General features: G+C 41.6%; 2 protein-coding genes and 1 long non-coding RNA gene across 4 annotated transcripts in view; 1 reads left to right on the top strand and 2 right to left on the bottom strand.

Moving 5' to 3' along the window:
* Window positions 1–5,265, bottom strand: part of LOC123024590 — a 7,754-nt gene extending 2,489 nt beyond the window's left edge. The window contains exon 1 of the long non-coding RNA XR_006414956.1: window positions 5,008–5,265. This is a non-coding gene — a long non-coding RNA (uncharacterized LOC123024590). The remainder of the gene's footprint in view (window positions 1–5,007) is intronic.
* Window positions 5,266–42,704: 37,439 nt separating this feature from the next.
* F3 (coagulation factor III, tissue factor) lies at window positions 42,705–55,145 on the top strand. 2 transcript variants are annotated; one of them, XM_044432597.1, is made up of 6 exons: window positions 42,705–42,905; window positions 46,785–46,899; window positions 48,252–48,436; window positions 49,720–49,901; window positions 50,624–50,783; window positions 52,153–55,145. In XM_044432597.1, exons 1-6 carry the CDS (start codon window positions 42,833–42,835, stop codon window positions 52,182–52,184), a joined length of 747 nt encoding a protein of 248 aa, XP_044288532.1. In that variant the 5' UTR covers window positions 42,705–42,832; the 3' UTR covers window positions 52,185–55,145. The 2 variants fall into 2 exon arrangements, with proteins under 2 accessions (XP_044288532.1, XP_044288531.1); XM_044432596.1 differs by having other exon boundaries at window positions 42,710–42,905; window positions 52,065–55,143.
* Window positions 55,146–68,308: 13,163 nt separating this feature from the next.
* ABCD3 (ATP binding cassette subfamily D member 3) overlaps window positions 68,309–72,089 on the bottom strand; it is a 36,195-nt gene continuing 32,414 nt past the window's right edge. Inside the window, exons 22-23 of the mRNA XM_044432339.1 lie at window positions 71,739–71,795; window positions 68,309–71,026 (exon numbers count right to left, since the gene is read on the bottom strand). Of these exons, the coding sequence (XP_044288274.1) occupies window positions 70,949–71,026; window positions 71,739–71,795 (135 nt within the window). The 3' untranslated portion in view covers window positions 68,309–70,948. The remainder of the gene's footprint in view (window positions 71,027–71,738; window positions 71,796–72,089) is intronic.

Genomic DNA, 72,089 nt, shown 5'->3' on the forward strand with positions numbered 1-72,089 from the left:
TAAACTCAGGAGAGTTTTATTTTTTGTTTTAACATAAGAGTTCCTAAGAAGATTGAGTGTATTATTTGAAACTTATAAGGACAACAAATCCTTTGATAATTATATTTTCTTACTGAGGCCCAAGGGAGTGAGAAATATAACATAGATATGAATGACTGGGCCAGTATCTGTTGTGGGAAACCTTTGATTATCTGTAAAAAGATTATTGAAAATTACAGATAACCTTCTGCAGGTCTGAATTAAAAGGTAGTTTATTCCGATTCTACAATGACATGGCACAACTAAATTTCAACTGAGCCACACAAAAAAGAGTTCTGTTTAGTTTGGCAGCTTGCAAACGCGACTCACAGCTCAAATCTGGTAAACTAAAAGGTAGGGCCAAAAAGGTAAGAGTCACTTGGGCTGCAAATCCTTCACATGCTTGCATGGTGGGCAGGGAAATGCTTGGAGTTGTAGGATTTTTTTCTGCCTAAACATGCATGCTCCCATGAACAGAAAAACTATCAAGTGATTGCTTTAAACTAGAAGGTGCAGGGGTAGGAGTATTAGAGACTTAGAGTTTTTGAACTGAATCCACCTAGTGCCTGAAAGAGAAGCATTCATGGGCAAGTAGGGTAGAAAGGTTTGGAGATCAGAGTAAATCAGCCAACAATGAGTGGCAGCACAAGGCTGAGCAGGCTTTAAAACACAGAAGTGCTACAAAAGCCTGTATATGGTTCAATTGAACGGCTGATTTCTTGTTCAAGATAATTGCCTATTTCACTATAACATTAAAAAAACCCATTTAAAGTACATGGTCATACTGTTCTTTTGAGTTTGAGCAAGTAATTTAGAAACTTTGAAAGTCAGTGTGATGGGAGTTGTGAATACAGATTTCCACTCCAAGGGAGTTGTGAATACAGATTTCCACTCCAAGGGAGTTGTGAATACAGATTTCCACTCTGCTGAAAAGCTGCTCCTGTGGCCCCGAGCCAACTGCTGTCTTTCTAATTTAAGGATTCTTAATGCTACCCTGGTCAACTTGGAAATTATATACGCAACATTTGTATACAAAGTGATTAGGGCCTGATTTATATGACCAACCCGCACACTTTAAACATAGAAACAACTAGAAGAGGGATTTTAAACAGTGGAACATGAATGTATTATTTTTAAAAAGGAATTTCCTGTCTAAGCAAGCCCTCTGTTCAAAACAATCCCTTTTCAGTTTTCTTCAATCTTGAATTAATTTTAGCTTGAAATCAATCTAAGATAGATCCCTTATTATCCAATGATCTGTTGCTATGCCTTTCAGTGGTGGTGGACAAAGTGTGAGGAAGCTTGTCTTCCATTATAATTGCTGTTGTTAGGAAATCCCCAATAGACTTCAAAAGAATGCACGGTCCACTTGGCTGCTTCATTGATCTGTAACTGATGGCAGCTGAATTCCGTATGCACACAGCAATGTAAGCAGACATAACATTTCATTTTAGGGTCAGAATGCTATCCATGTTTGGATGGAAATATGTCCTGCAACTCTAAGCAATTCCCAGGCAGCATTGCTGGCTGGGAAATCCCGCTAGTTGTGAGATCTATTTCTGTCTAAACATGCATAGTACTGTACCCTAACGATTGCATTCTTGGTGGTCAGAAGCCCCCAAACCTGGAGACATGCAAACATCCTCTGGTATCAACTTTGTTACCCTTTCAGCACCAGGTTGACTATGCTTTATACCAGGCTGACATTCAGAGATGGCCGTCTGTTTTGGGCTGGCTAAGCTGTATGAAAATGTCTTAGCTGTTTACGTTGTTAAAGGTTAAGTTTTGAAATGTCTAGCAAAATATATGCTTCAGTGGAATGAAAGGTGCCTCACAATCCATGAAACATAGAACAGATTTTATGCTGGGTAGGTGGTACAGAAGTGGCCACTCTGGGCCATTTACAACATTTATGTCACTCATCCCAATTTCAACCAGGCCTGATCCTGCTTAGCTTCCAAGATTAGGCAGGATCAGGCACTTCAGGTTGTACAAATGCTTCTGTTCCAGTTTTCCCTGCAATAAGCTCTATTTATCCGAGACTATTAAGCCTCAGAACAATGGAACTCCCTTCTTTTTTGTTCAGAATTAACACTGAATTCACTTATCTTGAGATCATAGGACCCTAGAGTCATACATTTGGAAGGGACCTAGCAGGCCATCGAGTCCAACCGCCTGCTGGATGCAGGACTAAAGTCACCCATATAGATTTCAACCCAGCCCGACTCTGCCTAGCTTTCAAGATCAGGTCGGATCAAGCACCACAGGCTAAATGGAAGCAGGACAATGAGCTGACAGTAGCTTGTTTCTTTGGCCATCCCCTGAATGCCATATGCAAAAAAATAATTTGCAAAGGAGTGCATAGCATTCTACCACAAAGCTCCCCATATACTCCAGCCCACTCTGTCATGCAGAAACTGCTTCAGTGAACTGTTGAAGTTAATGCAGAAGGGCCAAAGTCTTGGAAACCCTGGGCCCAGTGTTTTGTTCAGCACATACCGCAGTGAATAGGAACTGGCCCCAAATGCAGTTTTTAAAATCAAGGTGAAACCAGAGTGCTTGTTTCCTTTGCTGTTGTTGCTTACTATGTTCTTGCTGACACCACAAAACTTAGCCAGCTTAGCAGGAATGCTGCTGTCCCCAATGGGGCCCCCATCCCCATTGAAAGCTTCCAGGCTTTTGAAACAAGACTTGATTATGCTGAAACCGGTTTGCCTTCCCTTTGTTAAATATGAAGATGAGAATTTGAGCTGCAGGGAACAGCAGGAACCAGATGTTTACTTAGATGTTTTAGAGAGACCTTTTGAAGCTTGAATTCCAGTGTGACTCATTCATTATTGTGTTGACATAAAGCAAGAAGGTGGTAGCATGTTTATGCTGAAATAAGGCCCTCAGTGAGAGGGTCTGAATATGACTTGCTCCAGCTCAATGGGACTTACTCTCTTGGAAGTGGATTCAGAATTACAGGCTAATCTTAAGCATTGCTGCAATTCTGAATGAATTCAACTGAACTCAGTGAAACTTCTAGGCAATGGTCCTGTGCAGTAAGCTGTAAGCGTTATTGAATAGTATCATCTTAAAGGGTGACAAAATACAATACCCATAGCCCATTTTAATACACACACACACACGTATGTATTTTGCACACATGTATGTGGCCTCCATGATGGCCTTGGGGCTGTCTCAACATGTCATAGGCCCGACCCATGAACGTGGGCACACGCTGGACCTGGTTTCTCGATGGGGGCAGGAAGAGGGTGATTTGAGGGTGAGGAATTTGCGTCTGACTCCCTTGTCATGGTCAGATCACTACTTCTACTGCTGTCGCTCATAGCAATAAGGCTTGGGAAAAGCTTTCTGTTAAAGACAATGGATAGGTCTCTTTCAAGCCTAATCGTTGTGGAAAGACATAATTGAAGGGTGTATCTTTCTCGTCCTCAGCTGCACCCCTGATATTATAATTAGTTTTGGGTAAAGTTTTTCTACAGATGGCCTTTCCCAGGCCTGATTGCAGCAGAGTGAGGCCAAGGTAGGGTGTGTGCGTTGCATGTGAAAATCAATTGCATATTATGCAGGTATGAAGAAAGGATGCACAGTATGTGGCATGAATGGCATGGCAGGCTGAACACAGGCTTAAAACTCAAAGAAGTGTTTCATATTTCAACCCTTAATGGGAGACTAAAATAGCATTGCTCTCCAGTGAGTTCATGGATAGTCACTGATGCGGGAATGAGGAACCAGTTTCGTCTTGCCAGCCCCCTTTCACTAAGTGCTGAAGAATAATATCATCTCCCACAGTTCCTAAGTATTCCGTTGCTCTGGTCTATCTCAGAGCAATAATGTGCTGGAAGGCACAGGAGTGCTGACAACTGATAAAGCTGTGCTGTTTTTGAATGTTTTCACAAGCAGCATTTTTAATCAGTGGCATTCAGCTTTGTGTATTTGCTCAAGCACAGTGTGCTTAATGAGATTTAAGACAACAACATAAACTTTTAACCTTTCCAGCAACACAAATGCAGGAACAGCATTGTATTTTCTAAACCTGAGCCAAATGTGCTTTTAAACATTTTTATTTCCATTTAAGAAATAACTGTGTCCAGAGCAGACACCTTCACTTGTTTATAGAGCACCTATAAACAACGTTTATCACTTTATTTAAGGCTACAGAGGAGAAATTGGAAGGCACATAGCATAGGCTTATTACCTACAGACCTGTTACTATTTAGGTCTGGCATTGCAAGCTACCTGAATAGGAAACCTTCTGGGAAGCATATGTAAGCCATAACAGGTTGGAATTAGGGTTGTATAATCAAAATGTCCTAACAGCATAAAATGCTAAAGAAGTAACCCACGAAAACAAATTAGCATACTTAATTCAAATACATGTGTTTCAAATCTACAGCACGCTTCTGGGAATGTTTTTTCTCAGTGGCCAGTTCAAATGCAGTGACAACCGATGGATGTGGGGACAGTAAGCAAGGGAATGGCTTCTGTTTTGAAGCTGCAAGATTCTAGTCCCTAAAGTAGCCCAGGCATGCATTCTGTATTTTAATTTACACATGAATAGGCCAAGAGGAACTCCATTTCATGATATTGTCAAAATGGTACCTGGGCTAAAGATCTTCACATTTCAAGGGCCTACCTTTTACTCTTTTTTTAAATAAAAGAGAAATGCCTGGGGTGACAATTCAGCCAAGAATCTTCATAGGAATGGCAGACCTGGCCTCCGTGATCCCAAGCAAGAGCCCAGAAAAGGGGCCCAAAGTGGAGTTCAATTCAGATCAATGTGATCTCATTCAAAAAGTAAGATTCTAAGCTAAAACTTCCAGCAAACAGAATGAATATCCATCGAGGGAAAGTTGTGCTTTTTTTTAAAAAAAAGCTAGTAGATCAAATCATTGGCATGTAGAGAAAAATCAATGGCCCAGCTATTTCTAAGTAGATTTCTTTGGTTTGCAAAGCCTCCGGAAGAATCAAAACACAAGTTACCTGTGCTTGCTTATTGTTGTAGCGAGCCGGAATGAGACCACTGGACACCAGCCTGGAGAGTTGGAGGGTCCTTTAATTACCTGCGCAGGGACCAACGCATTAGTAAAGTGCGGTCCCTATGTACGGTATTACAAGCTTTTTATAGCATTTCTTTATCTCTGGAAAAGTACTGATGCATGCCTTCGGTACGTCTCTCGCCACAGTTTCTGCTGACCACCCCTAATCGTCGCTGGCATCCGGTTCTTGCAGGCCTCTTAGTCACGTTATCGTCCCTGCCTGACCTTGCGCTCGTGCTTCTTGTGCATTTCTATCACCACCTTGATCCTGTTTTTGGTTTCGCATGGTCATGCTTGCATGACTCTGAGAGGGTTGGGGTATACCCTGTACCTTTCAGATAAAGTAGTTAGCAAGTAGGTGTGCCATGCGCAAGGGTGGGTTAGGTTCAATAAGCGATAAGCGGGTATTCTGTGCTGCTAACTAGCCTAGTTCACTTATAGTTGAAAGTCATTCTTATGCTAAATGTAATCTCTTGAGGGAAAATTTCAGCCAGGACAAAGCCTTTTAGGATCTTGCATTTTTAGATCCTTATTCCCTCTTTTTCCAGCCCCGTTCTTGGGTTGTTTGGTGTGACATCCAAACAGACAATTCTGGATTGTTCGGGGTAAAACAACCCAGAGTATGACCCAACAATCACCCATGGTTCATTGTCATGCTAAATTTTGGATTGTTTATCCCTCAACATTCCAGAGTTTCAGGTTCAAGCATCATATCAAGCAATCCTGGAATGGTGCATTCCTCCATTGCTGATTAAAGCTGGTTCATGGGAGAAGCCATGATCATGCGGAAAGGAGAACGTTCACTCCATTGCTCACAGCTCTGCCCATTTATGGCCTAAACAATGCCTGACTTGGCTAATTGTTTTAATTCTAGCCATGCAGCTTGTTAGCATCCAGAAATCACTCCATGATTATTCCATGTTCTGCTTTCAACAGTGTCACCCACAAAACATGCCAACTATGTATTTAATCAACTTAGCTTGACCTATGGAAGTCACTGTGATTGTTTTAGTGGAAGGGTAGGATACAGGTGTAACTAAAATTGAATTAAAGCAAGGAGTTCCCCTTCTGTAACAAGTTTCGACAGGATCAGTATTGCAGTCTGCTCCGATGGATTCATCTGATTCTGAGGAGGCAGAAGAGCAAAGGGAGATGGAAGCGTTGCTGGTTTCAAGGTTACTTCTTGAAAAGGAAGAAGGTTTTCAGGGGTGGGAGTGAGAGCAGAGATGTAGGAATAGCTCCTTGACCTGATTAGTTGGTGGCAGGAGGAGTGAGCAGAGCAATTGCAAAACCTCCAGTGTTTCCTCCATCCAGCCCTTCAGCGGCAAGAGCCAGCCTGTGGGGAAGTCAGAAGCTTTACTGGAAGGAAGGCAAGGAGGGGACTTTTCAGTTTGGAGTCAGCATTTCATATGGGCAGTAGAAGGCCACAATTCCAGTGGAAGGCTACTTTGACTTATATTGTTCTGTCGCTAGTTAAGGTTCTATAAAAGAACCACACTTCAGAAGTTTCATTTGAGTTTGGGAAACAGAGGGAAAGAAGGAAGTGACGTGCTCATGATTGCAGCTATAACCAGTGTTTTTGTTTTTGTTTTTTGTCATAGAACGCACCAGAACAGAGTTCCGGCACCTTTTTTCGACAGATTTTCCAAGTTTTAAAAATAACTTTTGAATATTTGATGTCTGGTCCACGTGGATTCGAATCACCCAGTCGAGCGCAGCAGGTTGGCAGCAAAATCATTAAAACGGTGCATGTGGGCTGCTTGTGTGTCAAATCCGATGCATGTGTACTTCGTCCGCGCCGGTTGTGATGGCGCTGCTTGGCTTGTGGCACTGCTCGGCTTGTGATTAGTCATGTGGTTGCGCACTGAGTGCTTACTGCAGGCGGCGACCGTTGTTTCGTTACACAACTGATGTGTGAGGGTGTGTGTACAGTGACTGACTATGTGAGAAAAGTAAATAATTTCATGAGTTCCAGCACCCTTTTTCTTACAAAAAAAGCACTGGCTATAACTAAGAAAATACTGCTGCTTCAAGTGTCTGTTTAACATGAAGTGTAATATAATAGCTCTCCCCTTCTGTAGTACCTACTTTAATGAATAAAAGGAATTTGTAAATCAATAATTTGTCTTAAGTGCTAGTACCCAATTCTTCAGCTCCAGGGAATTTTCCACAAATCAGTAATAAGAGAAATCCTACACTCGTCATTGTACAAAAGGAAAAGGAATTTGGAGGATGGAGGAAAAAAATTCAGTCTGACATTCCTCACTTCTATAGAAACAGAGCGAGTCAGAAGGGGTCTCCTGGGCCGTCTAGTCTGACCCCATGCCCACCATGTGCATGTCTAGCCTATCTTTGAACACCCTATAGTTTGCCAGCTTTGGGCAAAACAGCTACGATTTCCTGTTAACTAGCAATGGATGCTCTTAAACTCCTGTCCTTATGTGTGAATTTAACAGGAAGCGATATAAAAACCCAAGTCTCTACACTGCTTACATTCATAAGGGCAAACCATGGTTTGTCATTATATCTGAACTGAGCCAATGTGTTAATTATTCTACTCTATCCTTACCTGTTTCCTTATAACTCTATCTAACCCATTTCTTGATAGGTTATCAGACATGAGGAGATGCTTCTCAATACATGCAAGGTAAGTGTGGTTGGGTTCCTGCCAGGGATCCACACCCCAGCAGAGTCCCCCTGACAATAGCCCCTGAATCCGCTCCTCCTTTCCACCATTCCAACCTGCTGGTTCCCTTGCCTCTCATTCTGGCCCAGGCAATGGTGTTGCTGGTGAGAAGGAGCAGTAGCTTCCACACACCGCTTGTTCACTGGCTTTCTGCCTGGCAAGCGAGGAAGCAGGAGCAACAAGGAAAAAAGGGGGAAATAGCAGCTGTAGAGAGTGGCAGTAAGAATGGAGGCTCTCTGAAGAGGAGGTCTGTTGAAGGTGTACTTCCATGGGCCCTCAGGAAACTGAAGCCAGCACTGGGTGCATGTCCACACATGTGTGATGTCTGTACTTAATAGGTTCACTGCAGGAAACACTGGCAACAATATTTTTGCCAGAATCTTAATGCAACCTTAATAGTTAACCCAAAATTTCAAGGAAATAGATTAGCACTTTAACCAACTACTAGACTGTCAAGCAAAAAAAATACATGAAGACTCGCAAAATGATAGGGACACAAAAGCAGAGCTGCAGTCTGTTATGATCTGTGCGATCCTCGTTCTGAACAGCATCTCACAGATCATGACAGACAGGTTCTTTTGGCAGCTGTACAAACACAGTCCACACAGCATTGAATGCATTACCCGAAAAAAGGAAATACGGCATTTTCCACACTATAAACCATGGCAGTTCTGGGAAAGATACGGTCTTGAGTACATGCAATTAACAGGTACAGACTATGCATTTATTGCACTAAAGTAGATTACCTTATATTCCAAGGACCTTTTCATAGACTCTTAGACCAAGTCGCTAAATAATCAGCAGGGTTGGTACAAAAGGAAGTAATCACTAAGGTCTATATACAAAGGTATTTGGTAGACATGTACCAACTTACCAGACCAGACTTTTAAGTCTAGGAAAAAGGACCAAGTAAGCAGGAATAATGCGTCCCCATAGGTCAGTTAGAACAAAACAACCTAGTATGGGGACGAGGAAAAAGCTATGTTGCAACCTGAAGCAGTTGATGTGGTAAGGAAATAACTGGAATAATTTGTTTAGTGTAACTGGAATACTTGTGGTTCCTACTTTAATCCTGAAAAGTATAAGTGGGTGAAGTTGTAATGGCTGAATCATCTATCTGGTCATAATGACTGCCATCTACACCAGTCACTGTCTCAGTGGGTGGCTGAACAAACCACTTAAGGTTCTTTCACATCCCATCCTAAGGAGAGTATGTGTGTGTCCACACGCACATGTGCTTCACCATATTGCAAGATGTTCCAATCAAATAGAAATTCCTTGCATTTGAGCTCACTAAATTACTCAACACAAAACACTCTAGGTAATGTTAATAAGTATTTAAAATGAGAACATTCCCCTTCTGCCTCTTACTTCTCTACCTCTGGTTCTAAGTTTGCTTAAGGAGAGGCCGTAACTCCTTGGTGAAGAAAAGCATGGTATGCAGAATATCTCAGATTTTCTTCTATATGCAAATAAGTAATATATCCGTTAGTTCCCTTGCTTTCATCAGACTGGGTCAGAATTTATTTTCCACTTTTTAAAAGCAATGGTATTTTTTAAATTACTGTTAAGTATTCATAAGCCACCAACCAAAAGATATGCTTGTTGTCAATATCTTTTCTGATTGATGTCAGAAAATTGAAGTGAGCAGAAAAAAATTTATCTTCAGGGAGCAGAAGAATGCCAGTGCGAAAGGAGTACATAGATTGCATGCCAGTCTTTCATCAAGCTAGATTACAAAACATTCCACGCATACCCCTTTAGCACTTGGGACCTTCAGATCACCAGTACTTCACAGTGTGGGTAAATTTGCACCATAAACATTCCAAACACATCTACATCTGTAAGTAAAAAGTCAATTCAAATATGCATGAACATTCACATTACTTTACGTCTCACAGCTGAATATGTGATGCCATCAAAAACATTTTTTAAAAGGACGCATTGCAATATGAAATCAGACAGACAGACAGACAGGTGTGATGGGTATTTCATGCATACGAGATGTCCACTTATGCTGTAGTGTATTTGCATGCATGCAACACCTCATTAATGGAGTAAAACACAAATAATTAGACGCAGACATGACAACATTCATAGGAAACAAACTCTGTTGTTGTTGTTGTTGTTGTTGTTGTTGTGTGCCATCTCTGACTTATGGCAACTATATGATGGAAAGCCTTACAAAACGCCCTGTCCTTCACAGTCCTGCTGAACCTTTGTACATTCCAGGCTGAAGCTTCTCTTATGGAGCCAATCCATCTCATACTTGGTCTTCCTTTTCTTCTTTTGCCTTCAACTTTTCCTAGCATGATTGTCTTTTCCTGTGACTTGACTTATTTATTCCTGCTCATAATAACTACATGAAGTTCAATGAGAATCTGCCATGAATCAGAAACAATGTCCTTGATACATCACTACCAAAACCATTCAGCACCAGCTGACACACCATTGTTAGGTATGAAGAACGCAGCAGGAGTTCAGGTGTGGCATTTCTTGTTCTGACTGGCTCCTGCAAGATTGGAAGTGCCGCTTTGTTTATGTATTGATTAGGTTTTTAGCCTGCCCTATTAGCCACAAGGGTTATCAATCTCCCCTCTCTCCTAAGTATGGTAAATCTACATCATGTTTGGAAAAAATCCAATCTCCATGGTTGCCCCATGGTCATAGAATCAACAAAGAATTGATAAATTGTAAACAAGCTTTTGAGGGCTCTTGATCTCTTCTTCAAACATGATGTTTCCAAGAGCTCTAGCAGGGATGACAGGGAGAGTCTGACAATGTTGAAATCATGTCTGGAGGTAGAGAAAGAGTTATAGATCCGCTTTCTCCAATCCACATGGTTTGGTCTACAGCTTCCAAAATTCCTGTTGACTGGCTATGTTGGGTGGGACTGATGCGTGCTGAAGTCCAAGATATGTATTTGGAGAACACCGACTTGGGAGAGGCTGCTCTACTAGGTGTCATGAAGATTTCAGGTTACACTTTGGACTATTGGGACCAGCATATAATGACCAATTCTCCCACTTTTGAAAATGTAAAATTTCTATTTCTTAAATTTATCTTCAATACCAGTCAAAACATACAGGTTTGTTCATAGGCAGAAAGCAAAAGTAAACAGAAATACGTTGTTGTTAGTTGCAAAGTCATGTCCGACCCATCACAACCCCATGGACAACATTCCTCCAGGCCTTCCGTATGGCAGTATTTATATTAGCATAGCTGCAATTAAGTTTTGTTCAAAACCTGTATAGCATTGAGTATAGTCTTGTCCTGCTATTCTTTCTCCATCTTAAAATTCTGACCAGCATTCAAGCTCAGACTGGCTAGTTAATGATGTGTTAGTGACAACCAAGATTAAAGAGTCATATGTATAAGAAGACAAAGTAAATTACCTAGTCAAAATCCTCCACATCTAATCTTCCTCACAGATTAAATAATTTGACTGATGTAGATTAATGTCAGAACCAGAGAGTAGGTATAAACCATTAATACCTTAGGAATGATTATAAGCAAAGAACAATAGAATGATGTTCAAACAAGGTTCAAACTATTTCATAAAACAATGATCAGTATTTCTTACAACACAGGAAAGTAAAGTACTAGAACTTTGGACTAGGAGGGGTCCTGGCAAAAGTCCAAGTAGGAGGTAGGGCTGTTGTTGTTGTTAGTCACAACGTCATGTCTGACCCATCGCGACCCCATGGACAACATTCCTGCAGGCTTTCCTGTCCTCCACCATCCCCCGGAGTCCACTCAAGCTCACACCAACTGCTTCAGTGACTCCATCCAGCCACCTCATTCTCTGCCGTCCCCTTCTTCTTTTGCCATCTATTGTTCCCAGCATTAGACTCTTTCCAGGGAGTCCTTCCTTCTCATTAGGTGGCCAAAGTATTTGAGTTTCATCTTCAGGATGTGGCCTTCTAAAGAGCAGTCAGGGTTGATCTCCTCTAGGACTGACCAGTTTGATCGCCTTGCTGTCCAAGGGACTTGCAGGAGTCTCGTCCAGCACCACAATTCAAAGGCCTCAATTCTTCGGTGCTCAGCCTTCCTTATGGTCCAACTTTCACAGCCATGGTAGGGCTGTTAATTAATGATAAATCTCAATGAATTGTACCTTTAAAAATGTCCAAGTGGTCATTTGCAAATAAAAGACATCAGAACCTTTCAAAATAAATGTTGGTGGTAAGAAATCCAGTGCACTGAACACAGGGCAATTATCCAATCAAAAGGTTATCAATTAATGAAATTCACTTTCTATATGCAATCACTGAAGAGTCATCAGTGATTGTTCAAAGTGGGCAAAAGGAAATGCTAAAACATACTTACATTGTAAGCTGATGCATCAGACTCATCATCACCTCTCTCTCAAACTACCTAGGGCCAAACTACACATTTCACCCCAACCCAGAAAGAAAGGGGAAAGAGTCAATTTGGAGATTAAATCAAACATTTTTAATTAAATTAAAAGGTGGGATTTTGCATATTTAAATCTACAGTTACCTAACTGCTTAACTCTGTCCTCTCAGCACAGGGCCTTAACATGCTAAAGAAAAGAAAAAGAGCCTAAGCTATTGGTTGGTATATAAATCAGGCAGGCAGACATGTAGTATCTGTCCTCCACAGCTTCCCCTATGGACAACCTTCCCTAGCCCAGGGCCAATGACTAGTCGTGCCTTCTAGCCCTGACCATTCACAGCCCCTAACTTTAAGTGGCCAGGAGTTTCTTTATAGATCTATGGCCTTGGATGAGAGTCAGCTGTGTCCCAAGTGGAGGTCCACACCCTTTCCTCTCTGGCCATACAGCCTGAAAAGAGCATTTGTGGTACTCCTCACTACATCTTAAAGGATGTCTCCTGGTGTTCACCCAGCAGATATTTTTGCCCTGCGCTGCACCTGCCACTGAGGGTGGGACTAACCATTTCTTAGTTCCCCAACTCCTCCCACTACCAAAAGAATCTCTCTCAAACCCACCTAGACATCTCCCTCCTCAAAACAAATTGTAAGCAGTTTTGCCAAGCAAACTGTATCTTCTCAGTTCTGCTGTTTCAAAGACTGCACAATTTTGGATGCTGAATCAGTCCACTCCCAAGAGACCATGAAGATGTCCACATACACTACTTGGCTTTCTTCCTCACTCATATCCATTTGCTTTGGATTGCTCACATTCGAAACTCTGTAGAATTTTGGAACCTAGGAATTTCATAAGCACAAAAGCAAGCAGAACACACCCTAACTTCCTCCTTGGCTGAATGCTTAAATCAATAGTCTTTCTAATCCTGAAATTAGTTTCTCCCAGGTGGATTACTGGAACCATCCACAACTTCAAAACATGCAAACAAACTGAGCCCAAACTTGATTCCTATGGTCAAGACACATACCCTTGGAAGGCAAGAATATACAGATCAGTACCCACCCGAGTACACAACATTCCTTTAAACCTGCTAGGAAAATTTCATCAGTACAACATGTAATTCAAACAACTAAAGGCTAATTATCCCCCAGTTCAGCCAGTGCTTATTGAAGGGGTATCGCTTACCATCTGAAAGCTTTAGCATTTCCCTATTTACTGAATGCAAGAATCCCCTCAACAATGGGGGACAACTGCCAGCTGGCAGTGCTGTGGAGGAGATGGCCGAGATTGTGGTTGCGCTCCTACAGGAAAGATGGCCGCAATCACGGACACGCTTGGGCAGGAAAGACGGCCGCGATCACGGTTGCCACCCAATGTGGAGTTCATGACCTGAATCAAAATTTTTCAGAAATTTTTGTTCGCGACCCGATTTGGTCATGAACTGAGGCATTCGTGAGCTGAGGTACCACTGTAGTTATTGACAGCAAACTGACAAATTATCCAATCTGCAAAAGTTAAACCCATGAAAGTCAAGGCTCAACTGTAAATACAAGCTTTCAGTGTTGTCTGGCATGTGAATTCTTACTTTAAAATGATGCACTGCTTTCAGTAAATAACATCTCACAAAGTAGTTTACAAAAGAGGAAATATTGCACACCACCATAATTTTAAAAATCCAGATGCAGCATTTAGCATTCCCTAACTATGATTAGGAGAATGGGCGCAAACGCTCACTCCACTGCAGCTGAGGATGTCAAATTCTGATTATGAATTGTGTCCTGCTTATCCTTACCGCTGATGAAAGCATAATACTACATGGATGAGAAAGAGTCATTCATGCAGAACAGGCAAGAAGGGATGGAGAGAAATGTTGCAAGTCTTTAGCATATGTCCAAAGTCATAGCCATGGTTAGGTTGTTATGAATGTTATTTATGTGCTGGGAAAAGGGTTAGTTAAGTACCATCTCAGGAAAGTCTGAACTGAAGAATGTCTTATATGTAGCTCACACTTCAATGGTACTTTGACATTCATGCAAGTAACTTAATGAGACTCAGATGAATTCAGGAAACAACATTGTATAATCGAGACTACTTTGTAAAGAAATGAATAATTACATCAGATTCCATAACAACTGTATCAGATCAACAAATAATCAAGTGCTGAAATTGATCCTGTACATAAGATATGGGACTGTCCATGAATCAGTGTATTTTGGTAAGATGTGTTCAGTTAATTCATAGCTTCACTCCAGCTGGCAAGCATTTCCTTACTATAGTCTGAATTAATAGGCATAGGCTATTAATTTTATTTTATTAACATAATATTATGGATATGGAAATTAAAATGAAAACAAAGGTGTGGTTATTTAGGAGTTTCCTAGAGAACAAATATTTCATTTTGCAACACTGGAAATCTAAATTTGTGCCAGATATGGATGAACTTTTTGGCAAATATATAATGATTCACATCCTAGAAAAGAAGGAAGCCTAAATGCTTTTAATAAAAATGAGACAATTGTCTGGAATATGTTTCTGCATAATATATTGTCTTTTCAAATAGTCTCTCCTATCTCCCTGTTCTAACCCTTAATGTTATCTTATTCTAATGTAGATAGCTCATCTATATTAGCTCTTCTAATTTAAAAGGTGAATATGTTGAAAGCAAGTCATATTGTTTTTATGAATGGCTAGCCCCTGTCAATTGTATTTATATTTAAAGATTCGGGTGCAGTAAGGTATGGAATTGGTTTCATGAACAATAGTGGATAGACAACACTGAAGAATGTGAGAATATTGAGGGAACAGAAGTGTCAGCAAAAATCTACTGCCACATGGACAGAGAACCACCCAAGATAAAGAAAGAATGGTTGAACAAAGAAACTTTTGTCATCAACAACAAAGGGTGTTTCAAGCATGAGCAGAAAGTAAAATGTTAGTAGATAAAGAAGCAAACATTTCCAAAAATGAGGGCAACGAATGTACTAGTTTGTGCATTTCTTCTTGACTTAAACCGACTGGTGTTTAATATGGCTGATTAAGAGGTAAAATCTGAGCAAACATTTTCTGAATTAGGTAAATAGAAAACATCTCAGATTTCAGCCATTTGGCCAATGCAAAGCTCATTGTGCTAAGCCATTATTTTCCAACTCAGCAACTAGTATATTCTTCAGGACAGACAGAGGGTTGGAATTTGTTTTTGTGACATGAAACAAATGCACCACATGATAACGATTGCTTGTTTTAAGCAAGAACCTTGAGCCTTGCCTTTTACACAGTGATTCCTTTCTTTTTTTACTATCCCCACATTCTGTTTCCATTCTTCCTGTTTAAGTATATTTCTCTTCTTCATATCTTGCTTTTTCCAGATGTTGTATCCTCTCCAGTCTCTCTCTGGATATTTTATTAAAAATGTTTTCTTATCTTACTTTTCCCCATTTTTTATGAGTGAATGCATGCTTCTTCCAGAAAATAAGCAAATGTGAATCAGAAACGTAAAGCAAAATAATTTATACCTGCAACAGTACAGTAGAAAAGCCTGAATGCCTGAAATGTCAACTCATAGCTGAGACCAGGAAACTCTAATAATCAGATCAAATATTGTATTAAACATTGCAGGCACCTCACCCTAACCTGAACCCTCCCCAGCCTAAAATTATTCTGGCGTCTGGATCCACTGCCAGGTCACAACGGCCTGTTTGAGATGTCATGGGGCTCCTCCCTTGCATAAAGAGGCTGTAATCCTCTCCCTGGCCCAGCCAGCTGTTCCCACCATACTGACTTATATTAACCAAGAAGCTAGCCTGGATGTGGCTCCATGAACCAGTCCAAGCATCTTGTCAACATCCTTCAGCTGCACCGACTGAACTTCATGCAAGAAAGTTTGATCAGGTTGTGTTTTGGGTACCTTGCCTGACAACTCTGGAGTCTAAGTCCCAGAGGAAGCAAGAGATTTTACCCTGGGAGTGCCTAGCAATTATATTGTGTCTAAGATGACCATGGGAGTAGATGATCTTGCAGACCTCTGCCAGGCAGCAGCATGAACTGCATAGGGGCACTAAGATATAGTTTCTTTGCTGCTCTCACTGCCCCCAGGTGCAGCTGACTAGTTGCACACCAGGGCTCAGTTGCACCCAATTGTTTTTTCTCCAAATGCACTCAAGCCATCTCCTGTTTTGTTTCATTGTTCTCCTAGGCGTATCATGGAGCTGAACTTGCTCTACAACAGAGAGCTTGTCTGTGTAGTAGCCTTGCCTCCAAAGAGGCAATTAGTGGACACTGTCAACCCATCAGTTAAACCAAGCATTAGCTCGATTTCTCTATCAGCAATTTGCTGAATGAGACAATGGGTTATTAAGAGAAGCTGTGGCTCCAACAGACACAAAAGAGCGGCTTTGCTGAATAAGATGCAGCCCACAGTCCACATATGTGACAGACAGATGCCAAAGCAAGCATTTTGTGGTGGTGCCGAATTCCCAAATGTCCCCACAGAGCCAAGAGGCTGGGAACCCCTATGATACAGACGTTCCCTGGTTGCAAGTGCCAGCTAGAAACAAATACAGCCCCACACACAAAAGAATATGGGTGCCTTTAGTGGAATTCCAAAAGTAAAACAATAACAAATGAGACAATGAGTTATTAAGACGAAAGAGATTAGACGAAAGAGGGACCTCCGTAGGAAATGGGTACTGGGGCAAATAGACAAAAGGGTATACCGGGAGGCGGAGGCCCGTTGCAGAAGGATTCTTCGCAAGGCTAAGGCCGATTACGAGCTGAGACTTGTCCAGAATATCAAGAGCAACAAAAAGGGCTTCTTTCAGCATGTAAAGAGGAAGAGGAAGGGGAGACAATTGGTGGAACCACTAAATAAGGAGGAAGGAGATCCAGTGACTGATATGAGGGAACAGGCACAGATGCTAAATGACTATTTTGCCTCTGTGTTCTCCCCAAAGCAGGACAGGGGATATCCGCATAGGAGATTAGATAAGGCTGGGGACTTAGGGGCACAGATTAGAGTCACCCCCCTTGAAGTTGAGGGGCTCCTTAGGGCATTGGACATTACAAAGGCGCCAGGCCCCAACGGGTTACACCGAAGAGTACTTAGAGAGTTGGCAGGGGTTCTCTCACACCTGTTGGCCTCCATTTTTGAGGCCTCATGGAGATTCAGAGGACTGGAGGGTGGCATCAGTGGCCCCAATTTTCAAAAAGAGTAGTAGAAGGGACATGGGGAATTACAGATCTGTTAGCCTTACATCCATTGTAGGAAAAATAATGGAAAGTCTCATAATATGTTGTAAGCCGCCCCGAGGCTTCGGCGAATGGGGCGGCATAAAAATGTTTTAATAAATAAATAAATAAAATAATAGAGAGAGATCTAGTGATGCTAGATAGGGAAGGGAGGCTGACAACCACACAACATGGCTTCCACAAAAACAGGTCCTGCCACACAAACCTTGTGGAATTCTGTGGCAAGGTTCCGAGATGGCTAGATGGAGGGGATGCAGTGGATGTGATATACCTGGATTTCAGCAAGACCTTTGACAAAGTGCCCCATGATATCCAGGTGGAGAAACTGAGGAGTTCTGGGATACACCAAAGCACTGTCCGGTGGATTAGGGTATGGTTGACTGACCAAAAGCAGAGGGTAACCATTAGTGGGGAATCATCGGGATGGCAGCCAGTGACAAGCGGGGTCCCCCAGGGCTCTGTCCTGGGGCCGATCCTGTTTAATCTTTTCATAAATGACATGGAAGAAGGGGTGAACAGTCTGCTGGTCAAATTTGCAGATGACACTAAAACTGAAGCAGTGGCCACTACTGAGGAGCAGGTACTCCAGATCCAAAAGGATCTGGACAGACTATGGAAGTGGGCAGGAGACAACAGGATGGTGTTCAATGTGTATAAGTGCAAGGTCTTGCACTTGGGGCATAGGAATGGGTGTCATAAGTACAGGTTAGGTGACAAGTGGCTGGAGAGCAGCACTTGTGAAAGGGACCTCGGGGTGCTGGTTGACTGCAGGCTAAACATGAGTCAGCAGTGTGATGCGGTGGTCAAGAGGGCGAACGCCACCCTTGGTTGCATAGCCAGAAGTGTGGCTTCTAGATTGAGAGAGGTATTACTACCACTCTATACGACTCTGGTACACCCGCAACTGGAGAATTGTGCTCAGTTTTGGGCCCCTCATTACAAAAAGGATATAGCCAGGTTAGAGTCAGTGCAGCGTAGGGCCACAAGGTTGGTGGCCGGTTTGCAGGGGATGGGGTATGAGGCGAGACTGTGGGAACTGGGTCTCTTCAGCCTGGAGGAGACTCAGGGGGGATATGTTGGCGACATACAGGTATGTGAGGGGGTGTCACACGGAGGTGGGTAGAGGCCTGTTCTCCCCTGCAGAGGAAGGCAGGATGTGCTCCAATGGAGCAAAGCTCAGGGAACCAAGGTTCCATTTAGATGCCAGGAAGCACTTCCTGACAGTCAGGACCCCGAGGGTGTGGAATGGGCTTCCATGAGAGGTCGTTGAGGCCCCATCGGTGTGGGTGTTCAAGGATAGGCTGGACGTGCACATGGTAGGCATGTCGTGAGCGGAGCCGGCTGGTGCCGGAGGTCAGACTAGATGGCCCGGGAGACCCCTTCTGACTCGTTCTGTTTCTATGTTTCTATGTAACAAATGAATCTACATTTAAAACCTCAAACAACCCAGGACCAGGTTTCTGCTACCTATGATCTGTGGGATTTTCTAAGGCAGCCTTACAGGCCATTCCATATCCTTCTGAATGTTGCCAGACAACAACATGTAAACAGGTTTTTTCTGTAGCAGCAACCACCCTCTGGAATGTGATCCTATGTCTTGTTTGAAACAGAAACTGTGGTGAGCTTTCAGAGATGTTTGAGAACATACTTGCTCACCCCAGCGTTCTCTGACTTGCACTGAGCTACGCCACCGCAATGATGTAACAATTGTTGTGCTTGTTGCAATGGTTTTGATTAGTGTTTTATATTGTTCTTACACAGCTTCTCACGGGTTTTTAGATTGTATCGCAGAGGTATTGTATAAGAAATTACTTAGATATTTTAGGATATTAAACAGTACAAAAGTGGTATAAGGTCAGGACAAAACAAGTAAATCTATGGCTGCTAAAAGCCTGACACTGTAAGAGCAGCTTTAGACGTAAGGTGGGATTCCTGATCTGATCCATGTTACAAGCCTTGATACCCACATACACCTTAGAGAGGCTAATGCTTGCCTATACCCTGGAGGTACACTCTTGTATATGCTCATGGTTTTCCTGTCTGGAAGGTTATTTCTGTACTGTGTTGCCTAACCCCATTCGATCCCTTTTGTTTTATTCTAATGTGCCTCTAGCATACTGTGTATGTGATTCCCCACCTGATTCCCCATCCTTCTCTAAACTGTGTATGTTGCTTCATCTTACATACACAACTGTGCATTCCCATGCATGGCTGTCTCAGAGTTACTGTGTATGTAACTCTGTACAGACTCTATCTTGGAAGTCCCCATAGGAGCTATGTACATGTTTTTCCTGTTTGTCTGAATAAACTGTAAACGTTTTTTTAATTGTGTAGCCCCAGCAGACCCTCAAAGGGTGTTTTTTTCACTCCTGGCAAAGCAGAGCAGTCATGTTTGCAATAGAGATCAGAGACACTGTTAAATCAATTCCAAAAAAACCAAGATGAATATCAGACCTCTAGGCCAAGTCACAATAAACAAGAACATTAATTTATGTATTCAGTTCACAGAACCTGAGGCAAGTATTGGCCCTATAAAAGATCAAACAAGCTAATAAAATACACCTGCATTACTTTAGTGATAATTCTCAATATGTTACACACAGGTCTCCTCCCATTTTATTACACTCAACATCCTTTTGAAAAAAGAAAGAAAGAAAACACATCATTTTCTTAATAAATTCTAGATATACACACTCAACAGGGCTGCTAAATAAACAGAATGCATGGACAGGAAATGTTTTATTGCTTCTTCAGTTTTCAAAGGAACACAATGTTCAATATTCGTTATTTAAAACACATACATAGTATCTAATTTTCTATTAACAATTATTTCTCTGTAGGATGTAAATCAGTCCATTATGTAGTTAAATTCTTCCTGATGGACACAGGACTAAGAAACAGGATAGAGAAATGAATGTAAACTTGTCAGTAAATTTTCGAGCATTTATCTCACCCAAGCAGAGCTTGATATTTCAAGTGGTTTCCAAGCATATAAAAGGGCTTCTTCCTGGGTGTTTCAGACACTAAGGGCAAAGTGCAAGGGCCCCACCTAAGATGCATGTGAGCTTCCAGGATTACAGCATTCAGTTGTGAGAGCAAGGTATGACGGCAGGACCATTGCAATACTTTGCCCTTTGCATTGTATCTAGATTGGGGAGGAAGAAAGGAGGAGGTTGGAGCATTGATGGAAATCAAAGATGGCCCCAGCTTCTTCCCTGCACCCCAGCCCCCCGGAAGGCCCTTTCTCCTTTCCCTGGGCAGGCCAACGTAGTTCTTTCCACATTGACTGCAAGGGGAGCAGAGGGGTGGCTCCATTGCCTGAGTCCAAGCACCAAGGTCAGACAGTTCGGGACTGGGACTCCAGGGAATTATATCCCCCCAGACAATGTCAGGAAGCTGCCGATTGTGCCTTTGAAGAATATTTCACCTAAAGCTGCGTTCTTCGTCGTGGCCTCTGTGCATCACACATATGGGTGCTGCGCCTGCGCAGTGCCTAGGCCAGAAGATTAGAAAGCTAATGGTTTTTTGGCAGGAAAAGCTCCGCTCCCTCCCCCCACAGTATAAATAGAGTGGAGCGTCCGCCATTTTACTCAGTCTCTGCGACCACCATTCACTGTGCCTCGTGCCTGTTAACGTCTCTCGCTAGATTTTAACGTCTTCTCCACCAACTAAGCAAAAGGAGAAGCGTAAGCACTCGGAACCGGACAAATCCTCCGTTCGGTCTAGCCACAGCACCGAGAGTCTTTACAAAATGCATGGCTCCAGTATGCACCCACCTACAGCTTCAGGGTATACAAGTCTACCCCTACCTAGATGACTGGCTCATTGTGTCTCAGACTAAGGCCAACCTCCTTGCAGCTGTCCATGCGACTTGTACTTTGCTTGATAACCTTGGACTATGCATTAATCTCAAGAAATCGTCACTTATCCCGACACAGGTCATCGATTTCATCGGGGCATGTATCGACTCCATTCTACAAAGAGCGTTTCTTCCTCCATCCCGCGGAGCCACGCTGTGTGCCCACATCCATCGGATCCAGCGACTTAGGACAGTGCAGGCCATCACCATACAAAGACTACTGGGGCACATGGCGGCCTCAGTGGCCATTGTGCCTTACGCAGGACTCAGACTTCGGCCGCTTCAATTGTTCTTCAACAGATCGTTTCACCCACAACGGGATCTCCAAACCAGGCTTCTTCGGATCCCATCCTCAGTCCTTCATTCCCTGATATGGTGGACTTTTGCACGCAACCTGTCTACAGGCATTCTGTTCCGTCAGCCTCATCCAACTGTGGCATTGTACACCGACGCGTCCCTCATCGGATGGGGTGTGGCATGTGCAGGACTTCGGGTCCAAGGAGCTTGGAACCGACAGAAAGCGGGGAGACACATCAATTTCCTCGAACTTCTGGTGATTTTCAACGCTCTCAAATCCTTCGAAACTGTTATACACAGCCAAGTTGTGCAGATTGCGTCCGCAACATGGCTGCTGTCTTCTACGTCAATAAGCAAGGCGGAACGAGGTCTCCGCTCTTGGCCCGATTGTCAATGCAGATCTGGGACTGGTGCATCCCATGGGACATAATGCTACTGGCGGTGCACCTTGCAGGGACCGACAACGTAGAAGCGGATACACTGAGCAGGCAGATGTCAACAACCCACGAGTGGGAGTTGGACCGGACGATTTGCACCGAACTATTCCAGTTGTGGGGATACCTGGACGTAGACTTGTTCGCTACCCGAACAAACAGGGTATGCAAACTGCTTTGCTCCAGAGCGGGTATCAGACAGAACTCGAGGGGAGATGCCCTCATGATCGATTGGAGCGACCTGTTTTTCTACACGTTTCCTCTGATTCCCCTTCTGATGAAGGTGGTATCGAAGATTGTCCAGGACAATGCTACAGGGATTTTGATAGCCCCATGGTGGCCGAGGCAACCCTGGTTCACTGCTCTCCTCCTTCAGTCGAAAGGTGTTTTCCGTCGACTTCCACTGGTCCCTCACCTATTGACGCAGTGCAACGGAGCAATCTGACACCCAGACCTAGCCTCGCTCAAACTGACAGCATGGAGCATTCGCTAGATTCGATCTCTCTATCGGTTCCATTACCGTCTCGATTCACTGAATCCTCTCCTCAACTGCATATGCAACCGACTCCTCCTTCGGGATCGACAGTACCCATCTCGGATTTGACATTTTTACATCCTGATATCAGAGCGATTCTCGAATCTGCACTAAGACCTTCTACATGCCGGTCTTACTCAGCAAAATGGAAAAGATTTTCCTCCTTTGCCGACCGTCATTCCTTTTCTCAGGAATTGGCATCCATTGAGAACATTTTACAATTACTGTTCGAACTTCACCGTTTGGGACTTAAGCCTTCATCTATAAAGGTTTACACGGCTGCTATCTCACATTTCCGTGGTACCATACAAGGCTCATTGGTTTTTTCTCAACCTCTGATTCGTCGTTTTCTTAAAGGACTACAGAATCTATTCCCGTCAATTCGCCCGGTCATGCTGACTTGGAGTCTTTCTGTTGTACTCCAACCGCTAACAAAGCCACCCTTTGAACCTCTGGTGATGCTGGATCTAAGTCTTGTATCATGGAAAACTGCCTTCCTTGTTGCGGTTACTTCAGCCAGAAGGGCCAGTGAGCTTTGCGCTCTACGCATAGACCCACCATTTTTGAACTTCCACAAAGAAAAAGTGGTTCTTCGAATGGACTCAACATTTCTTCCTAAGGTGGCTATATCTTTTCATTTGAATCAGGATATCACATGGCCTGCATTCTTTCCATCTCCATCAACTCCGATTGAGTGCTCTCTCCATACACTTGATGCTGCCTTGCTTTTTACAGATCTCGTACAGAATCCTTTCGGTATTCTAACAGACTTTTCGTGAAATATGCTGATAATGACAGAGGTTCTCCAGTCTCATCTCAGGGATTAACTAAATGGATTGTGCAGACCATTGTGTTGGCCTACCAGTTGGCTCGGATGGACTTACCTACACTTCCGAGGGGCCATTTTACGTGAGCAGCAGCGACTTTGTCGGCTTTTGTGGCAGGTGTTCCACTTCAAGATATTTGCAGAGCCGCAACCTGGGCTGCTCCATGTACTTTCGCCAAGCATTATCGCCTTGATGTGCGTGCCAGACAGGACTGTTCCTTTGGCAGAGCGGTGCTCTCTACCATTCTTCAGTGACGACACCTCCCTCCTCCGAGTCTGGTAAGCTTGCTAACCACCCATATGTGTGATGCACAGAGGCCACGACGAAGAAAAGCAGGTTGCTTACCTGTAACTGATGTTCTTCGAGAGGCCATCTGTGCATTCACACAACCCACCCGCCGGCCCCGCATGGTGTCGGTGAGTGGACTTCTTCTTTTATATCAGTTCCATACTTATCTTACGGTACTGATGTGGCTTGCTGTGGTACTGTCATTCTCTACTAGGGGGCGAACGTTGGTCTTCAAGACTGAGTAAAATGGCAGATGCTCCGCTCTATTTATACTGTGCGGGGAGGGAGCGGAGCTTTTCCCGCCAAAAAACCGCTAGCTTTCTAATCTTCCGGCCTTAGGCACTGCGCAGGCGCAGCACCCATATGTGTGAATGCACAGATGGCCACTCGAAAAACATCAGTTACAGGTAAGCAACCTGCTTTTCCTGTGCATGGCTGCCTTAGAGTAAGCCCCATAAGAACACAGTGAGGATTGTTTCTCAGAAAACATACTGGATATATCAGCATGTAAAATGACCCTTGAAACCAAAAATAGCAAAGCAAACATGGCAAAGAGCAATCTTATACACCAGCTGAAATTTTGTCATCATATTATATTCATCATTTAAAAGACTGGGATAGAAAATAAATATAATTGCATTCACAAGCTCTTTTTATTACTATTAATAAAAAAACTTACTAGTAAATACCAGTACCAAAGTGATAAACAGTACTGGATAATTTGCTTATTTTTCCAAACTGATAAAGTCTTCAATTACATTTTTAGCTTCATTTTGTAGGCTATCTTTATAGGGATCTCAGTCCAACTCCAGGAAGCCAAGTTCTTCATTTTTGTTGTCATCATCACTGTTCCAAGGAATTCATCTTCACTTCCGCCTGCATTAGATATACCACACTTTTACAATGACTATTAGCTAGAATACCGTAACACCATGATAGTCTAGAAGCTTCTGGCTGACAAATATTTGCTGAAGCCAATTAGATTACTCAGGGATGTGAAGTTATTACTCAAGAATTGGCAGCTGTCTTATATGCCCGACATATGACAAACTCTAGAAAAACAGCCCAAAATATTATTGCATAAGTCACCTTCTGTGCTGATATATATGCAGTACATAGAATTGCAAGATTATTAGAACTGATGACAGAAAGTATGCCACCTATGACAGAGAAAAGTATGGAGTTTGAGCAGGGGAGTGGTTGTTACATCAGGAAACAGTTATTTGTCTTTTTTCCTCAGATGGAGCAAAGGTGATGGACAATTCAGCAGCCTCTCATATCTATCTCATTCCTCAACTCAGTAGCTGCATTTTGTGAACTTGTACATGTCTTGGTGCAAAACACGTGGTGTTCCAAGAACAGATATATAAACCAACAAAATAGGAAAAATGATTTCATTATTATTATTAATAATAATTTAGTAAATAATTATCTAATTGATTACATACAAAATTATTCAATAATTTAGTATTTAGTGCTAAAATTTCCACATTGTGATGCAGAACTCAGCAGTGAATAATAGGGCCCAATTTAAGGTGCTGGTGTTGACCTATAAAGTCCTAAACAGCTTGGGACCAGGATACCTGAACGAACATCTTCTCCCCTATATGCCCTCTCACCCCTTAAGATCTGAGGCAGAGGCCCTGCTCCGGGAACCCTCTTTGAAGGAGGTTAGGAGAGTGAATACCCAGAGGAGGGCCTTCTCTGTGATGGCGCCCGAACTGTGGAATTCGATCCCCAGAGAGGTTCGCCTGGCGCCGATGTTATATGCTTCTTGGCACGAGGCAAAAACCTTTTTATTTGCCCAATATTTTAGTATTTCATTATTTTAATGAGGTTTTAACACTGTTATGCTCAGCTATGCTCTGTTATGTTTGTATATTATGTTGTTTTTGTTGTATTTATTTATCGTTTGATGTATTTATGGTTGTAAGCCGTCCTGGGACATTTTGTAAAGGTCAGGGGATAAATATTGTTAATAAATAAATAAATAAATAAATAATAGAAGCCATGCAAGGGAGCGACCAGGAATACTGGGGCTAAACATTAGCTGGGATTATCCAAGAGAGCTGATTTTTTTAATCACCTTAGTAAAAACAAAACAAAACAAAACCTTGGAGCTGCTGGCTTTGCATTGTATGCAAGAAAGGCTCTAAGTCAGTTTACACCTAGCACTATAGCTTGATGCTATAGAAATCAGCAAGGTGCTACTCTTTCCTTCTTTTTTCTCCCCTTGAAATAAAATATGCAGAGTTTTTTCCCCTAAGGCTGTTGAACAATGCACTGAAAATGAAGATGAGTGGACAAGAGATGCTTAGTTATGCTGTCTCTTCTGTGGGAGCACATATTACTAAAAAGAAGCACTGTAACAAGAAGAAAACACACCAAGCTTTTTTTTAATTCTTGGCAACCTGCCTGGCTAGACAGAATTTCACAATACGTGATCTTTTTACCCTTGTCAGTCACAGGTTCTGTATCCGCACGACCACAGAAGGATATGTCAACTTAAAATTCAATCTCAGAAGCATTAACTAGGAAGCCACAGACAAGCAGTCCAGTTAAAATGTATGTCTAGTTAAAGCAGAACAATGGCAAGATTCATGTGGCTCCCACAACGTGACAACCTATCATTGGTAAATAGTTATGGATAACCCAGCTGCACCAGGACCAATTCCCATAGGGTGGCTTCTTGCTTTGCAACAAGACACCCTGTCAACCCATAGCTTGTTCCTGGGGTTGTTTGATCCTTAGTAGGCTATCATACTGTTCAATTTGGAAAGCAATTCTATCATGGGTTGAAATCGGCCACTGATTTACTGGAAAAGAGTGGCAAAACAACCCCTCTGCCTTTCTTAGTGGTTTCACTCCCACTGTTACCAGTGACATATCCTCCATGAGTGTCCAAACGGCACAATGGATCCACTATCACCGGTTTGCCATTTCTTTTCAATTTCTTTGACACCAGACAATTGTGCAAATGTATTTGCAAATCAATATTACTATTCTTATTCTTATTATTTCCTGGTCTTTTGCAAATGCACACTTAAGTTTTTCAATATGCTTAACCAGTGCTTCTCAGTTGGAAACTGGATCCAGGCAACTGTACACCAGGTAACCCACATGCAGCCTGATCTAGTCAGGCACTTGCCTACTCAGCTTGGCCCTATCATAGGCAGCTGAAACATACGAGGAAATTGACCAGCCAAATCTACAGATATTAGACAGCCCTAACAATACACAGACTGCAACACCCAACAGCAACAGCAATACTCGCACTTGCACAATTTTCTGCCCATCCCACAACTTCAACTGCGCGTTTTGGAGGCAATGAAAAAAATAACAGCAATGAAGGACAAGAGAGAGCAATCAAAATGGGAAGTGGGACACAGGGCAGGCCCGACCACAAAGAACACTGGGAAGCTGTTGATCAGTCAAGAAGAGGTCAACGAATCCCAGCGAGCAACTGTCTGTCAAGCACATAGTGCCTTGTTTCACAAACAACCTATACTGCATAGTTTATTCTCAGAATGGCTTAGCAACTTGTATGAACCTGCTCAGTGTTTGGAAGGTACTTCTGTGCATCACCTGTCCACAGGACTGCATTGGGCACTATGGTGGAGACAAGCATCAACCTGTATAAAAAGATGCTGACTATAAAAGACTTTGCATCTATAGTGAGTAAAGTTAGTATTCTAGAAGTAAAAAAAAATCCAATCCCAAATTAATCAAGGCAAAGGGTTTCTTACATAAATATCTCTTACATAAATTCACAAGAAGTTTCTTCAGAAGAGTTAACTAAGCAAAGGAGAAATACTCCTTTGACTTTTAAACTGAAGGGAGTCTGCAAAAATAAACACAGGAAAACACCCAACCAGAATGTATTAAATTGCATGAAAAATGCTGGAGGAGGGAAGGAACCAGAGTGATTAAAATCAAAACTAGTGGTTTTCATATACTGCAACATAGTTCTGCACAAAGGTTTGAGACAGTTTGCCTGATCATGAGAAAGGCTGGTAGATCCTAAATTATCCTTCAAAACCACACTCGGACTTAGTTCAGCTTAATATTAAAAGGAAAATGAACTATTTTGGTAGATTTTGTGTTAATTTAAATGAAATATCTTATTTTTAGAACTTTAGACTGCAAGCCTATATTCACTTACATAAGAGTAAGCCCCAATGGGACTAAATGGGACTTACTTTGGAGCAGACATACACACATTTACATTAGCGAAGTTGCAAATGAATAGCCTTTTGGACTCAAACATATATTCATGTATGCATTCACTAATACTGAACTTCCTTCCTTTAGATAACGGCTGGCCAAAATCTTTACATGAAGAAACTGTATTTTTGTTTAAGCATGCAACTGTTTAAATGCTAGCCTCTAAAATGGCAAAGGATATCTGAACCACAGAATTTAACTAGTTTAGCAGTGATTCCTTTTATTCAAGGAAAACTTGGAGTAGTTCCCTGAGAGGTGCTGGAGTTTAATTTGGAGAGTGCAATCCTATACATGTTCAGACAGAAAACAGCCCTAGAACTCCCAGCCTTCTCCAGCCATTCTGGGAGTTGTAGGATTTTTCTCCCTGAAGATGCATAGGATTGCACCTTTATTATCCTTGCTATAGACCTTGAATTACATCACTGTAAATGCATCTTAACCAGATATAAAATACTTGGCTCAACAATAATGCCAATGAGAAGGATCTAGGATTTGTTGTAGATCACAAGCTGAACATGAGTCAACAATGTGATGCAGACAAGCTGGAAAAGGTTTAGAGGAGGACAGCAAGGATGATCCAGGGACTGGAAACAGAGCCCTATGAAAAGAGATTGAAAGAACTGCTTGGCCTTGAGAAGACTGAGGAAAAATATAACTCTACAAGTATTGAACGAGTGTTACAAAGAAGAAGAACAGGATCTCTTCTCAATCAGCCTCAGGTTGCAAGAAACCAGACAATGTAACCAATTGCCTAGGGAGGTTGTGGGCTGTCCCACACTAGAGGCTTTCAGGATGCAGCAGGACAGCCATCTTAGAGCAATGGTTTAACTTGGAATCCTGCACTGAGCAGGAGGTTGGACCCAATGGCCCTTTGGCCCTTTCCGGCTCTACTATTCTATGATAAATATTCTGCTTCTGTTATTCAAATAGGACGTTGCCATCAGAAACTGAATGAAATATTGTTTACGATCTCTATTTGCCTTTGTCTTTAAACCGAGATAGAATCATGCAACATTGTGGGAGGAGTTGCTTAATCAGACAGCAGATTCTTTTTCATTAGGGAACCTAATCATCCTGGACTTATCTGGTCAATACTTGCTGCTTTTCTCTTAACCTTTTGCAGTTTACCTGTACCTTTCTTAAACTGTGGTAGTCAGTGCTGGACACAGTACTCCAGATGAGGCCTAACCAGTGCTGAGTAAAGGGGAATTTGTACTTCACAAAATTTAGAAGTGATGTTCCCATTAACGTCGTCCAAAATAGCATTTGCTTTTCGTTTTGCAGCCACAGCAAATTGCTCACTCATACTCAGCTAATGATCTGCAGAAGTCATTGGCTCTATGACACCACAATACCTTCCTACCATCTTAGCACTATCCAGCTGGTTGCTTTTTCCTAGGTTCAGATCACTTTGAATTTTATTTCTGTCTTCCAGGGTATCAGCTATCCCATGCAATTCCATGTTGTCTGCAAATCGGAGAAGTTTTTCCTGCATCTCCTTGCCAAAATCATTAATGAAAATGTCAAAAAGCAGAAGGGGCCATGGATAAGCACTGATTAAATCCAGTTCCATGGCAAATTCTGTGGCACTTGATAAGCAGGTTGCTACACCATACTGAAAAGTTTTCTGGAGAACTTTGTTACAAAACAAGCTTGCCTAACAATTATACAAGCATCGGGAAGTGGACATATTATGATTACAAAAAGAACAAACAAGTCAGGCTGTGTTTAGAATATCTCCCTCTATAATTCCCTAACCTGAGTTTAATGAGTGTCAAGATTATACTCTGGTAAACTGAAATTTTGTCTGTTCATTTAATTCATCACCAAGACATTTTTCCCTATAAATTTTTATTGTGTATTTCAAAAAATATAACAAAGCAAAAACCTAAAACCAATAAAACACAGTTTACATTGTGTAAACAGTTGCTAATACATCATTCTTTTGGTTAGCTGGTATAAGGCAATAGTAATTCAGTGTGGGAAACTCCCACTTTGCCAATACAGTGTGGGGGATTGTTCTCCAATAGACAACAGCTCAGACTTCAACCAGTTAATTGAATAGCCTGACAAAAGGCAAAAGCTGCATCAACACAGCAATTGAGAATTGAAGTTTATTTTAAACATTTATATGTCATTCTTTATGACAATCATCTCAGGACTGCTTACAGTGAATAAAAACAATAAAACAATACAATAAAATAATACATAACCAATAACATAAATCAAATCAACTGTTATTAAAATTACTAAATTTTAAAATAACGTTTAAATAAAAAGGTTTTAACCTGGCTCTGAAAAGAATGTAGGCTCAGCACCAGGCAAACCTCTCTGGGGAGCGTATTCCACAATCTGGGTGCCACCACAGAGAAGGCCCTACTCTGAGTAGATGTCTTTTTTACCTCCTTCAGGGAGGGTTCCCAGAGCAGGGCCTCTCTCACAGATCTTAAGGGGCGTGAGGGCATATAAGGAAGGGAAAATAGGCAGTAAAAAGTTCTTAACCCTAAAGAATAATTTTAAATTCCAGATAATTCAATGAGGGGAATTCCATATTTTGAGTTATGGTACACACCAGGGGTTCCAAACTTGAGTCAAGCATCAAAAGAAAATGAGGATATTCCTGTCTACTACCTCACTCTAATAAGAAAAAAGAAAAAAAGAAAACCATTCATCACGATTCTAGCTGTTCCTGTTGAATACAGAGTTTGAACCCAGTTCAAGAATATCACTAGAAAAGTTCTTCAACATTGCAAAACTAATTTTCTAGTAGATTTTGTCAAAGGCCTTTTCACCATCCAGAGAAGCAATGGCAGTGGCATCTGTGCTATCCATATCTAAAAATTTTCCCTCCAAATGAACTGGGAAATGATCTGAAATTACCAACATTTCAATTTTATAGGCTTTAATTAGGTGTATCAAGGATGCAGAAACCAGACAGAAGCCTTAAGTGAAAATAATTAAGAAGAAAGGGTGAAATAAATATAATACTCCCATTCTTCCAAGTGCAGAATTCCCCTAGTTTGGGCCTGAATTGTCAACCTCTCCACTTGCCTTTTGAGGACCAGAATATTCCTAGCTGACAAAGGATATAGGATGACATTAAAATCCACATCCACAATCCAATAATCATAAGTAATATCAATTTGGGGCGTGTGAGGAATCTATTTTGTGTGGCAAATCTGTCAGATTCCTTGGTGTCGATTTTCCAGACTCCGGTCTGCTTTGAAGCAGCTCAGAGCCCAACTTTCTGACCAGCACATGCTGCATTGGCGGGGCGCCTGCCAGGAATTGAGCCCCATGTTTTGTGCGAGCAGAGACATCTGTCCTCACCCACGGCTACCACTGGCAGCAGCAACTGGGGAAAAAGATTGGCTGCCCCCGTTTCTGTTCACTCGCCCCCTTTTCCATGGGTGCTGCTGCTGGCAAAGGCAAGAAAGTTGGTTGCTGGGAACAGTGGCTTGTTGCCCGCTCTCAAATCTCCTCATTCGTATCCTGCAGTCACTCCTGACAGGGATAGCTGCCAGTGCATAACCGGCAGTCTGCAAGCGTTTGTGGACTTCCTCTGGCTCAGCAAACTTTGCAAGGCCAGGCCAAGGGATGAGAGGGTTGCAAATTCTGCAGGGATGAATTCCAAAAGGGCTCATCCCAACCCTGATATCAAACAACTCAACGGAACATCCCCAGTGAATCATTGTTTGGCCCGCACAACTTTAATCATTCCTATTATTTTATCGCTGAATTTCCCAGCCAAAATCGTTAAGTGATCGCCGTGACTTGTAATGATTTGCAGGACTGAAAGCTGGAGTCTATAATGAATCACTATGGTTACCCCTTTCAAATGAACTGTCTTACATAAGCCCCTCCCACATAGTCTCTCTTCAGCAAAGAAATTTCTGTGTGCGTCAGACGTATTTCTTGTAAGAAGGTCACATCAGTTTTAGGATCCTTTAATTTTGTAGCACTTTCTTCTGAATTTGAATTGCTATCTGATCTACCTCAAAGAAGGCTCAGGTTTGCAGTACAGCTGTTTTAAACAAATCAATGATCTAGCAGTATTGACTTACACTCTTCTAAAAGGAATTGATTCTGAATTTGATCTCATGCTGCTGGAAATCAGAAGCACAGATTACTAATGTTTCGAGGGTAGCACAAATAGCCCTAGGCTGTAATAAAGCCCCATGAATACATGTAACCCATCCAGATTAATGTAGCTCATAGTGAGAAAACTCTATTCATGTGTGTAAGGAAACAGAACTTTTGATCCAACTTGTACTTGGGACCTACAGCGGATGAGGCCATATCACAATTCAGGAGACTTTTTTTTTCCCAAATGTTTCCAATGTTTAAGAAGAGCTTCTATTAAAGAAGAAAATGCATAAAATGGAGAAACATTAAAGATTCAAGACAAGGGACATAGTCTTGCCTTTCTTGTATTTCCCCCACATCAGTTGACTGTAACACTTGAAACTGCGGTTGGAATTTGCTACTTGTTTATGCAGAGTCAGCTATTCAATTTACCTTGTTTACAAACGAAGTCAGGCCCCATTATAACCCCTTATTTAATTAAGTGCATTTTCTGAGGGTGGGGGTGGGACATAAACATTAGGCAGCTGGAAATAACTGCTATAGTAGAGCAAAGACAGAAAGACAGAAAAGAGGAAGCTCTTGACTGTTTATGGCCTGCAGTTTTTCTGAAGCAAAAGAAGTAAGGAATAAGAGGAAAAGCAGAGAAATCACTTAAAACTCTCCATTCACAACCTAAAACAGTCACAAAACAATCTGATTTCCAGCTATTATTTATTTATTTAAAACTTGTATATGCCGTCCCTTATGCATGGCATCTCAGGACAATCATAAAAATAAAATAACTAAAACAATCTCTAACTAGAATATATAACAAATAACTATTTGCTATTATGACATATTTGTAGCAATTATTTAAATAAAGGAAACATATTTATTTAAATATTTATTTAAACATCTGCTCATTCGGAAAAGACATGCCTAACCTTCCTAAAGACTAAACATGGTATGTATTTACTCTGACATGCATATGAATCTTTCTGGAGAAAAAGTTCTTCAGGAGTGTGTGTGCGGGTGCCTGTGGGTGTGGGTGTGTGTGCACACATGGATGCATACGCTTTGCTCAGCTTATAAGAAACAGTGTCATGGCCACAAGGCCTGTATCAGTCACACATCACGTTTTTTAAAAATAGCTATTTCCTGGTGCATCCCTAGTTTATGAAATTTGCATCAGCAATTTCCAAGTAAGCACCAATGTTTTCAAAAATGGTCAAACCTGGGTTATTTGAAGATTAATGTTCTCATGCCACAAAACCGCAATGGTGATTACTGTAGCTCTGGCAAACAAGGGCAAGTCAGGAATTACCAATTTTGCATAGCTGATTGACTATATGTCATATCCTATTTACCACCTGATCCTAACTCAAACATAAAACATCAGACTATACTTTCTAGGAAAGGCCAGAGGAGACAGAGTATTCAAACACTCTTGGGTATGTTTTAGGGATTAGGAGCAGGCTGTGGAACTAGTACTCCCTAGTACTCCATTGTTCTGGCCATTCGCCTATAAAACTGCTTTACTTTCAGTGGTACTCATGGTTTCACAATGACTTGTTTGCATTCTATGACATGACAATCCATGGGTTAAACAACCCACAAGGTGTTCTGCAGGAGTGGGAAAGACTGGATGGGATACCTGTGATTAATCGTGAATCCCACCTTGATTACCATTAACTGTGCGGAGACACAGCTTGTTTTGGGGTTATTCACAGAGTTTTTCTAGGCCCTAGACAAAACTGTTCACAGCCACCCACTGGCTCGTTTCAAGAATCCTTTAAGCAAGAACCAGGCAGGAAGGATGCAACTTTGCAAGACCTACGCCAGTTCTTCTGTTAGGTATATGTAGCATTGCTTGCACTAACATCGTGGGGTCCTGTCCATTAACCTGAACGGAAGGAAAAGTGTTACTGCCATAAACAAAATGAGCTTGACCCTTTTCTCCTCGCACCTCACCTGGGAAGGCAAATGGATCACATGACCTGCTTTGATCCCTCCTCTCTCTCCTACCCCCCTAAAAAAAAAAGCCTGAGGAGAGGAAGCACAGTCCTTCTGTCCTCTTCTAAGCTAAGCAACTGGCAAAGGGACTTTCCTTTTCAAACAAGAACATGCCAGCCTCTCTCCTTCATGCAAGTCACATATGGATGTTTGTGAGTAAATAAACCCTTTTTACTTTATGGTGTGGATCCAAGTGCAAGCAAGAGCTCTTAACTAAACTCACCATTTAATGCTTATCTCTGCTGAACCTTTATGTAACCAAGTATGGAACAGGATCCAAACAGTTTCTTCCAGCCACAGAGCTGATATGGCAGAAGTGCTAAAAGTTAGAGGAAGCAGTCAGTACAATAAAATAATGGGAATGATTTGCATGCAAGGGAAGGGATTGGATGGAGCAGGGGGAGGGAGACCGTGCAAAGGAGTGTGGGAGCCATGAAGCAGTGGGAATTATGTTTTTCTTATACCTCAGGAGGTGGGAAAGCTGGTGCCAAGCCTGATTTTTAAAGCACAGAGTACTGTGATCCACACACAGCAGGGCTGATGCAGCCAAAGAAAGTCCAGCTTGTGATAACAGATTATCTTGAATGTTTACTGTGTCATAAGATGATACAGAAGTGACTGTCTAAAGGAGTTTACATCAAAGCATGCACTGAGCCTGCCAATTAAAAGTAAGTATCAAATAGTTAGATACAAAGAGCAGGCCTTGCTTTCTTCATTCCTCTTCCTCCTTTTCCCTCCACATTCCAGGAATTCAACTTTACTTAATTCACTTTTTATTAAATAGGAGACTGCAGAAGCTTAATATAAGGCCGCATTGTAAACCACCCAGTCAAATTTGGCTATTGGGTGGTATAGAAAATAAATAATATAATTCTTACAATATACAAATATATACTATTATAGATACAATAATACTAATAAAATACATTCTACTACTACTACAATTGTTATTATTACATGCAATTGTTTAGTTCTTCCATCCCTTTCCCTCTCTATATGTTCTACTGGTGAGCACTGCTTTAGTTTAACATCTTTAAACACCCATGCACAAACATCTGAAAAAAGATGGGGTTGAACACCAATGGTTCCTGTAGCATTTCTCTTCCACAGAAATCAGAGCTGGTCATATAACACATATACTGAGAGTGGCTGTAGAGGAACATTGTCTGCCTACTTCAGCATTTTACCATTGCAAAGCCTAAAAATTCTATTTATTATAAACTCAGTTGATTGGTCCTATGAAACCTGACATAGTGTAGTAGCAGCTTGGGAGATTTTCATCAGGACCACAGCAGGAGAAAAAGAATAAACATGCAGGTGCATTCTCAGGGCAATGAACAATGTCTGTGCCAGCCATAGGATTCTGCAGCCAGGCCAAAAAGTTGCATTTTGGCCTTAGACTAGAGAGAGTCTCCCAGGTGTGCTGTCTCTCCCACGTCTTTCTGCAAACTCCAAAATGCAATGGGTTTGTTTCAGCAATGGGTTTCTTTTGACCAGTCTTCCATAAAACCCAGCTTTGTGGAGTGTATGGGTGACAATTGTCCCACAGATGGTTTCTCCTATCTCCATTGTAGCTCTCCAGCTCCTTCAGGATCGCCATTGGCTTTTTGGTTGCTTCTCCAATACATTCCTTAACCAATCAGTGAATTTCGTGGATGGTGTTCTTTGGGCAAGGTTGCAATCAGACCATATTATTTCCATGCCGAAATAATAGATTTAAAGGTGCTTTGCTGGATGTTCAGAGTGTGGGACATTTTTGATAACCCAAGCCTCATTGGGGCTTCTGTAAGCTTTATCCCAGAGCTGTTTTGATAGCTCCTTGGTCTCCATGATGCTAGTTATGGCTTGCTCACAAACTCTGCGGCCTTCAGAAATGGGCATATCTAATCTGGTATCATGTTGCAGTGGAATTCCACACTTGTGGACTCCATTGAACTACTTACCTTAATGACTTCTGGAGACAGTGAGTTATACCAGAGCTTACCTGGGCATGCCACTGCAGAGAGGGTGAATATTTATGCAGCCAACAAGTTCTGGTTTGTTTTACTTATTCAACTCTTCACAATGTTAAATACCATGCACCGATCAAGTGATAACATCGCCAGTAAATTTCATTCCAGTTCCATGTTGTAACATGACAAAATGTAGAAAGGTCAAAGAGGAGGGGAGACTGAATACTTCTGCAAGGCATGGCATATTTAATATTAAGTCATTTTAGAGTTTAAATCCAAATCTTAGGTCTAACAATCAAATTTTAAAAAAAGCTTATATGAAGCTGCAGAGTATACTCCTGCACAAGCTTAGCCAAAAATAAATATTTACTTTATCAAATAAACTAACTAAAATAAAGCAACTATTTAAAAAGGTAATTAGATCAGTTCTCCTCTATGTATAAAATCTGACATTCTAATTCCTTTTAAACAGATTTGCCACAAATGAATGCTCATAAATTCAGAGGTTACTCTTCACCTCTTTCTGTCTCTTGATGTCTTGGATCACTTCATGGTGAAATAACATAGTATAATACATGGCATGAAGTCACATTCTGTGTCCCTTTCTAGATCCTTTGTCTTTTGGCCCCGTTTCCTCCCACCATCCAAATGCAACTTGTCAGTGCTAATATATGCCAATCTGTTTACACCAAATGAACACATAGGAACGTCAGTGTGTAGGTAAGTGGCCAATATTTCTATAATGATCTGAACTTTCTCTTGCAGAAAAAGGCTTAAACCTGCAGAAGAAGAGAGCTAGACCTGAAATGGCAAGGGAATATATGGGTTCAAACTAAAGAATGGAGTAGTCCCTGTAGTTCCTTGGCTGTTTTCTTCCTGATATTTATTTCCTTATGCAAAGTAACTATGGTTGGCATTACAAGGATGGGCACCCACCTCTACTCACCTAGTAGACCTGCAGGCTCTACAGGTTGGTTCTGCTGTTTGTCCATAAAGCAGGAAAGATGGTCCATAAAGCAGGAATGGGTAGAGAACTACCTTTTATGCACAGCTGCTCTGAATAGCCTTTTTCTTTCAGCCATCCAGGTAGGGAAAAACCTGCAGTTTAAAACTGCACCCATTTTTCTTATTTAAAGGGTGGAGGATTCAGACACTAAGAGAATTGAAAAAGAAAACGAAAGAGGCCCAGAGATGACCAGACTGCCATCTTCCCAGAAAATTACGCTATTCTCTTACAGTACATCTACAATTCTTTTTCAGAAATAAATACACATGCGATAAATACATGCAAGCAAACTGTAAAGGCAAATCCTGTAATTAAACTAGCAATTTCAGTCTAGGAACTGAAAGCAATTATCCCAAGGGAACAACTTGAGGAAGCAATTAATTATGTACATGATAGCACTGGTGCACGAAGCCGGAAAAGGACTTCCTTACCATCCTAATGAATTCATTCATACACCTTTTAAACAGCACGTATATGAGTAGCAAGATAGAAAGCAAAAGCATAAACTGTTTAGAGGAAAGGAGTTGAGTTGCAGGACATGAAATGGCTATGCAACAGCAAGTGGGATGGCAAGCAATCAAGAAAGAAAGCAGGGGTGTCTCCAACGTGTCGTTCCGTTTCCTAGGCACAATACTTTCCACTTTGCTGGAGATGCGTGTCTTCCTATCCACACTGCAGCCATATTGCACAGCTATTTTCCCTTTTTGCCTTATTTTCTGCAGGAAAAAAGGGTGGATTCACTACTGGGAAATCACCTGCTAATTGCAAATGGATTAGGAACTCATCTGGACCCATGAAATTAAGGTGTTTGTACATAAACAACTCGAACTTTTCTAAGCAAAGCTTCTATTGTAATGTCATCATTTTCCTCACTCATTGTTAATAGGTTGTCACTGATCAGTTTCAATTTTGTTTTTAAAGGTGATTTTGCAGGGCTTTTTTTTTTGAAGTGGGGCAGGAACCTATTATTTGTGGAAGAGAAACAAAGAATTTGCTCCACTAGCACAGCTGCGTTATTCTGCTGTATCACAGCACCACCTGGAGAGTGGGAGGGACCATAGTCCATACAGAGCACTGATTTAATTCTGCAACAAAGCCACAATTAGAAATTACAGATTTCAGACTTTTATCTAAGAAAGTTCTTTATCCACAAGCACACTATGTAGAAGACAAAGCCGAGGGAAATAGATTGCTAATCTTTTTCTGTCTCAGGCATTTTCCCACTGAAAATCTCCCCGCAGCTACTTTTTTCACAAACGCACATATACAGAAAGATACAGGGGTTCCATATTTTCAGCTACAAGATATGGGTATGCATATTGAGCGGGAAACTGTCCCTCAAAGAAAAGAAAAATAGCCCCTCTTTATTGGTCTGCAGTTCAGCCTGAAGCAAATCACAGATGATACACATTTTTAAGCGGTGTGAAAAAGCATCAGCAGAACCTTGATATCTGGGAAGGGCCTGCATGCCAGGTATGCGAAGTACCACTGAGCGGCAGCCCCACCACTAAAGTGTTGAAATTCTTAACAATTGAAAATACAAGAGTTATGTAACCACTTACAAAATGTAACCACTTGTAAGTTAGTGAGCAAGAAGAATGGTGACCGTCCCTTAATACAAAACTGGAGTGAACAGTTAGACCAAAGAAAATAGAACTTGGCAGAGCTTTCAGAGAGAGAGAAAACAAGCACTCAGGAATGTCTCTGCTTCACTGTGAATTATTTGCATTGGTATATCCACCAGTCATAATCAAGACTGATCAGCACACCGTTAGTATATTATGGTGTGTGAGAACTTCCTTATGGGACGTTTCATATAGAAGGCATCCTCACCAAGTTCAGTGGCATTTGATGTCAAGAGACCACAATGCTAATAGGTGGCCTTCGAACAAATTTAATAAATTAATAAATATGCAGAAAGCAGCAGTCTCATCACCGAGTTATCAACTTTTTTTCCATCTGATTAAAACAGATTATTTCTATATCTCACAGTGGTAATTTGAAGTACTTTTGCAGAGACAGATGGAAATATTTGGCCCTTGTGCATCTTCCCAGCTAGAGCTGCTCTGAAACCGCTGTCCTATTAACAGACCAAACACTATGAGAAACTCTTTCAAGTGCTCGTATTATCACCCTCCTTTCCTTTCTCTGCTATGTTTCTTTGTCAAAGACACCATTCAAAATTACTCAGATAGTGTTTAATAGGATTGTGGCGGCCAACATAATTTCAACTGAATTGTAGCTGAAAATATTTGCATCACAAATAGCTAGTTTAACTGAGATATATAATTATTTTTGCATTGAAACTCATGGTTTTGTATAACTAAAAAGAAGATTAAATGTTCCTGTTGTTGCAAACACAATATTAAAAAGGTATCACTTGCCTTCTGTGCATTTCTTATTTATTTCTGGCCACATTCTCTACCACCACCACTCACACAAAAGAGATGTTTGTCTCTGCCCAAGTACAGTGGTGCCTCGTATTTCGAACTTAATTCATTTCATTTGGCCATTGGAACTCTGAATCGTTTGAAGTCTGAATCAGTTTTCCCCACTAGAAATACAGTGGTGCCTTGGCTTATGAAAATCTGTTCCAGGACTCTGGTCATGACCCAAATTGGTCATGAGCCAAGTCAAATTTCCCTGTAAGCTTCAATGTAAATAAGGTTAATCCATTCTGTAATTTTTTTTTTTTAATCACAGGGAGGAGAGGGCACGATCACGGGCACGCTCACGGCCATCCCCCCCCTTCCCTGCAATCACACCCATGCAGGGAAGGCTGGTGTGATTACAATTGTCACCTGATGCGGAGTTCTTGACCTGAGGAAATTTTTTTCTGAAATTTCTGTTTGCAACCCGATCTGATCGTCAACTGAGGCGTTCGTGAACTGAGGTAACATTGTAATGGAAAGTGAATTAATCTGTTTGCAGAACCTAAACAATACCCATTTTGATTTTTAAAAAACCCAGCAAATAAAGCCTCCTGAAATGAATTAAGTTTGAAGTATGAGGCACCACTCTATTAGAATTTATGTTAGTAATGTTATGTGCATTTACTATAACTTAGTGAGGAGTGACTATATATATAAAACCAAAAAATAAAGCAAATAAAAGCACTGAAAAAGCATAAAAATGCATACATTGAAAACTCATGCGCAACACTCAAGAGTTGTTTCACAGCAAGAGACAACTTGGGTGCACAACAGATGACATTTACGCTGTGACGGCATTTTTTCACATTGTGTGCCGTTCGAATGGAGCATCGTTTGAACTTTGGAGCAATTTTATCTTGACTTTAACGTCTGAACTCTGGATCATTTGAAGTTAGAGTCATTCAAAGTACAAGGCACCACTGTATACCAGATTTCTTCTCACCACACCCAAGAAATAGAAGCTATCCTTCCAAAGCCCTGAAATAACTTTCGGGCCAAGAAATGGGAGAGTGCAGCTCAACAGGGATTTGGATCCACAATTCCTGTGCCCAAATATGACCAGCTACACCACAGGCTGGCTCCCACTGATTTCAGTTTCAAATTGAAGATGGTTGCTAGTGTGTTGTAAGCCGCCCCGAGGCTTCGGCAAGGGGTGGCACAGAAATGTTATAATAATAATAATAATAATAATAATAATAATAATAATAATAATAATAATAGTTCCCAGCTCCGTACTAAACCCAGGACTGAATTAAGTCGTATGAATGCAAAGAGACTATTACCTCTCTTATGCTACGCTGTGTTGGATAAGGAACTGGAAATAATGCTTCCATATGAGACTTTTATCATGCAATGGTCCTGCCACCATGAGATTTAAACGGACAAGTGAGTTTCCAGACAAAATTGTCCTCCCCTTGCAACAATCCTGTTTTCCCACTTCTGCTTCCATCTGCCCCTCCCCCAAATATACATAAAGCCAGAACAATTGCACAATACCCTCGGACTGGGAGCTGTCTTTTCTGGAAGCACCCCACAAAAACGGATGTATGAATGAACTGCCAGAAATGTTGTAACATGCAAAATGAAGATGCAGTCCAGGAAAGGCTTGAGAAATCTAGGCATTTCTAAGTTCCTCTACATGTCTACAGTTAGAAGAAAGGACCTCCACTGAAGTATGAAACGGATATATAACATAAATACAATGCTCATTGTAATTAGCCCATTCAGAAAAGTCTGAGAATGTCCCTCCTGCATTTCTCATATGCTCTTTAGGCAGAAGGAACAGAAGAACAGTACTTTAGGAAAGATCTGTGTGTCCCTTTCCCCCAGACAATCTCCCTGTTCCTTTAACATGCACCAGGGGGTTTTAAATGTGTGTGTGTGTGTGTGTGTGTGTGTGTGTGTGTGTGTGTGTGTGTGTAGAGAGAGAGAGAGAGAGCGCGAGAGCGCTGCCCCGAGGCTTTGTTGCGATGGGGGCGACATAGAAATGTTTTAAATAAATAAATAACAGCTCTGTGACAAGGAGGCATTCAACAAATGCGATTTTCCCATGGTGGAGATACAGCATGATACTGCAAGGTTAAGTCCCCGAGTACATTATCAAAAATATTATTTATTTTTATTTCATTTAAAGCTTTTATATGTCCAATACTAGAGTCTCTGGACGGCTTGCAAAAAACAAAACAACATACCAACAAACAACACACTGCATCCCACCATTAATGATAAAATCAAAGATGAAACCAATTAAATGTTGAAATGTTGGGAAAATAAAAAGGTTTTCGCCTGATGCCAGAAAGAATAAAGTGACAGCATCAGGCGAACCTCCCTGAGGAGCATGTTCCAAAGGAGGGGTGCCACTGCTGGAAAGGCCCTTCTCCGGGTAGCTATTGTCCTAATTCCCTTCCAAGAGGGCTCCCAGAGAAGGACCTCTGCCTCAGATCTCAAGGGGCGGCCAGGCACATGGGCAAGAAGGCGCTCCTTCAGGTATCCAGGATCCAAGCCATTGAGGGCTTTAAATATTATTCATGTAAGTCCTAAGAAAGTGGAACACGTCATGCACTTCCCGGTTTTCATGTGACAGACTGCATGAGCTTTGCTGCATGCACATAATTCAATGAGATGGAGTTAGAGAATCCCCTACATGTCAGGGGGTTGGCCTAGTTGATCTCTGAGAGACCCTCCAGCTGTATACCTTGCATCCAGACTTCAGACTGGATATATTTTGCATAGCCCCTTTGAAATCAGTGGGACTTACGTTAGCTTTATCATACTTAGGATATCATACTTAGAATACTTAGAATACATCAACAAGACTAAGCCAAATCTAAGGGCTAAATCTGAGGTTCCAGCAAAATAAGCAGCGTTAAGCAAAGGTTCCGCTGATTTCAGGGCGTCTGCTCGAAGCCACGGCTAAGTCTGAATCCAGCCCCGTGATAGCAGACCGGGCAGGCAGATCGCGCGCGTCTCTTCCCCTTTTCCTCGACCGCAGGGCATGGAAGCGGAGCGTGGCGCCTTCCGCAAGACCGGGGTCCTGTCCTCTGCAGCCGGTCATGGAAACGGCCAGGGGGCGGGGTGTGCAGGGAAGCCACCCAGCCGTGTGCGGGGGCGCCACCTCCTTTTCGCCACCTCCCGGGCGAGGGTCGTCGCGAGCCGCTCCGCGCGCGCGCCCGCCGCGGCTTCCCCGCGGGCCTCCTCCCGTCGCGGGCACCTGGGCAGAAGATGGAGCCACGGCGCCGCTCACCTGGCCCCGCGTCCCGCGCCGGAGGAGCGGCTCTCAGCCTGAGCGGGGCGGGGGAGCTGAATCACGGCCAGCGACAGGGTGATTCACCCGCTCGCCATCCTCTCGTCTGCCGCGGACTTTCCGGGGGTGGTTGGCGGTGATATAAAGGAGGCGCAGATCCCTTCTGGGCTAGATTTCCTGTTTCATACACACACGATCTTGCGCCCGGGCGCACGCCAGGAAACGCTCTCTGCCTGTGCTCCCCATCCACCGGGCGCTACCTGCGCGTCTCCTTTCGGTCGGTCGCATCCTCCTTGCAAATTCGACGGGATGGCGGCACCCGCGCTGCACGGCCGAGTGGGACTACTGTGCGCGCTGCTGAGCGTGGTGCAGTTCAGCCTGGGTGAGTGCAAGAGTGCGAGCCGCGCGCCGCGCTGCCCCGCGCTTCTCCTCGGGCGAATCCCGCGCGCGCACTCCGCCCCCTTCCCCAAACTCGTGCGCGCGCGCAGGACTTTTGCACCGCGATCTTTCGCCCTTCCCATTGCGCGCCGCGAGAAACACGTTAGTTATTGAGGCGCACCGAGTTCTCTACTTTTGCCGGAACAGAGCGCGGCGGCCCTGCGAAGCGCACTTTCTAGAGGGAGCAAGTCCCGCAGAACTGAACATCCGAGGAGACCGCTGCTGTTCTGCATCGTTCGCCTTTGCTCTGCATGGCTTTTCTGCCTTGCCTTGGAAGGGGGCGTTCCGGGCTAGTTTTTGCAGGAAATCGTTTATCGATTAGAAGGGAGAGCAAAATATGATTTCTCCGAAGGCTCCGTGGGTTCTTGGGTTATTCCCAATTTGCCCTGTGCGGCTTGATGTGGATTTTGCAGTTTGGCCTGCCTCAGGAGTAAGAGATGTACCTCATTTCTTTTTCGTGAACTCCTTTCGACTCCTGAAGTTAAACTGGATTATGTGCATTTTGGCTGTTTTTTAATTGTGCTGCATTATTCATAACAAGTAGGAGCAGTTCATTTTCCAGGGAAACCTTCATGCAAATAAATGCTAATTTACACAATTTAGCGATAGTGTTGAATAGGATTTGGCCCTTGGCCTATTTAGGATGCAAACTTTGTGTTTGCTTGCCTGGCATCCAGGTATTGCGATCCAGGTATTGCAACAATTTCCTTTGTGCTGCTTTCCACGCAGTAATTTCTTCCAGGGACAGATATTAGAATGTATGTCCTTTGGAAGTTCTGTGGTGTAGCAGCTTCCTACACATGCAGTTTTACAAGATGTGTGAATTTCATTGGTGTTGATATGGATGTGGGTATTTTGGGTTGCTTTTCCATAAAATAATGCCTTGCCCAGAACAGATGGGAGGATATGGAGTCTTGGGAAATAATCGTGGTTTACGATTTCTGACCTGTTTCTATGCAGTGTGTGATTTTTAAAATATATTTTTATTTGATTTTATTATTATCATTTGTATTTGATATGCAAAAAAGAAAACAAAAATAGACTGTTACAAAGCAACAAGCAGAGATGTGTTCAACTGATCTTGAGTGCATTACTAATAATATGTATATATGCATATACATGCACATATATTCAAAGTTCCTGTTCCATATCTCTAATATGTTTGTTTGTAAGCCGCCCCGAGGCTTCGGCGAATGGGGCGGCATAAAAATGTTTTAATAAATAAATAAATAAATATATGAGAGCCAGTGTGGCGTAGTGGTTAAGAGCCTGGGACTGGGACTCAGAGGATCTGGGTTCGAGTCCCCGCTCGGCCATGGAGCCAACTGGGTGACTTTGGGCCAGTCCCAGTCTCTCAGCCCAACCTACCTCACAGGGTTGTTGTTGTGGGGATAAGATGGAGGAGGAGAGATAATGTAAGCTGCCTTGAGCCCTTTGCAGGAAAAAGGCAGGATATAAATCGAATAAATAAATAAATATGTTTAGGTAGGTTGACCAAATGTTGGAACGACTGTTGAGATGAAGTTGTCATTGGTCATATATTCTCCATTGAATGTCAGTGTTGTGATATCTTCAGTCCATTGTGTGCTTGATTTGTCTTTCCATCCGTGAAGTATGACTGTTAAGCATCAGCAGGGCATGTATAGTCAGTGGCCAGAGGAGTGTTTCCAGCATGTTGGGAATGCAATTAAGCAATATATCGACATGCTGAACACAATGATGCATTTAGGACAAAGTGGATGTATTCTGGCCAGCATAAGGCTAACACTAGCTAACATTTCCACATCATGCACATTAATGATATTTCTGTTGCTCCACATAACCAGCATGTATTAGAGGGGGGTTAGTTTTTCCCCTTAAAAAGGCATTGTGGAATCCCTTATGCCTAAAGGAACAGCTTTTGCTGTTCGGCGGTTTCAGATCAGGGGATATGGATTGGATCGAAGGTGTAGCAATTGGCTGCTCACTAGTAGGGTTGGATGTGGCATTCCTCACTCCACTCTCCTCTGCGTGGCTGGATGTCAGACTGATTATGTTAATTTTTTCTGTAAATATTGGTTGTCTTTGCAGAGCTAACCAAGCCCTTCAATAACGTTGGGGATTCTGAAGCAGTGAATACTGTTGGATTGTGTAGGGAACGGACCTAGGTTTTATTTGAAGGTGTTAACAGTGTGAGTTTTGGGGCAGTTGATTTATCCTCTAAATCCACAGAGGAGAGGAATACACTGGCTTTGACCTAAAGGGAGGATCCCTCTCTCAGCCTGCTGCCTCCAGAGGAATGGGTGCTCTGCAAGCTTCAGTTTTGGATTACACCAGATTGTTAGTTTGAAAGGGTCAAAGCGCATTTGATGGGCCAACATCTGTGAAGCAGACTTGCTGAGTTGCTTTTGCCTTTTGAAATAGCTTTTCCCTGAGAGTGGTTAATCTTAATATTGCCACATCTTCCAAAATATTCTTGAATATTTATGCTTAGAACTTTGCACTTTTTGTTGCAAATAATGTTATTGTTTGTTTATAGTTTGTAGTTTATTGTCAATTGACAATAGATATCCAGTTCAATGACCTTGCATCTAAATCTAGCTAATTTGTGGCTTCTACTTTGGTGTATTCAAGATATTAGAATGTCATTCTTACACTTACAGTTTTCTAAGACTGACTTCCAGAACACTTCAAATTTCGAAGTTTCACATTCACCCTATTATTATTATTATTATTATTATTATTATTATTAGTTATTTGAGTTTAATTTCAGGACCTTGACAGAACTATTCTAGAAATAATAATTGTTAAGCTCATTTATTCAGCAATACATTCGCTTTTCCTTAAAGGAAAAAACACTCTTTACAAGATTTGAGCAAGGCTGTCAAAATCAAGACATATTGGAGGGTGTTCATCCATAGGGTCACTATAAATCAGAGAAGACTCAAGGGCACATAACAACAGACATTCTCTTTGCAAATAGACCCAATGCAAGGAATTCTTGTACCAGTCATGCCAATGGTGAGCTCGTACTAACAGAATAAAGAGAGAAGCTTGTAAAAACATTTTGAAATCTTGGTGGCTGAAATTAGCAATTTAATCTGCTAATACTAAAAGTGAGCAAAATCAGGTGTTACTTCTTCAATTTGGAGAGCATGTTCTAAAACATCCTTGCTAAGTTTTAGAATGGGCTTACAAGCACTCTTAGGCGAATTAAAAACCATTCCCGGAATAATACAGCAATGTTGTGTAGTTGTGGTTGTGATGTGCATACAAATGCAGTGAATAGAAAAGAATTTGGACTGGAAGTGGAGCACAATTAAGGGAGCTTTGTGTGGATACATAGCGCTGAAAAAGGATTTCCCATGGCACAACGAAGACTCAGTGGTTCATGGGGTGCAGTGTCCCATTTCCCACGCTAGCCAGCCTCAGAACCGAAAAGCTGATCACAGAGGGAGTAGCCATCACCTGTTTTTCTCTGCAGCAGCTGAATGTTCTGCATACCTGTTGTGCAGAGTTGTCATTGACAGACTTGCCTTCCAGAATGAACACAGTTAGACTGAATCTCTTGACGACTTTGAACTTACCTGATCTACACACTTGGACTGAGAACAGTTATTCCCTTTCTCCAGGAAACTGTAGCTCTGTGAGATGGATTAGGAATTCCAGCATCATCTGTAATCTTTTGGAGTAACCATGGATTAAGCTGGTGTACAGTTGATGTTTGTGGTGTAGTTACACCTGTAGTTATTTATGGCTCACGCAAACTACTCCAGTACAAGGTGCCAGTCAAATGCTACATAATTAATAATGGTCCTCTCTCTCTCTCTCAATTTGTTTTCAGGTGAAAATAAAGTATTGACAGCTGTTAACATTACTTGGTCATCCCTTAATTTTAAGACACTGCTGCTTTGGAAGCCTGAGCCAAAAAATTATTCATATACAGTTGAAATAGATGGGTAAGTTGCATTAGGGAACGTGTCCATTTCTTTGCTGATTTCAGATTTTTTTTTATAGGGGGTGGGGTGCAGAGATGAAAAACAGCAAGAATATAAAGATGAATAACATGACAGACATGGACTGACTTTAGCCAAATTTACCAGGAAATAGACTCAGATGGTTTAAGTGGCTTCTCAAAAGTCTGTATTTTGATTCATACTTAAACTCAAATGCAAATTTTGGGAAGAGAGCTTAAGATCTTATATTGCCTGACCCCAGATCACAAAAAGTCTGCCTAGAGTTGCCATTTTGCTTTGTAAAAGGTCCTTCTGATTTCCATAAGACTCTAGGTAAGTCTCTTTCCAACATGCAGTTCAAGTAGGATTTAACCTTAAAAGGATGGACGCTCTTTTAACACACCGATATTTCCAAGGCAGCGTAGCAGGTTGCATACAGTAGGTTCTAAGAAGAATGCTTGCAAGTGGGTGAAAATCCATAATTTGAGAATGATAGCAGCTTTGTAGCATTGTATGCATTACAGTGTGTTGTGCGTTCCATGCCTTAAGCTTCCAAGTTCAGAGGCTTATGGGCATCTGCCGCAAGGACAACAGGACTGCACCCTTAACTGTTGACAGAGCTTCAGTATCACTATTTGCTACTCTTGGAGAGAAATGGCATAACAGTTCTGATAAAGGTATCACTATATTTCAGATCTTGTGGTGGATAGTCTGTCTGCCCTTTCAGGAGACAGACTGCTTATGATATCTGTGTTAAAAGCCCTTTGCCAAACCAGCAATGTCGCTAATATGAAATTTCAAGCTTTCTGTGTGAAATAGCCAAGAATCACCATACTCTAGTTAATTGTTAAGTATTAATAATGCAGAATATCAGCAAAGGATCAATTGTGTGCCTGTTCCAGCTTGATACAGGTCCTTTAATTTGTATTTATTTACTTCAAAAATCTATACCATCTTATTATTTTCAAAAAAAAATCATGATGGTATACAAAATCAAGTGAGTTGTATTGCTACTGTATCTGAAAGTGCTTCTAAGCCCATACATTTCTTGAAAGTGCCCAATTATGGATTGATACGCATGATAATGTATTCTGGGCTGGTCTTTTTCTGAATTTATTGCATGTTGCATAGATTGGCAGGACCACTGCTGGTTTGTTAAGTAGATTTAGCCATCCTTTCAAAGTGCAGAAAAGCATTCTTCATGATTATTCAGATCAAAAGGGAAATGATGTGCTTGGCTGCTGTGCAAGAGAGCTATTTCCTTCTGACCCCCCCCACCAGTTCATTGAAGCACATTCTTTTCTTACACATACATTTGTGAATAAGTATCTGCTTTACTCTTGTGGTCTTTACAGAGATCTATCTGAGCGGAAGAAAGTATGCAATCGTATTAGCCAAACAGAATGTGATCTTACAAACTGGATGAAGAATTTAAGAGAGATGTATGTTGCTCGCATATACTCTGAAGGGCCTTATTCAGAAGAAAATATTGATACCCCTCCTTATGAAATTTCTCCACCGTTCACTCCTTACACTCAAAGTAAGTAATCTTGTGTCCGTCTCTTCCCATTCCTTCCTCCTCATTGTGCACAGGATCCCAAGAATTCCAGAGTGGCTTTGTGACATATTTCACTGTGCACCAGATCCACATGAAAGCAAGTAGCCTGATTGCTTTGAAGTTTTGAAATTTGTTGTTAAGGTCCAAAGCACACGTTAAGCACAACATCTAGCATTTAATGAAATGTAGCTGGGGGTGGGTGCTGATTTGATAGTGAGAAGGGGAATCTTTAACTCTTATATTCTGTACCATTTTCAAAGTCAATACTGCCTTTCTTTTATTTGTTTTCTCCATGAGGTGTAGAAAATACAACTGAGGCTACCCACATGTGTTCAGAACAATAATTTTGAACAGGAAAATGGCACGGGGAGAGATTTAAATTTGCTCCTCCATTTCAGTTACATTGGCAACCCCCCCCCCACCCCAGGTTGAATTTAGTTGCAAAAACATTGAGAGATCCAGTTTGTATCTGGGATAACTTTTAGTTCTGCATTTTCTTGGCAAATGTGACCTAGAATCCCCATCTATGTGACTATACATAAATTAAATTTTGCATGTCAGTTCCTACATGTTTGAACCAACAAATGACAGGTGAGCATTTTGAGGGACTGCATGGCCCAGGAGATGAGAAAGTGCACACAAAAATAAGCAGGACAGTGTTTTCAAAGGGTTTTTAATGGCCTTCATTTGCCAGGAACACAATGGTTTATGACACTATCCTAATTCTCGTGTAATTCCAATACAGGTTAGCTCATGAATTTGTGTGGCTGCACTGGAGCAAGCAAACATGCTGTTTTCTGTATCTGTTTTCAGCTACAAACCATGGTTTATTTGATTCAGTTCTGAAGCCAGAACTCTGGGTAGCTGAGACACAGACATTTCAGAGTTTTAACCTGTCAACAAGCCATGGGTTCAAATGCTAGGTTGTTTCTTTTTTCAGATGTCATTAGTAACAGCCCTCAAACAGAGTTCTCTAGATCATCGCCGAAAGTGCATGCAAGGCTGCAAGATGACCGGAAGCAGCACACTCTTTCACTTCTTCATGACTTTAACCACAAATGCATTAAATAATCCATGGGAAGTTTTTCATATGTGAATTGGGCCACTGTGTGTCTTAGGACAAGGGTCTATGTGATGCATAATTCTTCATTTTATACTATACTATTAGTGTACTGAAAGGTTAACTCTTCTGTTGGTAATAAAAATCACAAGGAATAAGTTTTTAATTTTCCTCTGGTAATAATCTAAAAACATTTCTCTTCTAGCTGAAATTGGAAAGCCCAGAATCAAGAATTTTACACAAGAAGGTAAAATTTTGAGAGTGGAGATTGAAGATCCCTTAACACCTATACGATTTGCCAATGGAAGCTTTCAAAATATCAGGGATATATTCAAAGATGACCTAGAATATACACTGACCTATTGGAAAGACCAAAGTACAGGAAAGGTGAGTGTTTATTTTCAGTGTCCTGAGTCTTTTTATAATTTATAAATATTGTATAATAAATAAAATATATATTGCAAGTTGGCAATATATAAAAATGGCTATGTAAAATAAATTGCATGCAGCATAAGAAAAAGGATTGAAAGAAAAAAGTTCAGGACATCAAATATTTACCAGGAGACCTCCTCCATCTGGGGCGTGGCCAGTGACTTTTTGGTCTTGGTGCTCTGACTTTAGAAGGCATTGCTCAGAGTCTCTTACAGACCCAATGCCTTTCCAGTGCCAGGTGAAGACCTTTTTAACAAGCATGGGCTTTCTGGGGTTTTTTTTAAACTTCTGAAATGTATTAGAAAGACAAATGAATCTGAATATGAAACAAACACAACATACAAGAAACATATTTGAATAAAAAGTGAAACTGGGCTGAATATGTATTTTTCTTCTTTATTTTTGTTTTAAATGTGCTAATGTTCTTCCTTAAACAAGTTTCACGCCTTACAGACAGATCTTTTATAATGGCTTTTTCTTAGCCATGTATATTTACTTCAAAATTCATCCTGCTCCTTCACCTACAATTTTGGAACAAACCAACCGACATGCTGTGTTCAGAATATTACATTAGAAGTCCCGTTTCTCTTTATATGTTTTGGATTTGTCCTATCTGTTCTCTCTGAAGACCTGGAATGCATGTAAATGTGTCTTCAAACATCTTATTCTCCTTGCAGAAATGGGTAGCAGCAAAAAGCAACAAGTTTGACATTCAGATTGATGCAGGGAAGAGTTACTGCTTCTTTGTCCAAGCAACTATCATGTCACGCATAAATAACCGTGATGGCCAGAAAAGTGATCAAGTTTGTACTGGTGTTAACAGAAACGACTTGGATGGTATGTACTTTGGCATTAGTGTATAATCCATTTCTATAAACATTGCCTTTCATGCATGAGCTATTCCTATCAAAATCAATTTAACACCTTACTGACATTTCTTTTTAGAAATTTTTCTAAGTAGTAATATGCAGCCATATAAAGTGAGCCCTGAATGCGTTCCCCACTCTACTATTTGCTGTGAAGTTTGCACTGCAATCTGTCACACATAACTTCCTTTTCCAAAACGATATTGTTTCTGCATGGCTGTTTTCACCCTTTCCCCAGAGTCAGACGATGCATTTTTTTCTAAGTGCTGAACTGCACATTCAGAACCACTGGAGTCTGTGCCACTTAGGACAGAATTTGGGGCTAACTATTCCATGATGTAACATTGTCTTCTTTGCACAAGACAACCAAATTGTCAAAAGGCTAAGGAAGAGGCAGTCTCCCCAGTACACTAAGTGTTTACCACAACACAAGCTCACTCAGAAGTAAATCCCACCAAGTTCAACAGAATATACATAGTCCTGTGTAAGAGTGCATGTTGAAGTCTTACATGCAGAGGTCAATTCAGTCATGTGATCTCACCTGAAATGGCAGAATCCTAGAAGGTTATGCACCCATTTATTTATTCCCTGAATGTGAGACAGAGAAGTCCACACATTCTGTGGATGAAAAGAGCTTAAATTTTTCCCTCCTCTTAACCATCTATGCTCCACCACTTTAAGACTTGGTCTTCAATCCTTTTTCCAACACTGGAAGTGAGTTGGATGAAGTAAAAAAAGTATCAGAAGCAATAAAGCATAAGAAACTGTGATGGGGAAGGCCTTTCCACAGGCTGGCATTCCCCTTAACCACATGCCTCTTTTCTGATTAGAAAAGGATCCTGTTTTATGAGTGTTGGAGACATAATTACACCATTTTGAGGTGCAATGAGTTAAAGAGTGTTGAACTGGGAATCAGGAGATCCTGAGTCTCCACTCAGTCATGAATCCTGTGGATGAAGTTGGCCAAGTTACTGTAACTCAGCTTAACCTACCTTAATCTGGGGTTGTTGTGCAGATAGAAAAAGAAGAGCGTTGGGTTCCTTGCAAGAGAAAGAAAGGTGGGATATAAATGTAATTTTTTATTGATAATCATCAAGTGCTTTCCAGTTACGGAGTAATGCTAGGCTAGTAGATTTCAAGGTAAATGGCTCAACATAATAGAACCCACTTTAGTTTTATTCTAGAAACACAGTACTGGTCTGTTGTATGGAAGTTACATGTTCTCCAACTTTGCATTTTCTTTCTTTTCCAGGTCTTCCATTAGAGTCAATTCTTATAATAGCGTTTGGTGCAATTGCAGTCCTCATGCTAATTATCGCTTTGCCTGTGATTGTGTACAGATGCAGGAGATCAAAATCTGCAGCCACAATGAAAGAGAACATCCCCCCAAATTTATAGGGGGCAGGAAAGCTCACATCTGCATTATCACTACAAACTGCTGCTCATAACTCCTACCTGTGGAACCCTTGGCTTACCTATGGAAGCAATAATCATTGATCTTTAAATCAAGGGACTTACTGTTTCTGTGAAACACTTGGACTTAAAACACTACTTAAAATGTCTGCTTTTAGTCAGCCAGTAACAGTAACGAAAACTGTTTTAAATACATTAACTGACAGGAGGAAACTGTTTTCTCTGAATCCTTTTGGATAAAGATGTTCTGGAAACATCAGTTGGTACGGGTTCTAGAATAAAAAACAGATACATAAAATAAAAACTTTTAACAGCCTAAACTGTTTAGACAGAAAAAAGGGCCTACAATCACAGTATGTCCCAGCTAGCTGTAACCAGAGTTACAGACCTTTGTTCTGTCTAAACACGCATAGGATTGCACACAAATAGGATTCATTTGAAGTGTATCGTGCAAATCAGAATTAAACGCTAGACTATGCCAGAGGCAGGTACTTGCTATCAGCGTTTAGACAGGAGATTTTCTCTGTTTTGAAACAGACTTTTGGAAACGTTTACGAAATTGAACATTTGCAATATTGGCAGCCACCTTTAATGGTACAATGTTCTTTACATATTAATTTATGTGTCAGGATTTAGCACTTTAAATGTAAACTGATTATGAACTCCTGGAAAGAGACAAACCTAGTTTCTTCAAATGGCATACATCTGTTAACATAGGTGGTGTGATTTTGAGTTTTATAATGCTACTGCAATCAATTTTTATATATTTATGATTTTTATGAATGGATGTTTATATTTGTATATGTTGTAGTAAATTATTTAATATTTACATAAATACACTACGTTTAACTTCCAGGGTTTTCCTCTATGCGCTGACTGTGAGGGTTGCAACAAAGGGGAGGGCTTTCTTTGTGTTGCCTCCCCCCCCCCCCCCCCACAATCTGTGAAACAGCCTCCCTACTGTGGCTTGGCTGGTGCTGAATTTGTCACTTTTCAGCACCAGGTTAAGCTGGCCCTCTTTTCTGAGGCCAAGGGTTTGGAGGGGATTATGCATTCCAGGGGTTTTGCAAAGTAATTTTTGCTATTGTCTGTTTTTACTGAGGGTTGTAAACCGCCCAGAGATCTTTGGCTGTGGGACAGTATAGGAATGAAATTAATAATAATAATTAATAAAGGTAACTGGGAAAAAATAAATGTTACGGTCCTTGATTTGGTGAAAAAGTATTTCATTGTCAAATGCTATAGGATAATTTCAATGCATGCCTAATATGTACTGCTCATTACATTACAAGGTCCCCTCCTGCAGGTTGAAATAGAAGATTAAATTAGAAACAAGATGGCTGGAAACATATCTTTATTTTCCCTTTAAGAATTGGTATCGAGTACTCGGCCGTGAACTAATTAACAGATAGATCTGAGGTCCACCCTTGCCTTTGTTCCCACACAATGAGCCAGCTCTGCATTCTGCACTGAAGCTGGTCCAGTATGGGATGGAGAAGGGAATGCTTTGTGGCACAGGAGCAACATGCCCTGGCAAAAATCTACCACAACCTTTTAAAACATTGCATTTCGAGCCAAATAAGACAACACAGAACAACTGTGTTCCACTGGTTCCCACCAACCCACAAGGTCCAAGCTTGGCACCTCTGGCACAGAGGAACAGTTGCCAAGCTTTAGTAATTACAGTAAGGATCTCTATAGCACTGACCAAATAGCATGTCCTGCTATTTGTGCAAAAACTTATTAAGAAAGGCTTCCTATGGTTGGTGAAAAAATTCATCTTGCTTGGTAAATCACTCAATATAGAAGGCATTTTATAGTGCTTAGCCCATCTTCTGTTGCATTCCTCTGTATGTGCATGCATGCATGGTTAATTGTTGCTGCCCGGAACATTTGTAGTGGTTAGGATTTTATTTCTGAACAGCAGAGGCAAATGTGTTTCTAGTATAGCAAACTCACCTCCTGATCAGGCTCAAGCTGTCGCCAAAAGGCATGTAATCATACAATGAAAAGAATGCAGTTATGAGCTTAACTTGGAACATGGTTCATGTGACTATTAAGGACAAATATCTCATGACATTGCACAACACACTCAGAGAATGCAAGATTAGCAAACTAGTGTATTTCTTTCAACTGCCCTGCCTCACACTCCTGATTCTGAAATACTGCACCATGCAGTTGAAGGGCGCTTGGTAACCCTCCCTTCCCGCAGTCCCCAGTTATTTTGAAGTAGCTTGCACTGGGTTGGAGTCCTCGTGCAGCATTCAGTGCTGTTCCAGTGCTATTGTGAATGACACGGCACTAAGGCAGACTATTAATGGGTGGATTTTTCACATTGTGCGTCATTTGTACATCCTGCACCAAAGCAGTACTAGAATAAGGTACAGCAAACCGATACCTGAAGAATGTCATTCCCAACATGAGAAAAAGTATGATTTGCTGCTAAAATTTGGCAGTGCAGAGGAAAAAGGAGTACATCTTGTTTGAAAGAAAAAACAACCTGGTTTTGCCACACTATTAAATTTGGGCAGCAAATTACCACTTTTCTCACTCTGATGGTTTATGTCGGGCCAGTTTTGGTTTATGCTAGTGCAGTGGCCAGAACCACAAATGCAATCAGGTTCCTTAGCTCTACAATGACCTTCCTTGACACAACACTTTCATTTGCTTTTATTTAAGACTGACTCAAGAACACCAATTATTGAGTGTGCATGCACACACAAAGTCAGGTTTTTCCTTCCACCAGATACTGCTTGAGCAAGGCTGACCGCTTGCTTCGATCTCCGCTCCTGTCCATCCTAGCCAACACAGTCTACAACAAGGATGGATAGAATTCATAGGCCAAGAATGTGGAGGGCCACAAGTTGCCCGTTTCTGACTTACAGACTGGTGGGATTTGCAGTAGATACAGTGAAAATATACTAGAGGAATTGATCCAGTTTTTCCCTTGCATCATTCTTGTTTGTTCCTTTTTTCCCCAAAGACCTAGCTTCTGGCCTTCAAAACTAGGTTGATTACTCCCCCATCCTGACTACACCTAGGTTTTAGAAAGGGGAAGGTCAATTTCTCCTGCAAAGTATTAATTCTGTATCTGCTCTGCTTACTCGGTTATGTGTCAAGGTCATGGTAACATGCATATTTCCGATCAAAGTTTTAACTAGTAAATACGTGTGCAGCCTCCTTCTGACTCCAATGCAAGACCCAATGTGTTAAATGGTCTTCACACATAGGGGTATGAACATGCACAGGATTGCAGCTTTGGTGCAGATTTGTATCTGGATCTAGTGCTTCAGCTGTGAGCTTTTGTTCTCCTGACCTTGGGGATAATATTACATGGCTATAAATCATGAGACATAAATGGCTGGCTGCTGGCTGGCTGGCTGGCTTGCTTATCAATTGTACTTTGTAATACACGTTTTAGAGCTCTGTTTGCTCCGCTGAATCAATCCATTCCAGCTAAACAAAGGTTTCCCAAAGCTGGCAAATAACCCCATTTTATTGCGGGTGGTGCCATTTTGGCTCCATGAGGATCAGCTGTCTGAGAACTGAGATTTTCAAGATGTTTTTAACTGACGTGATCTGTGTAAACCATGTCAAGTCCTTGCTGGAGAAAAGTGGGATAGTAAAATAAAGAAAAGCATTATTTTCTTTCTAAAGGAGAAAGCTAAGAACCATAGGAAGCTGAATTCTGCGTCAGTCTCACATCTTGTGCTTTCCTTTGCAGCCTCATGGAACTGAGCCATACCTACATCTCCAGCTAACAAAGCCAGAGATACTTTTTCCTCTTTCAGTTTTACATGCAGTACATTCTGTTCATTTGTTTCCTTGATTGTCCTATAAGACAAACAAACCTTTCATGACTTCTTTGACAATAAAACAGCAATATATCGCAATGCACCTAATAATTTACTGTCTGACCTTAGAGTTCAGCTCTGCAAGATGACTGGATATGGATGATTTATTTATTTATTTATTTAGAACATTTTTATGCCGCCCCATTCGCAAAAAGCCTCGGGGCGGCTTACAAAGCAAATAAACAAACATACAATTAACCTTAAAAACCCGGAGACAGCTTGGCACAGATATAAAAACCAATAAATAAAACAATTAACAATTAAAATATTTAAATAAAAAGGTCTTGGCCTGGCACTGAAAAACAAATGACAGCGGCGCCAGGAGGACCTCTCTGGGGAACGCATTCCATAGGTGTGGCGCCACCGCAGGGAAGGCCCTCCTCCGGGTACTCACCCTCCTAATATCCTTCACGGCGGGTTCCTAGAGAAGAGCCTCTGCTGCCGATCTCAAGGGACGGGAGGACATATATGGACACAAGCGCTCCTTTAGATAACCAGGTCCCAAGCCATTAAGGGCTTTCCGTACTTCCAGTCTGTGGTGTTCCCTCTCCTTTTGGTGGAAACAACTCAGACTGAAGGACAGCCCGATCTCTTCTGAAATGTAGAAAGAAATTAATTTGGGGAACAAAGGAAAGACCAGATCTAAGAACTGACCTTAGTGCAGCCTTGATAAGTTGCAATGGTCTGTTCTAGGTTTCTCTTTACCATGATTTCTTGTTGTGTCATCCGAACTCAGACAATCATTGTGGTAGAAACTCCAGAACATGAGAGCCACTGGCCAAAAAGCACAGCTGGCAGTTGCCCCAGCTTGGAGCCCTCCAGAGGCGTACTAGCGGTTCCTGCTTGCTGCCCTAGGGATCTCCTTTGGGGCAGGAACCAGGCTGATTGGCTGGGCAGGGCCCTGCCAGCTGATGGCTCCTACTCAGGCATGAGAGGAGGGAGTAGAACCACCTGGGAGGCGCTGCCTCAGAAAGAAAGGAGAAAGTGCTGCCCCCTTCCTACTCCCACTCTGTAGCAGGGACCAGGTTGGGGAGCCATGACCAACAGAACTAGTTGCTGCCCATCCTGGCACCCAACAGAGCAGCTTTCTTCCAAGCAGCGGCAAGAAGTGAGGAGATCTACTTGGAAGAGTTAGTTTCTTTGTTTATTATATTGATATTCCACATGTCTCCCATTGTGGAACTCAAGGCTGCAACATGTGGTTCCCAGGTGGTCATCCTTCCAAGCTCAGGACAGTCCCAAACCTGATAAGCTTCAGCTGGGTGGATGCCTTATGTACCTTCAGTCCATACTCGGGCTGCCGGGTTCTCAGAGCTTCCCCACTGTGCCCATTTCCACCTCATCCCTCTTACCTTGGAATAAGGTGCTCAAGCAGCTGCAATGAGTTTGGGAAGAGGAATGTGTTCCGCAGGGCTGCCTTGAGACCACCACAGTCCAACAGAACACATAGGCCAGCCCATTGCCACCTCCACCTGAACACCTTGCTCCAAAGCAGGGGCTGGATGGGTTCCATGCCCCGTCCTTGAAGCATCCCTGCCAAGCCAGCTTCTAGCTCTTGTCTGCACAGGTTTATTTCCAGCCAGGGGCCAAGTATGAAGGAGGCGAGGCACCTCTGCTTCCATCCTCCCCATCATGCTTCGGGGCAGGGGTCCTGTTTGCACCAAGGAGACTTTTTGACAGCTGTGGTGAGCCAGAATTGATTTGTGAGCACAGGTGTCAAAGGCACGGACCTCTTTTGCCCTGCCATTTCCTCAGGGGTACTATCTGTAGGAATGAGAGGGAAGGGAACAAAGCCAGCATGATTGTCTGTCCCTTTTTTGACTAAGAGTGCATTCCTGTGCCCATTGAGACAGAAAAAACTGATAACTCTCAGCACGCCCCAGCCACTTGGCATAGGATTGCACCTTAAGGTTGCTGAAACTCGACTTTCTGCCTCTATAATTCTTTCTGAGGCTGAGTCCTACTGAATGCCTTTCTGCCTCCAGTCGTTCTAGTGCAGGGAAGACGGGCACGATCGCGATTGCCACCCGATGCGGAGTTTGCGACCTGAGGCAATTTTTTTCTGAAATTCCTGTGGTCGTGAACTGAGGCGTTCATGAACCGAGGTACCACTGTATTCGGACATCTATGTATGTAGGTAACCCACAAGGGACTACAAAGAATCAAAGAAGATGAGAATGTTTTTATAAATGTTTCAGCCACATAGACAGTTGTATGAGTCACATAAATCTAAACCCTTTTGAATGGATTAAAACAAAGAACAGATGGGAAAGGGGATTCAGAGAAGACAGAGCATAAGCAAGCTGGGTGGACATGAGGAAGGAGCCCTGGAAATATTTCCTGATTGGACCAGGATGCCCATCTTGTCAGTTTCAGGCTTTCCTCTGCAATCGTGTGGCGCTTTGGCTTGGTTAGCCCTGACACAGCAAGTGCAAGTTTATGGGGTCTGGCATCAAGCATTGATCTTTCCTTTCTCAGAGCACTGAAGGAAACAGGCTCTGCCAGGTACAAGTGCAGCCCAGACTTACCCTCCCTGGGGCAGTTTTTGTGGACACCCAGCATGTTACCAACCTTTGGGAAACTTGGGGCCTGTAGTCCTGCTAGGTATATGTAACATTGCTTGCATTAACATCGCATGGTTCTGACCATTAACCAGACTGGGAGGGAAAGAGTTAAAGTCACAGACAAAATTGGAAGGACCTCTCTTCCAGAGCTGGGTCTTTTCCAGCACCTTTTCTTCTTCTCCCTCACCTGAAAAGGCAAAGGGGTCATGTGACCATTTTGACCACCACCACCCCTCTCTTTCCTGCATGGACAGAAGAAGCACAGTCCTTCTCCTCTAAGCAAACCAGCTAACAAAGGACCTTCCTTTCTCAACCAGGACATCCTGCATGCACATGCCAACATCTCTCCTTCATGCAGGCCACGTACAGATGGTTGTGAGTAAATAAACCTTTTCAAAACTTTGCTGTAGGCCTCCAAGTGAGGAGTTTAATAGAGCCAGGTGCAAGCAACAGCCTCTTAATTAAATCCACTCTTCAGTGCTTAACTCTGCTGATCCTGCATATACAATGGTTCCCAACAAGTCCGCAGTTTGAGAAGCACAGACTGGGGAAGGCTCTTGTATTTCTTTCAGTGAGTAGATACCACAGAACCAAATGAGTGGTTTCTACCTGCATTTTGTTTAAATCCCAAGTAGATCCTACAGAGCATAACACTGGTTCCCTTACAAATCCTTTCATATACAAATCCCAGGATGAGATCTATGATGGATTTAGCAAGAGGTGGCTGGAATGTTGTTTTCAGGATGATGACATTGGTATAATAGCAATTGCTGTTGATGGGTTTCTTCCCCAATAGGCTTCTAGGAGAAGTGGGGTAGTGCTAAAGAGTGTGAAACTGGGACTCAGATCTGGGTTCTAAGTCACCACTCAACCCTGAAGCTCACTGGGTGACTTTGGGCCAGTCTCAGACTTGCAACCCAACCTACCTCGCAGGGTTGCTATGATGATAAGATTGAGAGGAAGAGAAGATTTATCTAAGCTTTGAGTTCCTTGAAAGGAAAAAAAGGGCTACAAATATAAAAAAGAAAGAAAGAAGAAAGAAATTACAATATTTCTGGTTTCCTTTGCAGGACTAATCCAGCTGCAGCATTATTTTTGTTCGCTGTATTGCTCTGTTGCTCTTTATTGCTCTGTCCATCCATTATATGATGAGCAGGTAGAAAGGGTTACCCTTCAACTTTGGACATAAACCATTTCTCTGGTTAAGTTTGTATATACAAAGCATAACCTGCCTTCCTTCCCGGCCCATTCTAGAACAAACTCTGGGAATGTAGGCTTTCTTTTACAATCTGAACCAGTTTTACTGGAAACAAGGATATATTAACATTCCTTGGGTCATTTGCAAAGCTTATCTTCATTTGCATGCTGAAGCTGGTATCTGGGAAGAAGTAAAAAACCTGATTTAATTACCTTCATAAACAAAGTCTGGTTCTCTTGAAGGCTTTAAACAAGACATTGCTGCTTAAAAGGCAAATAGTTGTGCCATCACACTAACATTTGGTCTATAAAACTCTTTTTCCTAAAGCTCCTGAGAATGTTTTAAAAGCATGTTTGATTCAAAGGGACTGTTGTTTTAAAATGTGAGTCACTCTTAATAAACTTCAAGGGGAGAGGGAAACAGTCACTACAGCTAAAAAATGTGACGATATGACGCAAAATAATACTATAAACAGTGCTTTAATTTTGTTTACTAAACCATGCTTAAAAGCAGAGGTGGGGGAGTTAAGATTTTCCATTCCTACAAAAATATTGTCTGGTATCTTGATAACATTCTAACAAACGTAACTGCATATTATATGGAAGGTAGACATTAATGTGTTTCCTACAATTGATAGTTTCTGAAATCTTATGCCAAAATAAAATTATTAACTGTTTAAGGTACCAGAAGACCCTTTTTTTTTTAGCATAATTAATCATCTGAAAAGAATTCTTACTATTCTTATTCTTTTATTCTTATTCTTAATTTCTATACTACTCTATAGCTAAGCTAATAGTAAAATACAATAGAAATACCATAAAATCAAAGTAGCATTAAAATTAAAACGGCTAAACCAATAGTAAAGAATGACCCTATAAAAGAAACACACCCAGAATGGGTAATCCCCTCAAGCCCCTGGGTACCCAGGTAAATCTTTAAGATTCAGCTTAGAAGACTATCTTAACAAAGATAACAAGATTGATGCCAGGAGGGCCACAGTGGGGAGGTTGTTCCACAGATGGGGTGCTACCATGTAGAAAGCCCTGTTGCCTTCGACTGAGCCACCCTCGGAGTTGGAACTTGGAGGAAGGCTCCAGAGGTTGAGCATGCTGCTCAAGGAGATTATGGTTGAGGGAATAACTCTGACAGATACCGTGGTCCCAGCTCAAGTAAGGTTTTATAGGTTAAAAACACCACCTTGAACTGGGCCTAGAAGCAGAGATGCAGCCAATGCAAGCAAGCCAGAACTGGTCCAACAGTTTTGGACTGACAGGTCCAGTTTTTAATTTGGCTGCCACACTCTGCACAATCTGCAACTTCTGAAACCTCTTCAAGGACAGCCCCATGTGCAGTGCAGTGCAGCAATCTAACTGCGAGACTGCCAGAGTGTAGATCATTAAAACCAGTGTGGTGCAGTGGTTAAGAGCGTGGGACTGGGACTCAGACAATCTGGGTTCTAGTCCCCGCTCAGCCATGGAGCCAACTAGGTGACTTGGGCCAGTCACAGACTCTCAGCCCAACCTACCTCACAGGGTTGTTGTTGTGGGGATAAGATGGAGGAGGAGAATGATGTAAGCTGCCTTGAGCCCTTTGTAGGAAAAAGGCAGGATATAAATTGAAAATAAATAAATAAAACCAGGCTATTGCATAGGACCACCAGGCAAAGCTGGCAGAAGGCATTCCAACCCACCAAGGCTGCCTGCGCCTCAAGTGACAAAGATGGTTCAAGGAGAACCTGCAAGCTACAAACCTGCTTTTTCAGGCCAAGTGCAATCCCAAGCTGCCTGTTTATAATTTTTGTGGCTATTAGAATTGTTATATAGATTTGTAAAGTGCTTGTGAAATTTGTTGTTTGAAAATATTACATATCCTATTGATTGATCAGATCACTACCGCATTCATCTGCCTTTTAATACAAGTTTTAAACATTTTTTAAAATTTGGTCTGATTAATCTAACCTATTTCAGTCATTTGCTTCACTGCTCAGAAATAAACCTCACTGATTTCAGTAGGGCTATCCGCCAGGTAAGATTGGGCATTGCAGGAGTCTTGCATAGGATTGTACTGTGAATCTGTTATATCCTGGTTGAATAACTTATGGTTCTCCATTTTAAATGTATTTTTAAATTCTATCATTGTTATAGTATATTTGATTTTAAATTCAGGGAAGCCACCAAAAGTTTTTTTTTTAATAATTCAAGCATCAGCTTAGAATTATTTCAAATAAATGGCTAAAATAGATTGAAAATAGAACTACCAAAATTTTATACAAATCTATGTGTGGCCACATTTGGAACACAGATCTGGTCACCTCACCAGAAAAAGGATATTGCAGAGCAGAAAATGTACAGAAAATGATCAGAGAGCTGCAGCAATTCCCATGTAACTCAGGAATGTTACCACATTTGAGGCTATTTACTTGAGGAAAAAGGCAAGTACGGAGAAACATTATAGACCAAGAGGTATACAATTGTATTTCTCCATCTCATAATATTAGAATTCTGGGGATGTCCAGTGAAGCTGACTGGGAAGGGATGAAGGCAAACAGAGGGCTGTTTCTTCACAAACTGCAGCATTTAAACTATGGAATACACTACCATACAATTTGGTAGAAGTCACCAATTCAGGTGGCTTTAAAAGGGATTTGGGCAGATTTCAAGAGGATAAGACTTTCTGTGACTACTAATGGTGGTTCCCTGCCATCTCCAGTTTCAGAGGCTCTGTAAGTCTGACCACTGGCCATGGGGACCAAAGCAGGAGAGGGCTGTGGTCCACATATCCTGCCTTGGACTTCCTGTAGGCATCTGGGTAGCTACTGTTTGGAAACAGCTGGACTGAATCCAGTGCAAACTAGCGCCCCCTAGTTCTTATATATGACTTTCATCAGCCCCCCCCCCCCCCCACACACACACACAATGTTTAGGCCATCTTTAAGGGTGCTATATATCTGTTATGTGAGCCAAGAGGAAAATATCTAGTACTATGTGTATCCATGTCCGTTGTACAATGCCCCACCCTTTGTCCTTATATATTGGCTGCCCTACACCTAGTATTGTCTGAAGCATTTTATCGGATAAGGAGTTGTGTGCCATTCACAGAGCTGCTCCTTCTGTGGTAGCAGAAGAAAAGAGAACATGTTCCCACAACTGCTTTAGCTGATGTCTGCTTTCTTGCTTTAATGTACATTCAGTATTGCTCTAAGAAAGAAGACTTTCCAGGGCTCAGCAGGAGAGAGGGTGTGGCTTGGGAAATAAGCTAGCAGCTGGAAGGAAACCTCTGCAGGCTGTTTCTGGCCCCTGCGCTGAGGTTTCCCATCCTTGGTATAGATTAGTTCTGTCACACATACAGATACACACACCCACACGCCACACCATTTAAGTCAATAATTCCTAAGTAGGCTTCTAGGGCATGCCACAAGAAACAAAATAAATAGTTAAAGGTATCTCTGTGAGCCTGATGTGCCATCCAAGGGAGGCTACATGGTTTGCAAAAGTTTTAGCCTTGCCTTATTCCAAGAGCCAAGTGGATACCCTCCCAATGTGAGAACATGGCAACGTCACTCATCCACAGAAGAGACTGCCCACTGCGTCTCACAGTGAGCCTCTTCTCTAGGCTAGCTTTCTTCCAGGCAGGTGTGGGTTCCACCCAGGGTAGGTAATTTTAAACCATTATAAATGGACATGCACATGGTAGGCATGTCATGAATGGAGCCAGCTGGAGCTAGAAATCAGACTAGATGGCCCAGGAGGCCCCTTCTGACTTGCTCTGTTTCTATCTAAACCATTTGAGGCAAGGGTGAAAGGTGCCACCAGTTTTAATTCAGAGAAAATGGAGTCACAACTATCAGACATATACAGAAGTATAAATATTCGAAGGCTCATCTATTCTTAACAGCAGCAGCCCCCTCCAATATTGCTGTGGGAAGTCATTCTTAACCCCCACGATTCTTTGATGCTCCCAGTACATTTGTTTTCTTTAAAGTTGAGGATAACTGAGGCACAAAAATAAATAATGGGATTTATCAGCATGGTCTTCACAGCTCCGTTGTCGTGACATATGAAAAAATACAATTAGTTTTGAGTCTGGCCTTTTACTTATCCAGCCCTCTTCTTTAATACTCCTGGGTCTGCTTGCATAATATTCTTGGCAATAACACTCACTAACAGTCCTCTCGGTTTCTAGGGAGGCCCAAACCAGAAGGCACAGTTTGCTTAGCAATTGGCCTGCCCAATTCAGGGATTTTACGTGGAAAGGAGCAGGAGCTGCATCCTGCTTTGTCCCCTGCCTTACCTCCCCGGGGTCCATCACCCCAGGCTCTTTTCTTCCCACCTTGGTGAGGACTGGCATTGCAATCCAGTTTGTCGGGGAGGTTCACAACTTTCCCAAAGATATAGAGCAGGGGTCCTCAAACTTTTTCTAAAGGGGGGCCAGTTGACAGGTGCCAGCAGTGTGCGTGGGCTGCCAAGCCAGTGCCAGTGGGGGGGGGGGGGGGGGGGGGGCTGGTGAGGGTGAGATGAGGGATGGGTGTGTGTGGGGCGAGGCGCCAGCTTGCTCACGAGTCCAAAATGATCTCCCCTCGAGCAAGCTGCTGCTGGGCGCACACAGTGAGGCATCGGCTTGCTCATGAGGAGATCGTTTTCTCCAAGCTAGTCCAAATGACCTCCTCTTGAGCAAGCCACGCATGTGCCCGGTGAGTGCAAAACCTGTGGGATGGGCCGGTTAAATGGGCATGGTGGGCCGGATCCAGCCCGTGGGCCTTAGTTTGAGGACCCACGATATAGAGCATTTCACCACTCAGTTTGATTGATCCGAAGAAAACACATCACTGAAGGTGCATGCAATCAGTGATATGTTAAGAATGACAAGCCAGCTAAACGAATTCCCATAGATTACTTGTTTACTAAGTGCCAATCTGCATGAAATGCAGTAGAACCAGAATGGGATTTTCTGGTCTTAAGTCTATTTGAATCCCACTTTTCTGTCTGAAAATGCCTATGAAATCAGGCTTGTGGGGAAGGAGATCAAATGATGACTGCAAGGAGGGACAGGGAGAAGGGTTTCAAGTTTTTGATGTGAAAATTATCCCACATCCCATTTTAGATGCTCATCTACTCAGAAACAAGACCCCATGAGTTCAAAGTAAGGCTTGCAACATAAAGCTGTGCGGGGTGGGGCATGCTGAGATTTGTAGGCCTTTCTTACATCTAAGCTTGTACAGGATTGTGCCCTTAATCGACTAAATAAAGAGTCCTAACTCAAAGTAGGTCAGCCTAAACATCTGTCAAGCTCCAAGAGGTGACAAGATTAGCCTATTGCAGGAAAAAGCAGTGAGGTGTCTTGCAACACCTTAAAGACCAATAATTTATAAAATGAATTTTCATATTGATAAAGGCTAATGTTGTAATAAATTTGTTAAATTTCTATACCTTTCTGAAATATCACAACTTTAAAAGCCAGCCATAGAGGTAGTAACTGTGAAATCAAAGTCTTACAGAAGGAAGCAGCCAGCATAATCACAAGAAACCTGCATTCTATGTTTACTTTTCCCCACAATTTCTCATTAATAAAGATTTGTCCAAGTCAAGCAATGTTAGTTGTCTGATATTTCTTTAAATCATATATTTGGCAATGTTTTGTAGTTGCCTCTTTTTTGGTTGGAAGTTATAATTCAGATACACTTCATAGTAGAACAGGATTTGTTATTTTCTGATGTGCATGTACTTTTAAATGATGTAATTGGTTCTTGGAAATTAAAACTTGTTCAGCATTAATGTTCTGTGCCCTTTTGACAGCTAAAAGACTGATATAACAATGGGAAGATTACAACTCATTTCTTATAATAAAATACTTAAAAGACCTTTTCAGTATTTGAGCAGATGACATATGGATGCCATTTTTGAAGGAATTGAATAGGTATTTGATCTGCCATTTCTGAAGCTTATGTATAACTGACCCATTTGGATTTGTGCTGTTATTGGAATATTGACATATCACTGTTTTTTCAGAGTTTTTTCCTTGCATCTTTTTTTGTTTGGGTTGTGTTTGTTTCATTTTGCTTTGTTAAAATTCAGAATACAGAAAAAAAAAACATCAATAAGGAAAGTGTCAGCTTTTGGGGAGGTTGACAATCATCTTGTTTTCTGCCTACAGGAGTCTTTTTACTATTCACATGAAAATGCAATTAAGTTTTTAGGCACAGGGTTAGGTTTAACTCCCAGGCATGTTTTGCCTATAAAATGGGGACTACTTCTTTCTGAAATTTGGGAGCAGAGAAGTTCCTGTCTCTGAAACCCACTAATCTTAACTTAGCTAATGATGGAGCTTTGGGAAGACAGCAGAATGTTTGACAATTTCATACCACCTGGATAGAAATTCCCACTTACAGATGGAAGAGTAATTGGGTCTCCCCTTGAAAGAAGTGGAAAACTAAAATACTGAAAAATATTATGAGAAATCTAACACAACTGAATGAGATCTTTTTTTCCCCTTTAACATATCCCCACATAAGGCAAGGAGGCAAATCCTAGTTTTACCCAAATTTACCTTTGACTTTATCGCATCATCCACTGTGATGTTTGCCAGCGCCTACTCTTTCTAAATGAATGGGAAATTCTGCAACTGATTTCCTGAAAAATCATAACCATATCCTCCAACATAACTACAGCACATCTGAACAGCTGACATTGAAATACTGGTAACATGAGTGAAAATAATGTCTCCAGTGCTTGATCATGACATGGTGAAATGTGGTGTTTGAAAATAACCATGTTTTTAAAGCAACAACAAATGTGCATCAAAGACTCTAACCCAGGATCCAAAAAATGAACTCTTGAAAGCCACAGGATTTTGAATCTTTGAACAGCAGACTCTATGCTGCTTGGAGCCTTTGCACAAAATTGTGTAATTTCTCTTACCACTTGATGAGTGCTATTCAGAGCCCAGCGTTTGCATTCTCTGCAAATCCTAGACATAAGCCTACCTTCCAAAATTTTACTTTTTATGTTTTTTTATGGTAATGACAGAAGGGAATTTGTAGATTCACAAAAAGCTTTTCAGTATGAACACACCATTATTAAGACTTTATTCAACAAGCCTGTTTAAAGACTTACTCCATGGAAGAACAATTGTTAATTTTTCCAAAAATATACTAAATTTGTGTATATCTCTATACTTGCCAGTATTTAGGGGAGGGAGAAAAGTATCCAAGTTACTTTGAATTGCTTATTCTTTCCAGTAATAAACTGAACCATATAATTGCTCACATGACAGGAGTTGGCTTTCAAGTCTCTGGAATGTAGTAAAGTGTCTAGTTTGGGTTATAGAAGATATGGAGGAAAATTGTGCATCAACTTTCACATCTAACAGCTAGGGGCCACAATGCTACAAATCTATCAACTGATCTAAAATGTAGGAAGCCATGTAAGAGACTATTCCAAGAGCTTAATTAAGATATGTCATCTTAAGGATCATTCACCATTGGGTTATTTTAGGCATGGCACTTGACAACCATGAAATGGTATGACAGTTGCACTTATACAGAATTTTGCAGGGTAGTCAGTAATCAGCTATGTCAATTTTAGGCTAGCGCAGGTAAGCATATAAAGCAGTACAGGTAGTCCCTGGGTTACAAAAAAATTCCATTTCTAATAAAACAGAAATTCTTCTTTAAGTTGGATCACATTTAGTTGGCCCTCCACATTTGTGGAAGTTAGGGGTCAGGATCCCTACATATGCCCAATTAATCAGTGCCTTCTCTTTGCAGCAAGGAAATGCTGGAGAGATTTCCCTCTCCAGAAAGGGGGGCAGGAAGGCATGCTCTGGAGGTGCCTTTGGAGGCCTCATCTCCCACTTCCTCCATGATGGGGATGATTTCCTGCAGTGGGCCTTTAATTCAGTTTTTTAAATTAATAGGTTTTAGGGCAGCTTGTAAATATGGGCTGTCCATAACTTGGCCATCTGTAACCCAAGGACTGTCTGTAGATCTAAGGGGGGTTCATACCATCACTCACTAAAGGTCAAGACATGTAGAGGATGGTGTGTGCATTCCCAGTCCAAGTCCAAGATCTATCCCTATAAACCTTCCCTCCTTTTGTTCCATGAAGGAGAACAGTAAGAATTTGGCTGGAGGAAAAAGTGGTTTTGGAGCAGGAATGTAGTTGCAGTAGCAGTTTAACATCCAGAACTGCACTTTTTAGAATAGACCTTTGGTTAAAAGAGTAGTTCATGGATGCTTCTTATTTATACACCCACACATATGTAAAGGGGACTTGATCTTAGAACCAGATCAAATGTATTCTTTTAGTAATATGTTTTTCTGACTTAAAGGTATCCAAGTTTATTCTTTAGTTAGGTAAACATGTGATCATGTGTCATTTTACCTGGGACCAGCATCTTAAGTTAAAAATAGCATGGTTCCAAATTGGTTGGATATGACAATCTATTGATATCAATTTTTTAAAAAGGTAGGTTGTTTTGTTTCAGATTTATTATTCCAGAGGCACTTAAATAGAAAAATCTTACATTTATACAGCGCTTTTCCTCCTAAAGCGCTTTACAAGCTACAAATAAAGTACAGCAATCATCTCCCATTGAAATAGAAGCCATCTGTGATTACCAGAGCACCAAATAACACCTGGCCAAAATTCTATATGAGACATAGGGATGCTCCATTCTTGTCCATTTTCCCCATCTCGCCAAAACTTCCAGTTTAAACAATCATATAATCAACAATCAACGTACAAAAACATAGCACAAATTCATAGTTGAACCATGTATCTGGATTTTTTTCACACAATATTTGAAAATGTTTGCACTAAAAAGCATAATCCCAAAAAACCGCTTCCACTGAGCACTGCTCTAGTTCGTAGTGCATTCATACTTGGCTTCACATGGGTTCAAGCCTATTTTGATGACAGAATTGGAACTTGGTATTAAAAAGGATAGGCTATATCTGAATACCCAATTCCTCTTGACATCTTATCCAGCGTTCAAGTCAGTGGACTGGTTTCACAGGTCGATGGCTACCAAAGTTAATCCGCTGTCTGACAGGCAAAATTAACTCTATTTGTGCTTCAGTGTTGCTATTGACCAGTCTTGAACTGCATTCCTTCCAGACATTCTGCAAATGATAGATAATGGGTGCTTTCTAAAAATATAACATTCTTAAAAAAAACCAATTCTAGCTATTAGGCAAGTTTAGTGCAGACTTCTCTGGAAAAAGAATACAAATATTTAAAAAGCAGCTTTTCCACTCTAAAAATATAGCAGTTCCTTAGAAACAGTTGTGTCTGAGAAAGCCAGTCTCTCTAGAAGAGCCACTAAAATAGTTAATCCAAAAAACAGGGATTATATGGGTTGCATTTACTTCAAGAACTCTGCCCAATCTATTATGCCAGCTGATCTACATGCGATAGCATGTTAACCTTGTGTGTTATGATATGGTCATCAATATATCATTCCACTGTATGCATGTGTCAGCTAGCACAACCAACCTCCAAATCAGTCTGTACAATTATTTGAACAGGTAACAGGTGCAGAAGGCCACCTCTTTGCCATAGTGAATAAGACAAGTGTAAAATGATGTTCTGACCTAAGTTGCTTTTAACCTTACAGCTAGTTTACTCTGGACTTGGGAACAGTATGAGAAGTACAAACTCTACTTGGAGTTTGGAACTGTGATAGGTAGCAGTCTTACTATGAAAGGGAGTTAATATGCATCTGATGTGCAATCACAAAGAACTCATATTTACTTCATAGTGAAGAAGAGATACCACGTTTATTTGCATATGTAGTGTATGCCTTCATGTACTGCATGCCTTCATGTACTGTATTTTTATATTACACCATATGGACAGTACCACATACCCAGACTTTGTCATATTGCAGAGGTTTTTAAGGATTGTATAGAGTCTAGTCTAAACGGCAGCTTAGTACAGTTTCGCCAACCAGTCTTTCCAGTTCCAACTATATGGTTAACTCTAGGCAATGATCCCCTATCATCATGTGGCAACAGGAATTGCTTCCAGGGGAAAATTAATACTTTTAGAAGTCTATTATATATAGCCTTACCAGCATGTAGGAGTTTGCAATTACCTCATACCAGTTTGGGAAGTGCTCATCTATGGTTAAGAATTAAATAGTGTTTATGGAACTCATTCACAGGAAGTGAAAAAGAAAAGATCAAGCAACCCTAAAATCAGTACTGAACGGCTTTGCTGTGTCTCAGGCATTACACATTATTTAAAAAAATCAAACATGCACTTAAAAAATTCATCCTGTATGCAAATATAACCTTCTGACAAATCTTAATCCACGCTGCATATTTCTACAGTATTTTATCTAGAACTTGTACACAGCTTCCCAGAGCTATCAAATGATTCCGACCATGAGAACAAGACAAAATGAAACAGCACTGCTTATTTTTTGTTGAACAGGCGCACTGGGAAGTTGTGAACAGATAACGGGACCCAAGATCTCCACTGGAATAAACTCATCTCTTTAGAAGTTATAAAAGCAGCTTTGGGTCTCAATTTTCCCCTGAAGCCAGTACTATTCCAAGCAGAGCTTCACCACAACCTTAGCAAAAGGAATGGTTCAGCACCCTTTTAATGCCGCAGCAGTTTTGGCTAGTACTACCCTGAAAAGAGCGTAATATTTGGTATCATCAATTGATGCACCAGGATATGACACAAAAATGCTATGTGTTGTACTGGGCTCAGAGGAGGTAGTGACCCAAGGTTTCTTCCCCAGGGGAAGTGGAGGTCCAAAAGAAGTCCAATGAGTTGACTTCAGTAAGTTTACATCCCAAGATGAATCAAAATTACAGAGACTTAGGCCCAATTTAATTTAGGCAGGCTTTTAAAAACCATAAGAATATGGATATTCTTAGTACATATTAATAATTAAACCAACATATACACAAATGAGTCGTAGTCAACATAATATTAAATGCACTGACTGCTTGTTCTAGATAGTGTGTTATTCTGCTCCTAGTTACTGAGCTGAAGAAGCCAAATCGTGTCAGTATGTTAGAGTCTTTATATGCCTTGTGCTGTTCTCTGTCACTGAAGTAGCATGTGGCAGGCTGTGTGCGGGGAACTTAGGAGATTTAAGACCCAAATTCAATGGTGTCCTCAGTAATCTTTTTGAACTCGTAGTTTCCTCTTCCATCCATGTGGAGATAAAACTGAGAAGAACAAACAGAGAGTATATTAGCAGTGAACTGGGCCTATGAGGTTCCATCTTGTTTATTATCTACAGGATTCGATATTATAACTAATCGGATTACATCCGGTTTTCTTTCCATTACATTCCAAGGTAGCTGTAGAGGCCCTGAACTGAGGTCTAGGTACAGTAATGGACCAGAGGAGGACAACAGCTTAATTCAGACAAGACAGAGATACTCAAGGAAAACAGAACCGATCGAGAAATAAGGGTTCAAGCAGTGTCAGATGGGGCAACACTGCCCTTGAAAACAGCTTCACCACAGGGTGTTATTTTGGAACTTGCTTTGAGCTTGGATTTAGACAATCCAAAACTGCCTACAGCAATACCCTGGCCTTGGGTGCCACCTATGCGTGTTCCTGAAGACAGTAGACTCAGCCAGAGTGATACGCGCATTATTTGCATCACATCTGGATACTGCAATCCAGTTGATATATTCTAGATACAGCTAGTTTTTTAAGGGCGCTAGAAAACTCTGATCCAGGATGCTGCAGCAGAGTATAAATGCATTAAATGAAGCAACAAATACACACTTCCACAATTATTTGGTGGACTTCGCTAGAACAGCTTAAGGTTCTTTATTTCATTCTTACACAAAGATGTAGTAATCAAAGGATCTTCATAAGAAAGCCATGTATTTTATGCAACTAAAACAGAGATTAAATAAATCTTACTTCATGATGTTTCCAGAGGGACTTTCTGTGAGACACAGTGAAAAGAGTGATGCCAACCTGAAGTAAGAGAATACAGTTGATGGATAAATAAGCTTTGCGTTGCTAGTTCTCTATCAAATTTCAACCAAATGAAGGAAACCATTGAAGGGCCAACCTTCATGAGATGTGGGAATCAACGACTGAAATGCCCAATGTCTTTTTATTTTTCTCCCCACTGGGCTGAGGACAATTTGGAACCAGACTCAAGTGTCTGAGGAAATAAGATTAGATTGCCCCTCTGCAACTAATTGAAATTGTCAGAGTCTGCGGCCAAGACATGAACAGTCAAAGACAAGACAAGAGCAACAGAGG

This window comes from Varanus komodoensis, unplaced genomic scaffold, assembly GCF_004798865.1.
Source record: "Varanus komodoensis strain SLA01 unplaced genomic scaffold, ASM479886v1 scaffold24, whole genome shotgun sequence".
Lineage (NCBI taxonomy): Eukaryota > Metazoa > Chordata > Lepidosauria > Squamata > Varanidae > Varanus > Varanus komodoensis.

Bases quoted from the DNA above. Each gene is read 5' to 3' on its own strand.
- F3 (XM_044432596.1), top strand. From the start codon at position 42,833: ATGGCGGCACCCGCGCTGCACGGCCGAGTGGGACTACTGTGCGCGCTG. The intron at 42,906-46,784 runs GTGAGTGCAAGA...ATTTGTTTTCAG, and splicing joins CGTGGTGCAGTTCAGCCTGG to GTGAAAATAAAGTATTGACA. The intron at 48,437-49,719 runs GTAAGTAATCTT...TTTCTCTTCTAG, and splicing joins GTTCACTCCTTACACTCAAA to CTGAAATTGGAAAGCCCAGA.